The following is a 72,089-nucleotide window of genomic DNA, read 5'->3' on the forward strand; positions in this document are numbered from 1 at the left end:
TCAGATGAGTTCGAGACCGGTTGATATTGCAAGCTCGAGATTCTTTCGACGGCAGTTCGTTAAAACGCTGGAATGAGAGCAGAGCAGAAGTTGCTGGTGAGGTCAAGGACTCGCGCACCGACGGCAGCAGCCTGTTCGTCAACCGGAGGCGCTTGGGTGAGACAGCAGGAACAAAACCCGAACGACTGAAGACATTCCCTAAGATTTCATTTTGTTTTTCTCGTATTGCATTCACTCGAGGGCGCCCTCCTTTGGCGGAACAGCGTTGTTCGGGAGCCCCTTTCGTAGGATAAGGGGGACGACGACGTTTCGACAGAGAAGAGAGAGCGAAATTAACTCGATCGTCCCGAAGTCCATCTAAAAGCTGTCTTCGGGTCTTCGGCTTCCACGCGGATTCACAAACGAGAGACATTTCGTAGGCGATTGACGCCATCGATGCGATGAACCCACTTTTCGTTGCTTTTATTAAGCCACTGAATCTCGTTTGGTTCCTGATGCGACCTTCCGTTCACTCGGCCGGTTCCTGTTGGAAGGTCCGGTGCATTAACGAAAGAAAGATGAACTCTCGATCCAGGAAGCATTTCCTTTTGCAGAGAGAATGAAGAAGGGATCTGCTGACGGAAACACCGAAGAAAAAGAAGAAGACAGATGAGTGGGATGTTGGGAGGAAGGGAACGCAGGGTGAGGATGCGAAGCCAGTTGGATGTGGGAAAAAGAAAACGAGGGGAGGGGAGTGCTAACAGCTAGAGAAACGAGTCAATCCGAATCTCGTGATTTACGAACTTTTCCTGTAGGAAGTCGTCGGCAATAAGTCAATCTGACACGCGATTCTTCGAGAAAGGTCATTGAATCCACCCCCTTTCTTTCTTTTCGTTTACTTCATTTCGGTGCCCCAGAAGTGAACGAGACTCGTCTCGCGACATCTGCACGAGTGCAGTCCGATTGGGTTTCCCAGCCCCTCCCCCAGGGGTCTAATCTTTCGCAGCCCTGTATCATTTATTACGAGTCCCTCGGTGGTGTCACCGATCCACAAGTCGGACTAATTTTGCACGCGGGAGGAAACAGACACTCGCAAATGTCCTCCAAGCAAGAATCCCCCCCCCCCCATTTCTGCGTTCTTCAATTCGACCTTCTTTTTTGTGGATTTATTTTTCCTTCTTTCTGTCAGCGGAGGGGGGGGGAGAGATGGTGAAACGTCAGTCCCTCAACTTCTGTTCTGTCCCTCGACTCGGAACAGAACCCACTTTATTATTTTTTTCTTCTCCTGTGGTTCCCCGAAGAAGGGGGTGGGGTTGAGGGATTACTTTCGTAATGTTTCATTCGTGGGATTTTGCTCTTTGTGCGCCTCCCTGCGTCATCCGAGGCGATGCGAATTGTTCTCGGGCTGGGAACCACCTTCGTTTTAATCTGAAATTCGAGAACAGACCGGAACCGGAAGTCGACTCGGGATAAATGGGTTACTCGAATAGAGGTCACCAAGTGTGAGAACATCGAAAAGAGGAATTCGCCGCGACAAGATTGCGGTCCTAATTTCACCCTCGAAGAATTAACAACCCTCCCGTGAGAAGACCCCCCCCCATCCCTTCTTCTCTCATCCCACTTTCATCCGAAGTTATGCAAATGAAATGAATCGCGATGTCCGAAGACGAGGAACGCTACGGTAAATTAAGTTAAGGAAACAGGTGGCTCGGACACACCTGCCGATTTGGAGGACATCCGTGTCCCCTCCCCCCCCTACATTGCGAATCCAAGGACAGAGTGAGGAGATTGTTGATCAAATATTTATTGCTATTGTTTGAAAATGCTGTACAGTTCCCGTAGAGGGCGCTGCACACACACACACACACACACGCTGTCTAGTTTGTATGCAGTGGTTTTCGTCTAAAAATCGACTGGTGTTTCTCATGCATCCGACATGTCTGCCCATCACTCCGTGCCAAGCAAAAACCAAATCTTTCTTTTCTGCGCAGGCGTCATAAAGAATAAAGGAAAAAGAAAACCTGCCAGCAGTTGATCCAGTTAAACAGTAATATTGAAACTTTCTCAAGAATGTCTTGGCTGAGATGTTTCTTGAACAGGGTTTATGTGGAGACCCACACTCCCAGTTGGAGATCCAGTGCGACATCTTTGGTTAAGGGATGTTCCTTTCAGTGTTTTGTGCACCTCCTACATCGAAACACGAATCTCTTCACCTTAAACTACCACTCTCAGCGTTGTTTTTAACTTCAGCACCTGAATCCTAGTGGTCCGTGCTAAAACGTTTCCATTTTGGATGGTAACAGCACGCCGTGGCGACTCTAGGGGTCTCCTGGCGCCCCGATACAATTACAATTTGCGCGTCCACATTTAATAAACGCTAATATTAAAATGTGTTTTTATTTTATTTTTTTCTGCTCACTTCAGCTCCCCTTGAAAAAGGCTCCCCGTACGCGACGCATAGCCTGCTTACCGGTTAAGCCGGCACTGACAGCAAGTATATTGCAAGCGGCTCCTACGAGCCACCGACTCTCTTATCCGACTATCTGCAGCCTCTCCTGTAGCAAGCGGAGGGACCGCTTATAAAAGTCGACCAAAGTAGATGGTAATTTTTAAATTAATAATAAGAATGCCAAAGAAGTGTTTGTCATCTTTCAGGGACTACACAAGCAATCCACGGTGAGTATCGAGGCTCGACTGTCGCCTGCTGTCAAGAGAGCGTTTTAATATTCCAATGTGGACTTTGCGTTGGCCACTCTAAGCCGAGCAGTTCCATTTCCTCAACACCATTAACAGGGGTCATTACGACGTCAATACCGAACCGCACTGTTTCCAGAGAACCACCACAACGCACACAATCCAGAAATAGAATTTCGGTGTTTCTCTTTTGCTGACTGACCCTTGGATATGCAGAAGATTTCTGGTAGTGTCAGAGATTTTGGTTGGACTAGACGACAAAGGACCACCGAGGAACATTTGAGTCATTCAGTTAGAATGACCCCAAAATGTCTTCGTTGATTTTCAAGGCTTGTCCTGAAGGGGGAATTGTTGGCTAGAAGATCTCTGCTTAAGAGGAGTATCGGGATCCATATGAGAGTTAATACTGAGGGCCGTCGGGTGAAAAAGATTTCGCTGGTGGTGACCTTTTGGACGGTAGTTGGGTGACTGACTTTAAAATATTTCCGGATGGATTTCCTTTCAAACCGCAGGACAGATGTCGGACAGCGGGGTTAATTTTGGAGCACAAATTGTGAGCACATTGGGATGATATCATTAAGACAGAAAACACGTCAGTGATCGAAGCTGTTCAGGGTTAGCCTGGGGTTCTAGTAAAAGACCAAAAGAGATATTCCTGGTCTGGTGGGAAGGTTTGGAGGCCAATCTTATCTTCGGTTATTATCGTGTATTAATATCTGAATATGTGTGTGGTGTATGTGTGTGTGTGTGTGAGAGAGAGAGAGAGAGAGAGAGAAGATATACCTGATATCCGTGGCACGGAACCAGAAATTGACTGATGGTGGTAGAACAAAGGCTTGGGTGCTGGTCAGGGATTTGGAATGGAATAGAGGATAAAGGACCCTAGCGAGAATTATTTGAGTTGTTCAGTTATAGCAGGGCGTTAAGGATTAGGAGCCGATCCTGGAAGTGCCAAAGGACGAGAGACTGGGAGGAGTTGGCTAAAGAAAGAGCTGCAGAAAAAAGAAATTTGGAGAAGGCCTCGTCCGCAAAACAAGAGATCTGCTGACATTTGTAGTATGTTTGGAAGAAAGCTGGTTATTAGAGATATTGAGAAGATGGTGAGGATCACCTTGGGGATAGTTGGACGATGAAGCGATTGTTAAGCGTGCATTTCTTTAGCTTGATAGGGGAATTAGAGAAGGGAAGTCATATTGAGGTTTGGAAATTTAAGTCATCAAAGAAGAAGACCTCACTGTTTGGTTGGATCAAGTTAGGCTCCAGAGATTTAAAAAAAAAAAAAAAAAACTAAAGGATAAAGGATGTGAGTGAGTGATGAAGATAACGAAGGATGTATTAGAATGGCCTGAAAATGTTGAGGTAGAGCAGACTAGGAAATTTACATAATTAAGGAAAGGAATTGGCGAAGTGTTTGCTGCGATTCCCTTCTAAGAGGAGGGGGGGGGGATGGTCATCCTCGTTTCCATGGCTACCGAAGGCCGGGCCTCGTTTTCAGAAGGGAGAGGAGTGTCGAAAGAAACCTCGTTTAGGATTCTCTTCGTCGTGCGAGGGGGGGGGGGAGAAGAGGGCGTTGGAGGGGAATGCGGGGTAGCAACATCCGTAATGCCCTCTGCCGCGTGCCAGTCCTGTATGCTCCAGTTTTGAAGGTTGTGCACAAGGACGTCTCTCTTCGAGCGTTATGTAAATCGCCGTCCACACCTGCGGCATCTCTCCGAACACCCCAATAAACGAAGAATGACAGCTGGCAGGTGTCTCTCTAATACAATGTAGCGCGTGCAACACTCGTGCCAGACAGACGCCACTTGTGTGTGTTTTGGCACACTTCCAACAACACGGCGACATTCGGCCTTAAACCCCGTAAATACGATCGACCGGCCAAGATGCAGCCGATCCCTGCTACTGTGCCGCGTCCGATTCTTTCCTGTTCTGCGCGGAAAGAGACGTTTCTGGTTTGTTGTTTATCGTCCCACCATCTACATCGCACCCACCTGAAACCCTTTTCTCGTTCAACTCTTCCTTCTCGCCGCAGCCCAACTGTCAGAGTTCACTCATACTCAGCGCAGTTCCGAGAACCATAAAGCACCGCTATTATTATTATTATTAATCATTCAGCTGCAAAATCTGTTGATAATTACAGCAGAGACCTTCCAATACTCTTCATACGCATCGTCTCATCCACGAACCCTACTTTCTGTGGGGTGTGTGCGTGTGTGCGTGCGCGCGCTTATGCTAAACAACGGCTTGTTGAAAAGCCATCGAAATCATTACAAAGAATTCAGATAATCCATCGCAAGATTTCAGGGTGGATGTCGCTTGTTTATCGGTGAACAGTCCACCCCAGGGTTTGACTGAAAAAGTTCTTTGTGGAAGAGCAGTTCCCGTAACACTTTAACGATGATTGCGAAAGACGAGGTTTCACCCGACTCTCTCTTCACCGCACACTTTATTGAAAATCTGCTTCCACAGCAGAAATACTCCGGTTGTAGCGAAACACAAAGTTTATTGGGAATGAAACTGAAGGGAATTCGTGGGATGCGCTCTGGGCTAGTTTAAGGACGATTTCTCGTTTAGATCGCGAACAAATAAGCAGACGCTGAGGCAGATTTCTGCAGCTGAATTGCCATGTTCTCCGAAGTTCTGTGCTTCGACCAGGATTGTTTATGACTCGCGATTACCAAGCACGCCTTTTGCAGAGAGCAGACTGAAATGCGAAATATGGCGAATACAGATTTGAAAATGGCGACAAACTGGCTCCGCCTTAACAAACTTACTCTCGGTACTCAAAACATCAAAACCTGCGAAATGAGAACTGCATCCATCAGCGACCTCCGTGCGTAACCGAACCTGTAAAAGTGACTTACACCGACAAAAAAAAGCTAAAACTTATTTAAGATTAAAATTCGACAGTCGCCGAAACTGAAACTCGCATCCCAACAAGCTAAGATTTGTGATTTGGGAAATTTTAACTTTCTTTCTTCTTGGCCGAGTCTCTGCTATCCTGCCGAGCGGCTGCGGGATCGAATCCAATCCGTTTGTGATCGTCTCGCTAACTCTCTGTGGAAAGGGCACCCGCCACTTCTAGCAGACGGCTTCGCTCCCAAACCCCACGAGGGTCTGGAGTGACGCCACGCGTGAATCCAAGAGAGTACCGAGCTAATCCCACCACTCCGATATCCTAATTCCTTTACGGAATAAGCACGGAGACAGCGCAGCGAGTACCCCGTTCAATCTAACTCTGGCACACCATCGAATCTCGAAGTCACGCATATTTTTTTAAATTTAATTTTTGGGAAGATGTTTGCTTCTGCTCGAAATATAAAATCTCAAAGCGCGAAAACAAATGGCTGACTCTGTCTTAAATGCGAATCGAAACATTCGGAAATGTGAGTTCTTGCATTTCTGTAAGAAGTTTGTTCAGAATGAAGCGAAGAATTAACCGACGCAAAACCGTCAGCTCGTGATGTGCCGTCTCTTATTCGGCATAGAACACATCGGATGTGCTACTGTTAATTGCCGATGTGTTTATGCACTGCGCGGTGTATTACGTTCTGTATGCTGATTCTCGTGTATTATACTTGTAACCCGGATGTATAAGCCAAGGGCATCGGCTCTTGGCTTATACACGTGAAGTCTTGGGTGGAATAATTTTGAATATTTTTATAAATCTAATGTGCGGAAATCAACATTCAAAGGAAGGACTTTTTTTTGTTGTTTTGAAAATACGAAATCTACAAACACCGTCCAATGCAAACAAACGCGATTCTCGAACGTAATCAACACTCCATGTCCTTGCATCTGCAACTCGAATCCCACCTTCTTTCCAAGTCGCATCGACTTAAATTTGTCCACATTTAACTTTCTCTTTTTGTCTAGTTGTTCAATCTTTCTTTCTTTCTTTTTTTAAATAAGCTTTGAGCATTTCCGAATTTGGAACAGAATCACAACGAAAGAGCTCAACCCAGAATTCGGATGTCGACTTTTATTATTTTCGGAAACAGTTCTGCCGAGTCGAACCGGACTTTAAGGCAGGATGAGGAGGAGGAGCAGGAAAGCCAAAGAAGGAGCGAAGGTAGCTCCGTGTGGAGACAGAGAGAGACGATGCGTTTGAGAAGCGGAGCCAACACGGTTGTTATCCAGCAGTCCCCTTTTAGTTGGCGGATCCCTTAAAATCCGAGGGCGAAAGTTTACAATAAAGTGAAAAACAGTTTGGTGCGTTTTTGGCGGCCTTTCGCTCGCTGTTTCCATGGGTACCCGACAAAAAGAGAAAGCGAATCGATGGACAGGGAGGGGGGGCGGACTGTCCTACACACACACACACACACAGCTGTCACCACCTGCATCATCAGGTGGCTCGATAGGGATCTCCACTGTTGAAGGTCACGCGTTGCGTGCTGGCCGAGTGTCCTCCCTCCTTGCACTTTCCTCGACTGAAGGCAATCCAGAAAGAAAGAAAGAAATATTCATTCATTCATGAAGCGGTGCATCTTGAATGGATGTCGCTAATTGTCGCTCACTAGGGGGGGAAGGTCACTTCGCAGAAGAATCGTGAATGAAACGATAATTTACCCAACGACCTGACACTTCGAACAGCCGCCCGAGGGCTCTTGTGACGCGCCACTACTCTGTGGAGAAGAAACCGTCCCTTTACGGATGGGACGTTTTCTTCTCCCCCTTATCGTCTTCGAGAATCGGACTGAAATTCGTAAAGACAAATAAATGTGTGTGTGTGGGGGGATTCTCTGAGAGGCAACTCAATCTCTCTCACGCGCACGCAATGCAAAACTAAGAAGCCGAAGCAGCCCCGTTTAAGAACGATTTTTGGTTCCAAATATTTCTAAAAATAATCGCGACGCTGTTTTGTCCCAATTCCGTCGAAATTTCGACATTTCTCTGTCGCGTTCTGTTCTCTGAACGCACCTTGAGGAAATACGACCGCTGAAAACACTGCGGCGAAGGTCGGATCTTGCGTGCGACCTTTCGCCGTGTTCCAACTTCCTGATCATTTATCTCCAGCGTTCTCCCAAAACGCTTCTTTCTTTACGGTCCGTTCCAGATCTGCCTCGGGTGGTAACCCGCTAATCTAACAGATCTTCAGCAGCAGCTCTTTCTTGCGTATTCGCCCGAGGCCTGCAGCGGGACGACAAGTTGGCCTTCGGAGCACTTTCTTGCAGTGGACGAGGCTTGCGTAAGTACACACACACGAAATTTCTGTTCGCAGGCGTGTTTACATACAAAAACCCGTTTAAACTTTCACTTTCTTTTGTGCCTGAGTTCGTCTTCTTAATCTGTTTTTCATGTCTGTATTAGCACTGATTACCGTTTTTGCTTTGTCTGCCCAGTTTTGTTTCCATTTCATATTTCCAATTCATTTCAGAAAATGTTCCACATCACGTGTAATCTAATATTTTGATCTCGCGTGCATGTCTTAACAGAATGCGCATTTCTCGTAAAGAAAAGTTCATGCCCACTTGTCTGTGTGCAGGCCTTCGAACCTTTAAATTGACATTTGAGAATACTTTTTTTTTTATTTTTAATATCGTGCTAACAGACGCCTCTTCTATGTTGTCTTTCATAAGTAGCGAAATGGTTTTTATAGAGGGCGCCACGTTCACGCCTGTTCTGCAGGCATTTTGGTTGTGAAGTGAGATGCGAAATTAGATCTTCGCGAACAGCCAATGAATCGGTGCTGGGAAATTTCAGAAATGTATCGCAGGGCGGCGCTGTACACATGTTTGGGTATTTCATTGCAAACACTTCCAGCTGGACCGGGAATCTCAACATCGCCACTCCGTTGAAAGATCATGAATAAAAGGGTGCACCTCAGCGTCCAACAGTCTACGAAAATTCAAAATTATGGCGAAGGCATTTCCGAAAGAATACGGCTTTACGTGACGAGGGCGTTCGCGAAAAAAAAGTACACCAGATGGCGTTTTTTATATTGCGGCATAAACACGCATTCGAGCGGAGAATCCCCTCGTTTTTGATCATTTCAAGGAATTATCTTCCTGATGGAGACGATTTCCGAACTACAATGCCGAGGGAGCTGCTATTATTTTAACCTTCCGCCAGTTGACCCAAGGCCGCTCTGTGTGCTACCTCCCCTTTGGAAGAAAAGGCCTGGGTTCGAATCCCGTCTAGGGCGAGAAGAATGTTTGCAGCTTTGCAGTTGAAGCTGAGTGAGCGGGTCTGTCGCACAGGGGGAGTGATTTTTCCTTCAGTTTTTTAATCCTCCAAACAGGAAAATCGGCATGAAGAACACACGCACTTTGCAGACGCAATGCACTGTGGCCTCTTAGCGTTTGGTTTCTTTAGTTAGAATTCCAAACCAACCAAACACTAACTGTCAGTTACTTTCAAACAAGTATTCTGGGATTGTTTTTTGAGGAGAAAACTGGAGTACCCGGGGAACAGTTGAGCGATAAAGTAGCGAACGTCGTTATGGTAACAAAAAAAAAAAAAAAAAAAAAATCCGATTCCTCAGTTGCCAATCTGGAATGAGATGGCTTTTGCTTTTCTTCAAATTCATAGCGTCTCCTCTGCATTCCTCTCATCCATTTATCTTTTCTTTTCTTTTCTTCTCTCCTTTATACAAATATGCAACAAAAACCAAATTAAGATGTTCGACGTATAATTTCTCTGATGAAATCAGTTTTCACCTTTTTCGTCCACACGAACTGTCCTTATGACGCTAACCGTTTGTTCATCGAAACATTATCAGAAAGAGCAGCATTTAAACAGCTACAAGAAGAAGTTTCCTCATTCATGTTCTGCTTGGAAGATATTCCAACGTCATCCACTCGGTAGTCATTTCAAAAGCGACTTGCAATGGTTGGATGGCTGCTTGGGCGATTTGGAATTTGAGTCCTGCTTGGAAGTGCGATTTCGATTTCCACGTTCACCGGCCGAGCATCTGTCAGACATTAGATACGGGGGGGGGGGGGAAGAGCCACACAGCGGATTTAAGCAGCCTAAACATATCTCCGTCAGACAAAGAAGATCTCCAATGGCGATTCCAAGAGCGCTATCAGACTTGGCAACGTAAACCTACCGTGTTGGGGTGGGGGGGGGACAGAAAAACGCCTTCCATTCGTTTATTGTGCTGGGAAATGTACGACTTGCGTATGAAATTGCGCCGATGAAACGCCAATCGCTTCCCACAGAATTTTAGGATTTTTTCTTCTTCTCTCAAGCCTCGCACAGCAAAGAGGTCGCATTTAAAAGTACGAACGCCTCCTCCCGATGATGACGGGCGGAGGCTTATCAAACGTCTTCCGGAATCCAAGTGGAGGAGTATGCAGTCGAAGGATTTGAAGTCTCCGCTGAGATAAAATTCGGAAGATTTGAAGGAGGAATCAGTGAAGAGGCAACTGAATCCACGCGCTTTCTCTGATCCAAACAGGTGTCGATTAATTTTTTATTTAATTTTAATCCCCACGGAACTGCTTGTTGCACTTAAAAACTGAAATTGTTAATTTGAATTGAATTGAATTTGATTCTATTTTTATATTTGGAAGAGTACGAGGGTGGTCTGAAACATTCTCGGCATAACAATGACAAAACGAATTTATAATTTCCAAATTATTTTTATCTTTCAACATAATTCCGTTCAAGACTAATACATTTATTCCAGCGATGCTCCAGCGACATTATCCCGTCCCTGTAGTGGTGCTCAGTAAGATCTACAAAATACCCTCTACAGCAACAATCACCTCTTGATTCGAAAAAATACGCTGACCAGCGAGGAAGAGTTTCAGTTTTGGGAAGAGATAGAAGTCAAAGGGAGCCAAATCTAGGGAATAGGGTAGAAGTTCCAACATTCATAGTGCAGTTCCTTTAATTTTCCCATTGCCAAAACACCTTTGTGGGCAGGTGCATTGTCCTGATGAAAGATGATTTTTTTCTTCTGCAAACTGGATCTTTTCTCACGAATTTTTTCATTTAGTCTGGCTAAAAGATCGGAATAATATTCCCCAGTTATTGTTTTGCCCTTTTCAAGGTAATTAATAAACAAAATACCTTTAGCATCCCAAAACACCGATGCCATGAACTTGTCTTCTTTGGCGCTGAAAAACCGGCTTCTGTCCACTGTTTTGATTGCTGTTTGGATTTTGGCGTGTAATGGTGAAGCCAATTCTCATCCATAGAAATAAATTGATGCAAAAAATCAGTTTTGTTCTTGTTAAATCGCTCCAAGCGCTGATCAGAGATTTTCATGCGAGTGCGTTTTGGATCTGCTGTGAGCAAGTGCGGCACCCATCTTGCGCAAAGCTTTTTCATTTGGAGTTCTTCATGCAAAATATATCCTACACGTTCTTTTGAAATGCCTATAGGCTCAGCAATTTCAGGCACTTTGACTTGTTGGTCATCCAATACCATATCGTGCACTTGATCAATGATTTCTGGTGTTGTTACACTCTTTGGACGTCCTTCACGTGGATCATCTCCAAGGCTGGTACGGCCACGTGTAAACTCGGCAGCCCATTTCTTAATTGTCGAAAACGAAGGAGAAGAGTGCCCGTAAACTTTTATGAACTTCGAATGAATTTCTTTTGCCATTAAACCTTCTTTTAGAAAGAATTTTATAACCGCTCGATGCTCAATTTCATCCATTTGAAGGGATACAGAAAAAAAATCTTGCCGAAAGCGTAACCATTTATGGTCGAGGCCGAGAACTTTCCAGACCACCCGTATTTATGAAGAGCTTTCATTAGAAAAGAGGAGTAACACCGAAAACAATTCGAATTAAAGAGAGAAAAACTGCATATGATGCGGGTGGATGTTGACAAACAAACACTGACGACACTTGAATGAAGCGCGGATTAGAAAGTCCAAAATTTGGCGAAAGTTATTACGTTACTTCAAGAATACGCATGCTCGTCAGGTGTCGCTGCTGTAGTGATCAGCGACAGGATTGAGCTATTAAAAACATTTCATCGTCATCCCTTTGTTACCGAAAACGACGGGCCTCCGTCCTTGGGTTCAATCTGGGACCGGCTGGTCCGTGTGGTGGGCAAGCAGAACCCCCCCCCCTGCTGCTTCCCACCCACACGCGGATTCCTGGCGGATTTTATCGACAACATCCAGCAGTCACGATCGGCGCGTTGTCGTTCCCCGAGGAGAGGCAGCGAGTGATCGAGGGGAGGGTGGGCTTTAATCTCGCGTCAAAAAATCAGCGCTAGCGGCACACACCAGCCGCAGATGTGTGGGAATTTGGGGCAGCACGTGCAAGGTTCGACTTCCATCAGGCTCGCTGTCGATTCTGAGCAGAGAAGAGGACGTCACCTTCGCAGCTGGTGAAGCACATTCCCACCCGTTAAGACGTTTCTCTCCTCCCCACTGCAATCAGGGGCCCCGCACGTCAGCGCACTTCGCACCTGCAGTCTAACGAAGAGATCGGAACATCGCGATGAATGAGGATGGACAGCTCGAATAAAAAAAAAAGAAATCAAAAGGGACACCAGAGACCCCCCCCCCCCCTGTGCCTGGGATCGAGCACAACGCGGCGAGTACAAACCCCTTAACATCGAGCACTTTAACTGCAGTGGAGCACGCGAATTCGGAGACACCGACAACTGCGGTGACCACATCCAGTCGCAGCTCTCATCCCTTCCCCTTTCGAAGTGTCGAAATCGGAGGACATTTCGAGGATGCGTTGGATCTCATGGCAGCTTCGGTCGGGTTGCTTGGAATTGCGGCCGAAGCAACCAACTCTGCAAAGTCTGAATGTATTACGTCTCTTAACTGTGTGCGTGCTCCCACCACATCTTCTACGTGGTGAAAATACAGAGTTTCGGGAGAACAATCCCGCCACCTCCGCTTGAGACTTATCTAACGACATCAAAAAGGAACTTGCAAATTCGAGGAACTTCAATGTTTGCTCCTCCTTGAGGAAAACGCTTTTTTTTTGGAGGAGGAGCTTCATTTCCAGTAAGTCCGTAGAAAGTCTCCCAAGCACGGACCTGCGGTGTGCATTAATTAGAAAGACGCGCCCCCTAGCGGATCTCTACCAGTTGCTGGTGGGCGGCGAGAGAGAAAGAGATGCGTGACTTCGTGACCTGGATGAGTTTCCATATTTTCCCACCGAACATTCAAGGACGGAGAAGGCGGCGTGCATCACGCGCTGCATCTTGAACTACCGCCCTCTGCCGGTCAGAAGGTGATGTAATCTAATTAAAGCCCAAACGCCTTCCGTGTGGAGAGCTGCGCGTGAAATTCAATTTCTTGCGGGGAGAGGGCACCGATGGGCATCCGGATAACGACGCCACCTCCGCAGCTCGATCTCGTCCCATCCCAGCAGAGGCGCCCCGCCCAGAAGACGTCTCGAGAGAGAGAGAGAGAGATCCCTTCGGCCTTCATTTCGAGGCAGAGAAGGCGAAAACGAAAAAAAAAAAAAGAAAAAAGGAAGCTTCAAGTGACTCACGGAAACAGCGGGAGAGTTCTGCTGCTCAAGCTGCTGACTCATCAAGACACGGGCTTAGAATCCTCTCGTGCAGCAATACGGACGCGGACAAGCCTCTGGATGGATCAAACAGAAGTCGAAGAGTGTGTCCATGTGGTCGTAGGCGAAGGGGTGAGTTTTTGCCCGGCAAATTCAGCGTTTGTTTCGGGGGTCCATCCGGACCGGGAGGGGGCGCGATCCTCTGGGAAATAAAGGCTGCTCGCGCAAACTGGGTCAGTGTGATTCGCCAGAATGGCATGCGAGGTCAGAAAGGCATGTCGGGGACACTCGGTGCGTCTTCTATCCTCGAGCCTTTTGTTTACCCCCGTCCGAGTTCGCTCACCCAGACTTCCACCGCAGAAAGACCAATTTCTTCCGATCGCGCATCTGTTAGGGGACATTTTTTTATGAAAGGAGCTCCCCTTCCTCTAAAAAACAGCGGAAGAGACAGCTGCTTTGCCGAAATTAGGGCCGAGAGGCTCTTTTCAAGAAATGTGCACTTCGGCAATTAGCGGTGTCAGACCAGGGACGGAGGGGGTGAGCCGATAAAGGCGCGGACGTAATCGGGTGCCGTTCACCCTCTCACACGAGCGGAGGAAAGCGTGCTCCTGCGGACAGCTCGTGAAGCGGAGGATGAGCTGAAAAGCGTGCTCGATGAAAGAACACCCTTTGAATGACGCAGGAAATTGAACGGGGACGTCTGCGTTTCAATAGCGGAGAGGAGTGTTATGGCTCCGAGAACACCAATTAACACCATCCTGCTGCTGCGCTCGGAGAAGAGCAGCAAACCTCCGATGCTTCGCTGCAACACTCGGATTCACCTCAGGAGTGTCTTTTTTTTGTGGGGGGGGAGAGGGACCTTCCTTTGCTGGCGAACAACAACGGACTGGAAACCAACAAAATGCTGCTCGTTCACAGTGGACACGAAGGGTCAGCAGCGAGTGTGATTTTATTAAACGTTATTCGCCTCGCTAGTTCAGAAGAACTGAATGGCAAAGCAGAAAAGACGGCCTGAAACCGAGAATTGTCTTTTTTCAATTGCGAGTTATCTCTCGGTCAAACGGAAAGTTGCTTTTGTCACTCGGGACTCCCCTTCCACAACCTTCCATTCCATTCTCGCCTGAAGTTTCTCGCAGCATTACGAAGGGGTGGTCCTGTTCATTAGATCACTCGCCTGGCCTCGCCTCCCGAATCCCACCTTCGCCTCTACGTGTTGAACCCTGGAGACTACGGGCAAGTCTGCTCTTGAGACATTAAGGTGGCGATGCCGCTACCCAACTATACCGGGGATAGCCGGTAACCAACTCAGCCGAATTTGTTTTTCTTATTCCAAAGCCTCAGCTCGAAAGAAATCGAAATGTCACTGAATTGGCAGGTTCAACGAGCAGGGCGAGGAAAACAAGCAAGAATATCTGGAAAGTCAGAAGTATTCACCGCGAATACCAAGATCTAGACAAGCGTCTAATAGAAAGAAATATCAGATTAGCAGTAATAAGGGGGGGGGGAGGGAATACTGAAACGGTTGCTATGAATCAGATAATCACATCAAAATCTGCAGTGGAATCAAACAGAAGGAAGAGCAAATCTGATCTTCATTCGTAAACGAATTTCAAAAATATCACGCATTACGAACGGCGGAGCGAAAAAATTGTAAAACTGGGTTGTGGCATATTAATAGTGTCGACGTCCCAGAGGAAGGAAGATAATTAATAAAGGAAGATTTCGATGTCGCATAACTTCGCCACCGCTAATACCTTTTCCAAGCATAAAGATTGCCGTAAATTCACTTGCGAAAGAAGAAATCTAAAAAGTAGAAAATGCACTAAAATCAGCTAACGGGGAAACATTTAACGTGGCATTCAGGGGTGCAGGAATAGAATCCCATCATTCTCACAAGTTTAACTGCGAATACCCCCAAGACGGTCTGAAAGTTACCAAAGAGAAATCCCCCAACAACCTTTTACAGTTCGACGCTTTGATGGCAAAAGTATTCACTCCTTTTATTTGCAAAGAAAACTAGAACGGAATAAAGACGACATCGAAATGGAACGGAAACCACATTAAAGGGTGCAGCAACAAGCAAACAAAAAGTAAATGGAACAGAACTAAGAAATTGGGGTGAGAATATGGAAGCGATAATCAAAGAAGCAAATAAACAGACATCTCGAAATAGTTACAAGAACTAATACGTTTGACAATAAACTAATAGTTGTAGGAATCGATGAAAAAGGTAGAGAATGGAAATCAATAAATAGAGGAGTCCTTCAAGAATGTCACCACTCTTATTAACATCTACGTGGATGAAATTGTGAGGAAATGAAAGAAAAATATAAAACCAGCACGTACACTTCAATGGCAGAACCTTGTCATATTCAATGCCATCTAACTTTTCTCTCGCAAAATAAATCTCAGTTCACCACCCCTTACTTCAGTAATCACCAGAGAAGATCAGATCTCCTTGCTTGGACTAACATTCACCTCCAGTCGTTCATGCCATAAACACATCACAAGAAACTTGGCATTCTCTTTAGTTCAAGAGCTTATTTTATCCTCAGCCAACTTTTAACTATGATACAAATCCCAAATCTGCCCATACTTAGAATGCTGCTCACATGTTTGGAGTAGTACACCTAAAGCTTCCCTTAAAATCCTCGATGCTGTCCGGAGGTGAGCAATTTGATGATCCTTCTCTTACAGATTCCCTTCAACCTCCATCTCGCAGATGCAGTGCTTTAGTACTCTGAGTCTATTCTACAGGCACCTCCATGGTCATTGCTCCAGTGAATTCGCAACCTTCCTCCACTTTCTGTTACACCTGTCCAGCATTTCTCTCCTGCTTTTCCGGTCTATTGCGCCCACCTGTCTTCTGGAACAGCCTTCCTCATAAAGTATTCCCAAACAAATACAATCTCTTCAAAAAAAAAAAAAAATCAATAAACTTTTTTTTCTCAATCCTCATGGAACTATCTCAAATACTGTTTCGTTTACAGATGATCAAATGATTATTGCAGGAAGTGAACATATACTCCATAAACATAAATACTAAAAAAATTGGATGAAAATATCAAAGACAAAATAAACATCACGGATTTTAAAGAATTACCTGCAGTCAGAAGTAAAATCGTGATTCAAAATAAAATTGTAGAACAAATTAACTGCTTAGGGTACCTTGGATGTGCAGGATCGTTACAAACGAGGGCGATGTTAACGCCCACCTTTCAAACTTCCTGCAGAAACAGGAATTGGCAAGAATATTTTCAAATTTAACCAAGTTCAAAAGCACATAAGAATAAGAGGTTATAAAGTTTTGGCAAGATCTTCTCTACTGTACGGAAGTGAATAGTGGACAATAAAAACTGCAACATAGAGAGAGAGAGAGAGAGAGAGAGAGAGAACCGAAACAGGAAAAATAAAATTCTTCCGAAGAACAAAATATCTGAAGAACCACGTGGATTAAACGGGACATCCGCAAAGAGATACTTCGACACCCACTGGGAGGACGCACGAGTCAGAGACGAAAAAGACACCGGAACAGGTCTCTGGGTTCAAATCCCTGAAAGAATGAGGAGGAGGGGAAGGATGATAAGTTGCTTACGTGGCGCAGGAGAACTCGTCACTTAGAAAGGTTTACAACGCACGTGCAACATGCGCACATTTTCTTTTGGCACACAAACATTTCTCTTCTCTTTCTCTCCACTCCTCTTGAGGTGGGAGGAACAAGAATCGACAAAAACAGTAATCAGCTCCCCCAAGTGGTGGGACCTAAGAAGACGCTGAGAGGGTTTCATTATGCCCCTCAGGTAGGGCAGGGGCAGAATGGAAAAAGAAAGGAAGCAGTTGGGTGGAAGGAGTGAGGAAGAGTTGATTGCGAGGGGCGGGACGCGTCTTGAGGGACAGAAGCGAAGAAAGCGATCAAGAAGGGGAACAAGACCAAAGGGGAGTCTTCCGCTAAAGGGATGGGGAAGGCGAATGCTGCAATGACCGTTTGGCGATAAATTAGAACGAATTCCGAGTTTCGATTCAATCGGAATTCCTTCTTTGTACCAAGAGGATGAATCCTACAGGGGAGGGGGGGGGGCGGAAGGAGTGAAAACTTCCTTGGGACAGGGAATGAAGAAAATGGTGATTCTTTAAAAGGAGTGTCTGAGGACTGGCCACTGCCTCCCTCTCCTCAGGGAATCACTTGCCCGATGCGAACACCTGTGGGTGTTCTGCTTGAACGTGCATGGGCGAGCCGAACTTATGCTTCGGTAGCACGAGAATAATACGGTCCCGTGATTGCGTGGTGGAAGCGTATTACGGAGGGAGGGAGGATTCGATTATAACCGGGGGGGGGGGGGAAGAGGAATCCGCCATCGCATGACGAGTTTCGTGGTCGTCTCAGACTCATTGTCTTCACGGCTGTCAAGCAATTTGTGTTCGGAAACCTTTTGTGCAGCCGACGCAGGTCGAAGTGCGCTCTCCGTGCTGCTCTCCCGCACTGAAAACCTCCAATGGCAATGACGTCACGCGGCCGGGATGCGGAAACCCCTTCTCTGGCGCCATTCGTCACGCCGGAGCTAATTGCCGCTAATCCAACAGAGTCGTGAGATTTCACGCGTTAACGGCAATCGACTGCTTACCTCACTCGCGGTGTAATTATCTCGTTGCTACGGGTGACACGGCTCCTCCCTCGTGACCTCCGGGGACTCATTGCGTTAAGTTGTTTTGATTTACTTTCTTGAGCTCCTTCATCACGAGCACTTTCTTCACACACTCCTCCAACCGACTCGAAACGTCCTCATCGAGTTTCGGTCTCGTGCTTTCTTCCCCCTTCCCCCCGTTTTAATAAACGCATAGGGAACTACCGAAATCCTGCATCAAGCGCGACCTCTTCGTCCGGAGGTTCCTCGACGCATTCGCAATGATTTTCATTTCTCGCAGCAAGAAAGAGTTCCCCTCCCGTACCTCGGACGAAGTTCGGACTTCTCTTCTCGATCTTCAAGAACTTTGACCTTAATCTTTCACGGCAAGCTGCGTCTTGGCAGTTTGAATTTTTCTTCCGCTACGGGTATTAATCTTTTCCCCAAAGGGTTAGCACACAACTCACGTGACTTCTGCTTGGGACTTGGCGCATTGGTTTGGGAAGGCCGTCAAAAATCTTTGTAGAGGGCACCAGCGGAAGGAACTCTCTAAGAAGACTGCGACAGTCATCGCTCGACAGACTCCATAACAGCGATTACGATCCGGTGTCACCGGAATGCTTTTGGCCTTTTTAGGCGTTTTTACGGCTGCTTCGTCAGTTTATCGATCTGAAGCTCAAGCAAGTAGAGTTTTTTTTTTTAAATTTCGGACAAGTCGACTATAGAAAACTCCCACAGTTGCGATTAGGAACACAATATGGCGGCATTTTTCAGTTTGCAATTTTTTTTTGAATGTCTTTGTGGGAAGGTAGGAAAGGATTTTTTTTTAATTTTATTTTAGCACCTAAACCAGCTGTTTTCGGATTTTTTCCTTTCTGGACTTGATAGCATTTGTATAACATACGCAGAGAATATTTTGGATGTTTAGAGCCGTCAGCATTTTCAAAGCTACTAAAAATGGTCTTTGGTTCGGTGGAATATTTGGCCTGCTAGTAAAGATTTGTCGCAAAACACTGCATGACGACAAAATACTGTCATAAAGATGAGGAAGGAGAGGAGGAGGAAGTTGGCAGGGAAGAGGGACTTACATCTCGCACTGAGACCTCATCACGTGACGGATTAAAGAGTTTGGGTGAGCTGGAAACATTCCCGTTCTCCAGCTAATTAGGCCGTAGGTTCAAATCCCCCCCCCCCATCACGGACTACGGTTCATTGCCTGGAAAGAAGTCCTGTCTGCAGAGAAAGTTCCTCGATTAGCGGACACTCCGTTAAACACTCCGGGATGTCCCCCCTTAAACAAGTTCAGAAGACATTTTGGAAGACGAAAGACGCATCTGCGAATCACGTGTTGCTTTTGGTGCCCGCAGAAAGGTTTGTTCATTAAAAAAACGAAGCTTCGCTTTTTAAGTGCACTTCCGGGGGTGCTTTTCGAATTATTTGATCGAATTTTATTTAACTAAAACGAATAAACCCCGTTCATCTTCCAACGGAGGCAAAAGAAAGCAGAATAAAAACGCATTTTTTTTTTAAACAACACGCGATGATTGTGATTGTTTTTAAATCAAGGTCTTTAACTTTCTTTAAATTTAGATTTTTAGACCACGGTTGGTCTTCTGTCATTTTTGAGAAACTTTTCAGTTTCTGTTATGTCAGCTAATTGAAAGATCACGGAAATGAAAGAAACATTTGAATTCGTCTGTCTGTCCGTGCGAAAGATGCGCATGATTACCAGTGAACTTCAGGTGGGGAAAGAAATCAAACACGAAACTTCACTTGGAAGTGTGCGACATTTGGAGAGATGACTGGGACCAAGTAGGGGGGCGTGAAGAGTGGTGTGCGAAGCAGCGCTATCCTTCTCTACGGGCGTATGTGTGGGTGGGTGGGTGGGGTTTTAAAACCTGAACTCTCCCACCCTTCGAGAGTCAGCCGACAACTCTCTTCTGGTACGATGTTGTCGGTCTTGTCCAGGGACGAACTTGGCTCGAAGGGTGGGAGAGTTCAGACGCACGTGACGCTGCGTGTCTTCATCAGTGGCGATGTGGATTCCTTCGGGGTTATTTAGCCAAGAAGGTGAAAGGTGATCGTGGGGAGGGGGAGGACGAATCTTTGGCGGTGCTGTTACGTAACCGAAGATGGTCTTCAAGGGCACGCGACCTTGGGTCATCCTTTATACGGTAGCGTGTGCAACTTTCTCGTGAACTGTCCGCACCCGTGTCCAATCTCGAGGCTCCGACAAAGATTCCGCGCACACGAAGGGTCACCGACAGAATCGGAACCCAGGGGGAGTTTTGTTCGCGCATAATTGAAAGAGTGGCCACGACGGGCCCTTTGTTTGTCTGCAGTGACGGCCACGAACGACCCCCTTCGCCGGTGGGATGTGAACTACTGGTGCACGAACGCTGCAGGCGATATTGTTGTAGCGAGCCAATCGGAGTCGCGTGGAGCACACGCGGAGCACGCGAATTTACGGCGTCCTAGTCCACACCGTCAGGCGGAGCCTCACTTTTGATCGCTGCTTTAAAGCGACCGAACTGCAATCATTACGGCGCAGAAGCTCAGGCACGTCAGCAACCTCCAGGTCACAGGAACACCACCAGTGAGCTCCGAACTCGATCGCAGTGAAATGATTTCTCCCAACGCAGTTGTCGAAGGAGCCGGAGGAACATTCTCGGAGGACTTCGATGTCCATCGCAGGTTCGATGTTCAGAGGATGGGAGGAGCGGAGTGGTTCGGGATGTCGCCGCATGCTCTGGACGGGATTCCTTTGGCACAGTGCAAGCAACGTATCCAGCAGGCTTCCCAGCAGATGACCCGCAGTCATCCGAACGCCATGGCACGCAGGAATGAACGCGAACGGAAGCGAGTGCGGATGGTGAACCTTGGATTTGCCACCCTGCGACAGTACTTGCCTCACGTGGGAAGGAAGAAGCTGAGTAAGATGGAGACGCTCCGCTCGGCCATCGAGTACATCAAGCAGCTGCAGCACGTGCTGAACAACGAGAACTACGATGGGGGGACCTTCGACCTCGTAACGGACGGAAGTCGCGTGATACCGACAGCAAGTCGATGGACTACGGTGGTTCCTAAAACTGAACGCACGGATGGAGATGCTGCATGTTCCGGCTATTCGCCGTCTCTCTGGGACGAAGCGGCTGTGTGGCCTCGTTCTCCGGACTCGACCCTCGGTTCAGAGATTTCGTCTTCTCCGAGCAGCTACGCCCAGAAAGAAGAGGTCCTCGACTTCGCCGCCTTTTCCTAAAACAAGGTAGGTACCCTCCTCTCCTTTAGAAAGCTCTCAGGGCACTTCCTCCCTCCCACCTGCAACTTGGTTCCCCTCATAGTGATTTTTTTTTTAGTGTTCTCTTACGGGACGAACTTCGTGTGATTGTCTGAGGTTGAGATGTTCGAGGGACGGGGGGGCTTTCTTTCCGTTTGGGTGACATGTTGGAGTGTACTCATCAAGTACTGGGCATGACGCGAATATTCCAATGAATCCCGAAAAGAAATTCGAGAATTTGCAATCTTACGGCAAATTTCAAGGATGTGAAGGAAATGTTCTTTGTAGATTTCATTCCTTTGTGAAGACATTTCTTTTACTCATACAAGAAAGCTTAAAAATATTTTCCATTTCCTCAATCCGGATTGAAAATCCATTCCTCGACGTGTCTGCCTGCATTCGTGTCAATTTCAAAAACGCAACTCTGTGTTGTGATTTCTTCTTCATTTCAAGCCGAAAATTTTATTCGAGTTCGCTCTTACAAAACGCCTTCAATTTCTTAATGAAAATTGGAGATGGATTTTGTCTCTTCTCTTTTCTTTTGTCTGCTTTTCCATTTCCGTTGCCTTTCGGACGATTTCTCTTGAAAATCCTTTTCACAAACATCGACAGACTTTTTCTTCTTTCCACTTCGCAACGTCTCCGAAAAACGGTGCAAACAAATCTTTGTGTTTCAAGAATGCGTTTCAGGACTCGAACTTCGTTCGAAGCCAGGTATGAAGAAGAAGAAGAAGAAGAAGAAGAAGAAGAAGAAGAAGTGGTGTCATTCAGCTGAGCGACGCCTTCCCCAAACGTGACTGGCTCGTGCATTGCCATTCCATTCAAATGTTCGATCCAAGTGAGACTTTCTGGGGCTCTTCCAGAATTTAACTTGTGAAGCAACGAAAGGCAACTTTTTTTCTTTTTTTTTTTTCGTTTTGTTTGATGGCTGGAGATCGTTATTGACGCCATCGCGTGGGAATCGTGTCCACACGCGATCCTCATAGGCTTTTAATGTGTGTGGTGCTGACGAGGATAAAGACAGTGCGGGGGAATCAACAACTCCGTCAGCTTACTACTCGCAAATGCGCTTCAACAGCATGCGAGTCGGTTCAGTTTAGATCCGACAAATCTCAGAAGTTGAATCGACGTCAAAGGAGATTGTGTTATTGCAGCGACGAAAGGATTATTGCAGTGGGAATTATTGTGAAGGAGTTATTGCATTACGTGATTCCGACACGTCTCGCCCCACTTCGCGCTCCTGCAAATTGTTCGGCAGTAAATAAACGAACAAACGAAAAATGAAGAAAATTTTAAGAAACCAAAACACGGAATGTTAATAACACCCCTCCGGAGGGCCACGGTCCTAAAGACTTGGACTTGCCTAAGGAAGAATGAACTGAACGACTCTTAGATGGCGCCTTTTGCGAGGATGTGAACTCCATGGTTGGCACGGAAACTTTCCACATTTTAGAACTCGTAAAGAAAGTACCCGGATGTCTGGCCAGCATGTGCTCTTAGAGGTAATAAAAAAAAGAAAGAAAGTTTTTGTTATCTCTAACCATTGCCGACAGAACTAACAAGATTGTTGCGTTGATTCCTTGCGATTTTCTTTTCTTTTTCTTTACTGCGATTTGAAAAAATCTATAATTAGGGAACTTCGATACGAGAACAACGAAGTCACCTTAATTTGAAAATTGTGTAAAAGTAACCGAAGGAAGGTTATAGTTTACTATATTCGGCAAGAAACTCTCTGATTCCGATCTTTGAGTTTCTTATTCGGTTTTAAAACAATGTGGGATTTAATATCCCCTTAATTTAAGTAATGTTTTCATTGCCGAAATGAAGCTTATTAGCTCTTTATACTTAAGTAACTTAATGGTTGCACCTGTTTGGAAACTCGTATCGCAGAGTACATAAGTTCTTTTCGCTATACAATTCGGTATTAGGTCGAGCTACTCACTGATGAAGCCTCAAAAAAGGCTGAAACCGGTGGGGGCTATTATGAGTTCGCTCCCTTAGGGTTTTTGCCTTAAGGGAGCAATTTGAGTCTCCGGGAAAAGTGTTCTCCGGCACGGCCCGCTGAGGGGTTTTGTCGGTGAATGCTTTTCTTCGGAATTTGAGCGGTTCTGCTCGGTGGTGGCGTGTGGGTGGAAGGCCATCACTGAGTGGAGCCAACGCTGAGATGGACGGTCTTTCGCCTCGCCCACGATTGAGTGGCCTAGGGATCGTCCGAATTTTTAGAGACGGCTTTACTTATTCATAAAGCTGAAACCGGTCTGGGTTTCAACCTCCCACCATAATGTAATAACAGCATACATTTCCTAGGAAATGTGTTTTTACATTATGGAAATACCTAAGAATAGCGATCAGAATTTACCGACTTTGCTGCGAGTCTTCCGGTATTGCACTACGTGCTAGGGTTACTTGCATTTGCTCACGCCAGTGCTCGCCGATACTTTATAGTTTTCTATATTCGGCAAGAAACTCTCTGATTCCAATCTTTGAGTTTCTTATTCGGTTTTAAAACTATGTGGGATTTAATATCCCCCTTAATTTAAACAACCGAAGGAAGTCACTAAGAAGCTTTGGAAATAACGAAGGAGGTGTTGGTTCCAAATTATTTGCGTGGATGCACACGACGTTATTCTCTTAAGTTCAGCTGCAAAAAATCAAATTAAGTTGAGATCGTTTAAGATAAATTCGCAAATAAGAAGAATATTCCGGATAATTGAAACGCACATAACTGGAGTAGGAACGAGTAGATTGGCTCACCTGGTCGAAGCAGTTACTTTGTGCGATTCTTACTCAACCATAAAAATCTGGGCTAACGAAAATGGCTGCCGGTTTAATGTTAGTAAGTGTAAAGTTATGCGCTTTGGCGTAATTAGAGATCCAGCGGTATATTATATTAGCGGGGTTATGCTACAAGAAACTGAAGAGGCAAGGAATCTTGGTGGATAAGAATTTAAAGTTCAAAGGTCACATAGCAAACGTTGCAAATACAACTCAGAGGATGATTGCTATGTTGAAGCGAACCTTGACATGTAAGGATAAGGAAGTCATTTTGCCTCTTTATAAGACTTTGATAAGACCACACTTGGATTACTGTGCACGGATTTGGTCTCCCGGGTTCCAAGGGGATAAAGAAGCTGTGGAAAGGGTGCAAAGAAGAGTTACAAAGATTATATCCAGATTATGGGATTTAGATTATGAGGACAGATTGCGAGTATGTGGATTACAGACTCTGGTTAACAGGAGAAAGAGGGATAAGAGATATGATAGAGATCTCTAAACTTTTGAATGGTGTTATAGCATTTCAATCGATGAAATTTTTCGTTATATGGAAGGCGGGGAGAGAACACGGGGGCATCCATGGAAGTTAAGGTTGTTCTCAGTGAAGAAAGGGGTAGGGGATAGGTTTTTCTCCCAGAAGAGCAGTTTGTGAGTGGAATAATTTGTCCTTACGGGTAGTGAGTATATCTAATGTGAATGAATTCAAGGGTACGTATAGTAGCTGGGTTGGGTAATTTACAGCCTCCCTCGATGAGTCCTTGACTCCCTGGAGGTCTTAGATAATAATAATAATAATTATTATTATCATCATCATCATCATCATGCGTATCAAGGATTTAGGCCTAGAATGGCCTGTTATGGCCTTAGAAGTCATCGTTGAATCGTTTAAGTGGATAATAATAATAATAATTAAAAAAATTTTTTTTTAACATTTTATTATTTCTCAGATAAATTACATACATTATATGAAGACAATTATGCATAACAAATACTTTTTCGTACATAAAGTTTTTTTTTAAATAATAATAATAACAATAACTGTTTACAACATATATTATTAGAATATTCATAATGATGATTATTACAGATGTTTCTTTGCAATTTTACACTCTATATATACAATATTAATGGATATAATCACTCTATATTGCATTGCAAATTTTTGTTACATCTATTACATACATTACATTCATTTGTTTACATATGATACATTACTTATATTTGTTTACATATGATACTTACATTACATACTTTGGTTTACATGTGATACGTACATTACATGCATTTAGTCACATATGATACATCTTGGATGAGAACTAATTTCTCTGCTTTCATCCTCGAAGTTTATATGTAAGCTTATCTGAGGATGACACCAGTTGGTTATTATCTATTTTTTTTTTTTTTTGCTGTGTTGGGAATCTACGAAATCTATTATTGAGAAATTCGCGCGCGCGCACGCACGCATGTACGCGAAGCCTGAACGAATATATTGTGTTTCATTAAGTTTGTATGGTATTTTGGGTATGTGTTTCTTGTTCGTAGTATGTCCTTGGAGCTCTTTTCAGGCTATTGTAGTTTGTAAGGTTTCTGTATTCAAAAGGTAATTTGTTTATCATGTCTGGGATGTAGAAGTTTCGCGTGGCCTTTCCGTAGTGATTATTGTATTTATATGTGATATAATTAGTAGTCTGAGGTCTTGTTATACGGTATGTATTTCTAACTGTCCTGTAGTTGGCATCGAAATAATGTTTTAGCAAGGCTGCATAGTGACATAAATGTTTTGCTGTCAGTATTTTGTGTTCTGACATTGCAATGTTTATAAGGTCGTGATTTTCTCTTTGTTCCCCAAAGGTCAGTTTTATTATTTTGTACTGTAGTGACATTAATCTATTTAATTTGTAGGGTGCACAGAAAGCATACGTTCGTATCTTAGTATATTTTGGCATAGTGCTTTGTATATTAGTGTTTTTAGGCGTATGGGAACTATGTCTTTTAATCTGTAGAGTTTGCCACTTATTGTTCGGAGTTTGTTGTGTAGATGGTTTATCTGGCTAAATCCAGTTCATATATGCATCGAAGTAAATTCCAAGGTATCGTATTGTTTCAATCTGAGTGATTGTAGTAGTTTCGCTGTTCTGTGTGTTTTTTATGTTGGATGGTTATATATTTGTTATCAACTGGTCGAGTCAGTGGATTTGTGAATATCATTAATTTTCTCTTATCTGAGTTCAGGTGTATGGAGTTTTTCGTGACCTAGTCTATGATCAGATTTATGTCATGTTGCATATTTGTTTGTGTTATTATGGATGGATATTATCGCTGTATCGTCTGCGTATTGGAATATCTTGCCTTTGAGTGGTAGCTGATTAATACCGTGCGTGTAAATGTTGAATAGAGTTGGGGAAAGTACAGCTCCTGTGGTACTCCACAGGTTACTGGTAGCTCTCTGCTTCGGTTTGACCCGATACGTGTGATATGCTTTCTATTTTGAAGGTAGTTTGTAAACCACCTGTGAAGATATGTGAATAATAATCATAATAATAATAATAAAGACGTGATTTAGATTGTGATATTTCTCAGAAATACTTGATAAAGATTGTCAACGAAATGCATTAAGATTTTGATGATGGTTGGTTGCCAATCTCTATGCGATAAAGTCTTGAGCACAATGTGAAGACCGCTGCGAAGGCTTCTGAAGATTACGAGTACAATGAAGATGCGGTGGAGACTTTGCGAGGTTGTGAACAAGACGGCGATGCCAAGCGTGTGGCTTGTAAAAGTACGCACTGCGTGGAACGGGCAGAAAGCGAAAGAGCGAAGTTCTTAGAAAACAAGAACGATATTTGCTTATTGGCGTGACGGACACGTTTAATCTTATCTTTCTCCTCGCGATCCCACCCCAACAGATTATCGATGAATTTCCTTCTCTTTTATTGCCCATTCAAGAAAGAGCTTCTTGCTCAATTCGTTTTTGTTTTTCTTCGACTTATTTACCGCCTTATTTCAGTTCTGTTTTTAAGGCTGCTTTTACCTTCTTTGCTTTGAATTTCAAACATATTTTTAACTTTCTTTCATCACTTTTTTTTTTTTTCTTGCTATGCTGAAGTTACGACGTTTGCCGTAATGGCAACCATGAGTATCTCAAAAATTATCGCCGTCTTAAATGGCCTTACAGAACTCTCTCTCTCTCTCTCTCTCTCTCGAGTGTGCCGATAATAGTATGATAAACAAAAAAGTTCATAGGATGTGCGTATTTCGGGATTCGACTAATCGAAAACAACGGACATACGACAATCAAGTGAAATCAGTACGCAGTGAACTACGGACAGCGGCAGAGTGGAGTGCCTCATCGTGCATTAGAGCGGACCCTAAATGGGAGCCCGTTCCAGTGCACGTGACACAAAAGCAAGTATCTTAGGTGGGTAAAGGAATGTCAGCATTGGACGTCGGAGCATTGGTCGGGAAGGAGTCGCATGGAATGATAAACCCCTGTTTCTATTATTCCATGTGAATGGAAGGAAGGAAAGTGGCAGCACGAAGTGATGGAAGCATCTGATTGGTGATAGCAACGCAACTTAAAGCTCCACCTCTACTCATGAGGGCGTTTGCTATGAAGTGGAATGAAAACAACCCCCTGTTACCAAACCCGATCAAATTGGTAGAATCACGCTCAGGAAATCGAAGTTAAGGAGCTCCCGTAAACAACTCCTTAACTTCGATTCCCTGGTTTAGGCTTCCTAGCAGTTCTGAAGACACATTATTGAGCGGATGGCTTTTAATAAATGCGGTCTGAGATGTTCTCTTTCGTGTTAGAATTGCAGCTGCGACTGTTTTGTGCACTTTTATTTCGCTACACATACGCACGTTGCGTAGCTGTTTGTAACTTACGTATTCTGTTTGTTGTGCACGTGATTCCTTCTCACAGTTGAACTCGTAATCAGAATGAAATCCCACAGCTGAAAATGTTCTCTTTACGCACCTTCGCCTTTCATACGGCCAATCTTAGGCTATAATATGATAATTAATCCCGCTGTGAAGCTGTGCTTGCGCTATTTTATCTCGACGAGTTCTTTAATTCCTTGCTTAGCATCTAAAATAAAATTCTTCCCTGCTTTTCAACCAACATGAAATATTCGAGGCTGATATTTTTACAGATGAAATGCTAACATAAAATGTCTTACTTTGGTCATATATTTTACGGTTGGAGTGGCCTTCACCAGAATTTTGGCAATCTTTGTTCACGAAGTCTTACTGATTTGTGCTTCATTAGGTTTCCGGATGAGAAGTGATGCGAAGAGAAACATCGGGGGACAGTAGAAGAGGAAGAAAAGATCGCGAATGAAAGAATACATCGGCTCATCATTACTGGGACCGAAGATGGGATAAAAAGCCACCCACCCTTACCAGAAAGAGAAAATAAACCAAAACGAGGAGTGACCTTTGATATTCGCCTTCTGATATATCTGGTAGCAGTTTCGTAGTTATTTTCATGATGTTGTTTGCGTCACTCCGACTGACTGGCGGATTCAGCACACCACACGAAGTGAGCTTGATGGATCTCTCTTTAGTCGACACTCATCTTCTGGGATGGATGATGATGATGATGTCAGGATTATTGGATTATCTACCACTGGATGGATAGAAACTTGAACATGATTGGTGGGGGCATGAGTTATTAAAGCTTTTAACACGGGAAGCCAACTGTTCGATTTTCGTTCAACAGTGAACTTCATGTGGCTGTGCAAGGAGTTTGTTTCGTTTAAACAGTTCAGTCTCCGAGTGCGACTACAAAATTTTCGCCCACAAAACGAAGCCGGATTGAGAGAACATCGTGATGGTGCGTTTGTAACAGAATACAAAATATTAGATGCGATAAAGCTTTTCTCCCCCTTGTATGTGAAATTAAATGCTTCGAAAATATCGAGGGGTTCAACCGAGGGGACAACATGACCGACCAAATCTCTTCGTATCGCTTGTCCAAAGCTGTTGATTTTATGTTTGACATGCTGCGGAACGGCTTGGTAGAATCTATATTGGCGATCAATCACTGATCCTTCGAAGCTTCATCTCCACCAATTTCTCATCACGAACTCGACTATTCTTATTTTGAACACGAGTCTGCGCACTGTAATAGTTCAGACTTCCATTCCGAAGACGTTCGATTCACTTAAGATCGGAACTGTGTGCAGGCTAATCAAGTTCCTCCACATAACTTTTCTCAAACTATGCGGCAAAACACCTTCATGGTTTTATTATGGGGGGTCGAAAGAGTTGCGTCGTAGCAGAAGAGGCGAGAAGGAGTGTTTTGAACGAAAAATGCTTTTTAAGCTGAGCAGGCAATGGATGCGATATGTTGAGGCTGGGATAAGCTAGATCCGCCCAAGAAGAGAAAATTCATTTTTAAAGGATGTCGGAACATTATCAAAAGTTGCAAAGCAGGGGTGGGAGGAAAGGATCTTTCAGGTAATAAGACAAGACAGTGTTTTAATAGCAAAGGAATTCAGCAAGTTGCCTTCATCCCCCTTGAGAATGACGAGGAGTCAGCGTTTAGGACATTGGTTATGGAAGATCTTGAAGCTTGATTCATTTCAGTACTACATCGTTTCTCGAATAAAGAAGGCAAAGGAAATGCATTTGTCGTCAGCAAAACTATGAATGGAATTTGAAGTTAGAAAGAAAGAAAGTCCTTAATAAGGAAAAGGAAAGAAAGCGAGGGCCCTGGAGTGCTCTAGCATTGGTTAAGAAATCTGATGAGATGACATCCAACATGACAAGCAACAGAGAGGAAACGAGTCTCAAAGAGTAGGAGACAGACCACGAGATGGCGGCTTATTGACAGGCTTTGTGCCTAACAGAATCAAGCGGCTGAGAAATATCGAGGAATCACAGAGAATCTTTTTATGGCCTGTGTCCAAAGGTAAGTTTACGGAGGAGATCTGCTCTAGAAGGAGAATGGTAGAATCCTTAGTGGTCATCACCAGTTAACTGGAGACAATCCTCTTCATCCGAGAAACATAATAGAACTGAAATAGTTCAATCTTCAAGTTCGTAAGCATTGATCTCCTCACCCTTTTCAAGTGGAATGAAGGCAACTTAATGGATTTCAATGCGGTTCAAACACAGTCCTGTCTTAGATAATATAATATATATATATAATATATATATAATATATATAATAAGCCGAAAGGCTATTTTATCGGCGAATTTGTTAATTAAGAGGGAGATGTTAAATCCCGTTTTATTTTATAGCCGGGTACGCAACTCGGGTCGAAATCCATCGACATCCAAAGAGTTTCAATGCCGAAAAAACTATCGGCAGAACCAAGTGTAAATGATCACTTGGATAGTACAACACCCGGGTAACTCCATGCAAAGGTGGAGCAAGATCCCTCACTAACTTTAATATTCTTTCATAATGTAAAACCCAGCTCCTAAGAGATGTATATATATTGTTTTACATTATGAGAAGAGGTCACTACCCAGACCGGTTTCAACCTTTTGTGAGGTCTTATCAGTGAGTAGGTAGACCTGAAATATCAAGGTTTTAAGTGAACAGAAACTTACATACCTCTACTATCGAATTGCCGAAGTGGTGTACTATATATTGTTAAATAATGTTAACTACAAAGATAATAAGCCGAAAGGCTATTTTACCGGCGAATTTGTTAATTAAGAGGGAGATGTTAAATCCGTTTTATTTTATAGCCGGATACGAAACTCGGGTCGAGTTTCGTACCCGGATTGCATGGAGTTGCCCTAGTGTTGTACTATCCAAGTGATCATTTACACTTGGTTCCGCCGATAGTTTTCTCGGCATTGAAACTCTTTGGATGTCGATGGATTTCGACCCGAGTTTCGTACCTGGCTATAAAATAAAACGAGATTTAACATCTCCCTCTTAATTAGCAGTCCTGTCTTGTTTTGGGGCAGGCTGGATGAAGGTTTGCTCCATGCTGCTAGGTAAACGGCAGGTGGATATGAAGGATTACGGCATGAAAAGGTGATACCAGATGGGGAATATTTTTGGTGAGCAAATTCTGAGTACAGTTGAGGAATATATATATATCAAGAGACTTATTAGTATCCTAATGGGCCCTTTTCTGATGTTCTTCTCATGAAAGAACAGAGGAGGTATGTGTGGATAATCCTTGGAATAGCGGGAGGATATTTACCCCAGTCATTTAAACAAGAGCTGGGCGAAAAGACCGAAGCCAAGAGGTTGGTCTGCCTTATCTTCGGGTGATGGGATGGTCTAGAGATATAAGAGAAACGGAAACAACAAAAAGGCGGAAGTTCTCCTAACAGTCTTAGAGAGAACTAGAAGGCTCCACTGGCCGTTCACCCTTCAATGTCTGCTTTAGACTTGATGAAAGTTTTTTACATTTGTTTCGGTATAAGTAGATAAGTAAATAATAAGTAAATGTAATATGTAGTATAAGTTGTGAGAAACTTGAGTTTTAACTTGAGCCAGCGAATGTGTGCTGCATTTTTAGCTTGTACTCCTTTGACACATTTGTTGAAGAATCAGAGTTGGATAGCGATCGGGGATTAAGAGGGGAGGGAAATGGAGAATAAACGCACTCATCCCAGCGTGAAAATCTTCAGTTATTTGATGGAAGCAAGTGCTGATTGCACTAAAACAGAGGGAGTAGTGTATGTTATTTCTGGGAAAACTCCCATGTTACTCCTCTTAATAAACTATTATAATTACGGCTATTTTGCCTACTTCAGTTTAGGAGTGCCCCTGTTTAACTGTCATTGGCTATTTACTCACGGATTCTTAGGGCATTGTAGATGTAAATTTACCAAAAAGTGTATGTAGCATAAAGAAGAGAAATTTACACGTACCTTTTTCTGGGTGTTGCGGCTTTTCTTCTTTCTGCGCAGATATCATAGCATATCTGAAGAAGGTGTGTATGTGTGTGTGTGGGGGGGGGATACTCTGGAGAAGAAACATGGCAATATTTATTTCACTCCCTGGATAAGTGATTCACTTCCGGTGGTGTTTCACCTGGCGATGAAAATCATTTACCACCTAGCCGTAGAGTTTCATTTTGGGACGTCAATATTATATAGAGATGGTGGGTATTAAACCTCCAGCATTATTTCAAAGCAGAATAAACTTCGGAAGCTTCGAATTCTCTTACGAGAACAGAATCCTCTGATATCCAATACAATAATGTTGGATCTTGAATATCCGCTATTTCCATATAATTTACTTCTCCGAAATGAAGCCGTGCGGCTCTTTCTTTGATAATTACTACGACCCACCCACCGAGAGTTCACTTACGAGAAACACAACTCCCTGACATTGGACTACTTTGGTTTTGAACGGAGTTTTTGCTTTTGTGAGCTTTCAAGGGGGAAAGTGTCGGCTGGAGTGGCCGCGATAGGTGTGACTGCTTCGGTGGATGCTTTTCCCTGGAATATGAGCGGTTCTGCTCGGGGGTAGGGTGAACCTGTCACTGAGTAGAACCACCGCTGAGCAATGCGTTAATTGATCCTTCCGGTCACTCATTCAGGTTAGGACAATCTAAGGAATCACCAAGGTTTTGAAGATGCAATTGTACAAAGCATGCTCGCTCCCGATCACTGCCCTCCAGTGGATGCTTTCCTACAGTGTAATTCCTATTGACATGCCCGTCATCAGGGGCCCATCGGTGGGTGGTGTTACGTGGGATATGAGCGGCTCTGCTTGGTGGTAGGGTGGGTCTGTCACTGAGAAGAACCATCCCTGAATAATCCTTCGGTTCTCTCATTGATTGGGTGATCTGAGGGATCGCGCAAGTTTTTGGGTTTTTGGAGAGTCCTTAAACAAAGGTCTTTGAAGAAAACGAAATAATTCGAAACTGCTGTTAGACTAATGAGACCTGTATCGCATTGCACTAATAAAAGGCTCTTACATGGACGCTTGGGCAGCTCTCTTGTCTTTAAAATAGTGCAAGCTAAAACAATTCCGATGCGAGGATTGTATTCTCATAAGCTCTTTGGTTCCGAAGTTTCTCCATATAAATGAAATAATGTACTGAAGGAGGCAGTACTCACATCGTCAAGCCCATTTGCGGAAAAAGGCTACATCACGGGAAAGAGGGATTGACTTGCCTGGTAGCTATACATTGCGCGTCACGAGCCTTTAAAGGCCCAAATATGATTTCTTCATATAATTTTGAAATTCTTAGTAGAAGTTGAAAATATGAAAGGAGTTAATTAGATCCGTTCGGGCCCTCAATTGCAAAATGCTTTCGTTTGTTATCGTCGTGATACGACGTGGTCCCCAGAATGCCTTCAGCGTTTTGGAAGGAACTTCATGACTCAGTCTCCCGTGTATGTGTGTGTGTGTGTGTGTGTGTGTGTGTGTGTGTGAGAGAGAGAGAGAGAGAGAGAGAGAGAGGTGTTGTCTGCCGTTTTGTTATTTATCTTCATAAATAAAAAACAGCGTTCAGACTGGTTTAAATCCATGAAAATCCGCCAAATAAAGTTCTTCTCTTTTAATAGGAAATGAATTCTTTTCTCTTCACACTAAAAAGTTCAAAAGTGCCATCTGGGGATCAGTGGCAGCACCTAAAAGTGTGTGGAACCGTGGGTGGGAGAAGTCGTGGTTGCATTTATGGCGATTCCATCAAGTTCTTAACTTTGGTTCATCATTAGTTCGAGCTTGAACCCCCCTTCCCCCCAAAGCGGCCGATTGAAGTCCAGCATTTTTAAAATTAAAATTTAATTTTTTTTTAAATGTTGGGTTTATACAAGAGACGTTGGCTGGTCAGCCTAAAGGACGTCGTCAGAACCTTCTATGGAGGGGGAGTTGAGAAAGGAGGAACTCGTTCACAACACAGTAAACTTGGAAACGGACGGGGGTCTTCGCTGGTGTTCCTCATGACCTGGAAATGTGTTGCTGGTCGGGGAAGCCCAATGACCAGAGCTGGAGCAGCTAACTCGGTTGTTCGTGTCTTCGCAAGGCATTACTTCCAAGAGTTGCACTTTTGGGTGCGAAGTTTGTCACACCAGAAGGGAAGACAAATGAGATTATTGTGGTTTGCATCTGGAAATATCACCACAACACGTGGCTCCATCTGGAGGAACTTCAAGTGCCCTCCCCGTGTTTCCCTCTCTCAGTTGGGGAATTCGATAACCACAAGACTGAGCACGACCACTTCGTCCCCTCGTCTTCCCCCGCCAATAAATCTCCGTACAATTCTGGCTGTGAAATTCTGCTTGCCGCAGTGAGTCTCGCGCTGCTTTGCCTCACCAGGTCGGGTCAGGTCGTGGCTTGTAAACAATACGCCGTAATAGCTGATTACCGTCAACCGTAAATCAGCTTCACGCCTCATCGGAAAGCTCGGAGAGGCGGAAGCAGCACGCAAAGAAAGTTTCTGTGAGAACGCGGCGAATGTGGCGAAACGAACTCTGGGAAGGAAGGAACGGAAAAGGGGACGGGGGGGTGGTGGAAGAAGGCCTTTTCTGTTCGCTAGAAGAACTGATTCGGGCTCTGACGCAAATCACTTCAGGTTTGCCACGCTTGGAACTCATCTCGGCTGAGATGAGTGCAAGCACCCCTTTTATTTTATTTCCCCTAACCTATTTTACGGATGTCCAAGTAGCGTGTTAATCCTCCCCTCCCGCCCGAAGTTCTTTAATTTAGCTTTGAATTAATTTCATTTGTTTTCTTAAGCTAAAACCGCATCATCACTTTGCTGATTGTTCGTTTCTTTGAATTATTTCGCAGGTTCGTCAGTTGAGTTCGTCAAGTTCAGCAACGAAGCAAAAGAGCGTCATCAGCACTAAAGTGAACATCGCGGCCCCGTCAGCGCAATGGCGAGAGGATGTTTTGAGAAGAAACTTCACAGCAGCGAGAAGTGGATGGAGCCTACGCACCGTGTGAGGACTTACTTCTGGAGTCGCTGAAAGACTGTTTTGGACAGTGGATTCAAAGGGATGGACAGAGAAGGAGATCGTTCCGGATGGAGTGTTCTCTCCACTCTTTGTACAGGATCGATGTGTTTATCCAATAAACCTCAAACACGCGTGTATTTAGTTTTTATTTATTTATTTTATTTATGTCACTAGGAAGCACGAGAACATGTATTTTATTTTTAAACTGGAATTCAAAGGCCAATTTACTGGACTGGAGGCAAGTATTGCGATCTGCTCTGACAAATTGGAAAAATGGAGTCTCTTTTCATTCTTTGCTTCTGGAACAGACGCAAATAAATAATCACGTGAACTTCATGCCTTACTCTCCCTCACCACGGCGTAGCACGCATGTCTTTCCTCGGCGCACACATCGAAACGCAACGTCCCCAGCAGAGCGGATGTAACAGGCAATTTGGACGGTGAGAGGGAACCATACACCAACGATTCTCACCTTACAAAGATCCTGTAGTTAACAAGAGTTATTGCTGATCATGTTTTCGGCTTCATCATCAGATAATTACACCCCCCCCCTTTTGTTTATTATCAGTTCGCTTCCGTATTTTCTGTGACGAACCGGAACTTCATCATGAAAAACTCTCAGTCAAGAACCTTTTCGCTCCCAATTTTGGCAGTATTAATCGCACCACAGGTTTGTAGCTTAGTTGGTGTCTGCTTGATGGTATGACGTAGGTTCTACTACGAGGACCTTAATCGGGACTTTTCAAAAGATGTCGGTCTCAAACGGAGATGTCAGGGATTTTCTTCGCGGAAATTTGGGATATTCATCCCGCAAAATTGGCAAATCGGCTATCAGAACCCAAGAAATTTACATCGAGACGATTGGATTAACTGCGCTGTCAATGTCCGTGGCTGGTCATTGAGCCTGACACGAAATGAAAAGGGATTCATCCAGCTCCACGGATCAGTTTTATAATGCATTTCAATAACGAAACACTAATGAAGTCTCAAACACGAGTATCGAAAAATATGCGAGAAGAATCTAAAAAGTAAACAAGTGATTAATTTAATGTTCGCTGAAAGGATATCATCAGACAGACGGCTTTGAAATTTGAGAGTCGAGATCCATCCTCTAGTGCAGTGCTTCCCAACCTTTTTCACCTCACGGCACACCTCACAAGCACGTTCCACGGCGCACTATGAAGGAACATTTTTCTATTAACATGATTAATTTCTTCTATTTCATACAGGGATTCAATTAATAACATCTTTCTTTCAAATATTTTTGCATTAGAATACAGAAACATTCCATTCGTTTCGGAAAGTCTTCTTCTGCGAAATAGTTTTGCAAAAGTAGTTCTTTCTTATTTACAAGTACTTCTTATTTTGCAAAAGTAGTTCTTTCTTATTTACAAGTACTTCTTATTTTGCAAAAGTAGTTCTTTTGTCATAAGCACGAAATAAACGAAACGAATGGAATGAAAAAAACTTAGTCCATACATCCTCAGTGACTGATATTTGACATAGTTTTTATATCGCATCTATAAAGTAAATTGTCAGATTTGACTGAGTGAAACTGTGACTAAATTTTTAGAACACTTAGTTTATAAAATTATGATGTGAAAATACAAAAGTAAAATTAATTATACACAAGAGAATTACTGACTATTTATAAATATGCTAATAATAATAATAATTTAATGACAAAATAAACATTTTAAATATTAATATAAATATGTACAATATTCTTTTGCCACAGTTATTTCAGTGAGATACTGGGGCTTGTTTCTGTGAACACACCTGTTTTATATCTGGGTGTATGGTCGAAAGAGCTACACGCAATTCATGATCAAGACTCTTCAATGATGATCTCTTTAAATTCTTGATAGTGAGCACAGAAGAGAATCTTTGTTCACACATGTATGTTGTAGCAAATGGTAAAAGAATGTTTATAGCTTTTTCGCCGATGGATGGAAACTCCTTTTTTTTGCAGTTACCCAGAATCGAGATAATGGAACATCCTTAAACTCGACTTCAAGGGTACGATCACTTTTTAATTCTAATAACTCCTCCTTTTCTTTCACTGATAAATCGAATACCATGTGACTAATGAAGATGCAAATAGATTTCGAACCCAATCGAATTTCTTTGTCTCCGTTAATTCAAAGTAGTGATGAAGCTTTCTCTCATGCATGCATTGGTGTTGATCTACAAGTTCTAGTAGTTCTTTTTTAAGATTCGAGCTACAATACTAGAGTCTAGTGGCACAAACGCTCATTCATTGTCAAATGTATTTGCGAATTTCTAGTTCTCATCATCGTCCCAATCCGTTTAGTCGACAACGAACGTTCTTTGTCGAGATTATCAGAACAAAAACCAAAAATAAGAGAAAAGTTCATTTTATTTATTTCTTATTTTCCTTTACGCGATTATTGTTATCGTATTAGTAGATGGCGCTTTGGTCAATGTTATGCAATGTTCGGTTGGTATTTTTGGTGATCTCTATTAATAGATTACAGAGTATTTCTGAATTGGAACTGTTTATCATTGACTTTGGTATGTTGGTCTTTTTGGTAATCTGTATTAATAGTTTACAGAGTATGGCAGAGAACTGTTTATGGTGATCGGAAGCGTCTTCGGTTCCTTTGTGAGTAAATTCATTATTTTGTTGCGATTCTTTCATGGATTTTGTGGGTTTTGATAAGCCTAATTCATTACGTGCGCGATGAACTGTATTTGTTACTGGAAAATATAACATCCAAGTTAATTTGTGAGTCAGTGCTGGTTCTTGTTATGAAAATGATAAAAAATGGGAATTCAGCTGATCTGTTTGAAACGAAACACTCACCAAATAAATATTACCGTATTTCAATTTGAATTTATCAACTTTATGCCTAGTACAAACAACAGATACGAGACAAGTAATTACAATATGTAATTAGAGCGTGTATTATTGACATTAATACAAAAGTACAAATGCAACAAATCCGATACAAGATGGGGTAAAATATACACTGTAGGATGATGCAAAATGTAAGGAAAGATTTACTAGAATAAACATAAACACATATTTGTAACCCAGGGCGATTGCCATACTCGCTACTAAAAAACATACGCAAAAGAAAATTACAAATGAAGAGCGCCTTTTGAAGTAGGCTGGTCATATTTCCTTGAAACAAAAACAGGACATTGGGATGACAAAAACTGGACAGGAGTTATGTAATATTCTGTATTCATGAAAAAATTAAGACGATAAAAGAAGTTTTATTACATAAACATTTTGAGCTCACTCACCATTATTCTTCAGTGACAGAACCCATATAAAAATTTAGGTAGACGTAGAGGGGAACTGTATTTCACTACGATCGTACCATGAATATTTCTCCGATGAAGTGATCAACGCAACAAATTTCGACATCTTAGCATAAAAATTCTCACACTCCATGACACAATTTGTCTTACAACTAACATAGCCCTCATTGCCATCATAGCCTAAATTGGCTTTGATAGCCGGAAAAGGGGTGATATGATTGAGACATTCAAATTACTGAAGGGTTTTTACAAGATTAATTCAGAGGAAAGTTTTCAGAACAGGTCTGGTGATGAGAGAACTAGGGGCCATCCATGGAAACTGATCAAGAATGTAGTTAGCAAGGGTGTTAGAAGTAGGTTTTTTACTTGGAGAGTTGTGAATGAGTGGAATAAGCTGTCAGAGTTTGTTGTGGGTGCCATGACTGTAAATGAGTTCAAGGCGAAGTATGATAGATACTGCGCGAACGCGAATAGTTGTTCTTGACATGATGTTTAGGGCCTCCCTCGATGTGTCTAAGGACTCCTTGGAGTTTCCCGTAATAATAATAATTATATTTTAATTATATATTCAGAAGATACAGATTTCGTATGTCTGGTACTTTTCTGGTAATTCGTCGAAAAGAAATTTCTCTTTCTGTTGGCCTTCGGTGCTGCCAAGTTTTTCCCACAGCGCAGATTATAATCCCGAATTACATACAGAAAAAAAAAAGTTGATCCTGACGTACATTAAGCAGCAGTAAAGATAAAGTCTCCGTAACGGTAAGATATCGAGGATGGTGTACAGTTCTTCGGTGTGTATGACGCTGGACAGGAAGCGCTCTTGTTTTGCTTTGGATTATTATTAGTGACAGCAAGTTATTGTAATAATCTCCATCCCAGCAAGTGATGCCGTACTGGAGGGAGTAATTTACCCACTAAGAAGTAGTACAGGCATCTCGGAAATGCTATACGCACATATTTTTTTTTTTTAACATAATAGAGTCTGTTGATGTGTCACATGTTGCTTGTCAAAAATGTAACATGGGAATTCCACTTTAATGGCTGTCGATATACAGAACTAAGTACCTTGTCGAGTTTTTTAATTTTCTTTTTATTAGTTGGCAATGACATACTTCCTGGCCATCGCAATTTAAGTCTTGATAGATTACGATCCAGCTTATTTGCTAAGATGAGTACATATACCTCACTTATCTAAATTTAGTTTGAGGCATTTTTTATGAAAGTGTTTGCTGTTTTTTACATGTTCATTTCAAAATTGCAAATATCCTCTGAGTTGTATTTACAATTTTGGCTATATGACCTCCGAACTTCAACTTTCTATCTACTAGAACTCCAAGATCCCTAGCCTACCAATATAATATTCCATTGGCTATCTCATTACACCAAAGTGCATAACGTACATTGAACTCGCAGCCATTTTCAAATAATTCTGAAAGTACTGCATATTAGTTGCATTCTTGATTACCTTCTCCATCTTTGCATTATTATATCAGCAAATGGCTGTATGCCTCCTGTTAAATCCCTCCCAATGTCATTAATGTGAAGATTAAATAACAATGGACCAAGGATCGATCCTCAGGATACACCACTGGTCACCTTAAATCTCGTGGACTCACATCCCTCACACAACACTTTTTGATATCTGTCATCCAGCCATCTTTTTATCTGAACTAGTAGTTTATACATCTGAACTCGAGTCCCACATCCTTCAACTTTCGCAACAGCCTTCCATGATGAATCCTGTCTAAAGCATTAGCAATGTGCCAAAGCATCATGATGTATCCATCCCCCCTTGTGTAGCTTGACTGCAAAGTTATAAAATGTGATCTAGTTGTTCATTGCAAAATACAAGTTCTCTGTTAATCCATTTTTGTATGCAATCACTTACTAGCTTTTCCAAACTCATCAAACCTCTCCAAAGATATTGATAGGTCAATAGTTAGACATATCACTGTTTGCACCACCCTTGTGCAATGGAATTATCATATATTCTTTTTGCTTCTGTGGAATCTTCCCTGCGCCAAGACTCAAATTTTACAGCCAGGTCAAAGGAACAGTCAGTTGAGCCGAACACTCTTTTAGCACCCGTGTTGATATCCCATTAGTCCCATTCAGTTTAGGTGAGAGGTGAATTTCATCGCCGGGTGTGACCACCGTCCCGCTTTTTGGAGGCCTGAAATGGTTTGGAAAAGTTCAATTTTTGATCTGTAGAGCAGGCTTTCCGTTCTATGTAAAAATAAAGAGAAAATTACAAAATATATATTAAATTTGATAAAAATGAAAAAATGCTTAGCCCACCCACAGTACAATGCAATGTACTTTATTTATGTGGTTTTCTAATGCATCGAGATCCACTTCGTTGTAAATCAGAACAGTTTCATCAGCAACCACCGCATTTTGTAACCACACAGATCATTAACATCGATTAAAAAACATAGTTCGAGTACTCTTATATTTCATATTTTGTATTTCACTCTTATGTTTTCCGAAGTCTATTTAGCCAACAGAAAACACTATTATGTTTTCTGTTAGCTAAATACGATTTAAACCAATTATACGCAATGGCATATCTAGAGATTTTTGTAAGAGCAGAGATCGTGATGGACTGAGTCCATCACCAAATCTCATGATGGACTCAATCCATCATGAGCTTTGGTGATGCCTAGAAAAATAGTTGCAGTACACGTCCTAACATCGCTTTCTTTAGACCGGGTCTAAAACCTATATTGATTGGGCGAAACACAGGTTAGAAAGATAGATAGGAAAAGAAAGAATGAGATAGTATAGATATCGGTCTGTAATTTTTTTTATTTCCTTATGGTCTTCATCGGAGTGCTATCAGTGAAACTATCTTTGAATGTTCAATAAATATCCCCATTTTCGGTTGATTTATTTATGATGTTTGTTAAAAACTTTAATTTGTATTTAGCTATCATTTGTAGGTTAATTTGACCATGTCCCGTCTTTCCCCACACCCATGGCAGATTGTTAGCTGTTTTTGATCAATTCATTTCTGGCGAAGCTCTTGTAGATGTGACTAACGGGCAATGGCAAGAATCTGAAGGCTTGCAGAATAGCGCTGTCTGCATGCAGTCCATTATTTTGCAGCTTATTTATTGAAAATTCACGTAAGAATCTCACTGTGGAGGACATTGAATAAGCAGATCTGAAAGTGATTGTGAATTTCGTGTATAGGGACGAAGTGAACTTTTCACGGAATCGGCTTTCTGTATTCCTTAGGTTTTACAACGATTGCCGGTCAACATTCGAATGCTTCGGGTATTAATATTCAGGAGCATGACTGTAACTTGAGTATAGAGGCCTAGTCTGTTACTGAGGGACAACAAAAAGGTTTAAAGGAAAAGGTGACACCAGAGGTTTTCATTTCATTCATATGAAGGATATGAAGAAGTGACATCAATCACAAGTGAAAGAAGTTATCGGCACTTAATACTCCAATAACTCAGATGTCTGAGTTAACGGATAGTTAGAAGTAAATTGTAACTGTTCTCCTATCTTTACGGGGTTCAGTGATAGTAAAGGGAAGGAAATGCGATCTGGAGAAAATACGTACAGTGACTGAAATGAATTGACCTCAATTAATAGTACACGCAATGGCGTATTGGTCTTCCGATAATCTTCATCAAGTGCTGCGTTAATTCCACTTACAAATAAGCTGCCCAATCTTACCATATTGCGAATAATGGTTGACGTTCGTGTTGGTGGATCTCCCCCAATAAATCTACAGACTCCAAGGAGGTTTAATAATAATAATAATAATAATAATAATAATAATAATAATAATAATAATAATAGAGAAACAGCTGAACGTGCTTTCATAGCTAGCTATAGAACTCCAAATGAGCACGTGACACTGTAAGCGTTTTACCTTCCACGAGGTTCGCCGCAGTGATGAAAACAAACAATCGTGTTCAGGAGGCTTTCCTTTTTCATTTAGCGGAGGATTTCTTTCTTTCTTTTTTTTCCCTTTTTTTACATCGGCCTTACATTAAAATTCTTTGTTAAATTTACATTTAACTGGCGTTTATTCGTAAGCAAAGCTGTCAGTTTCTGTTTTCATTTCATTGCATCTTAAGAGCATCTCCAGCTCCTTGATTTGTCTTCTACTAACGCTGGCTTTGAGTTGATGTGGCTTCTTCACACATTAACTCGGAGACTGTCTCGCTTCCGATTGACCACGGCTAGATAATGCTTACAGAACTCTCTCTCTCTCTCTTTCTTTTTTGCAGTGCCTTCTCTCCTGATGTTGCAGTCACTTCGGAGCGACAGATCAAAGTTCCCCATACAGATAGAAAGCAACAAATACTAAGAGTTGCTTGATAGCTCTTCTTATCTTCCATCACCATTCGTGTTTTTACACGCGTCTTTTGGTGTGGCAATCGGGCAAACTAACACATCGTAATCCCACCACAGGGAATGTCGCACTAAGCGATCTTTTCTGTGGGTCGTCGTTCGTCCTGTGTTCCGTCGGAAAGAGAATCCAATAAATCGGATTCTCTTTCCGACTTTGCTGTGAGCTGCGATTGGAGAGAAATTTCTTTCGTGAATATGAACTTAAGAAAAGCTGAGACTCTTTAGGGGAAAACCATATGCAAAAGCGGTTTAAAGGGGGAAAAAAAAGTTATCTTTCCACAAACAATTGAAGTAAAGCCAGCTAATTGCTGCTGCATTCTCCAGATGGGAGTTCTTCCGGCAGAAAAGGCGAGTGGATTTATCGCCTCCTAATCTGTTGTCGAAAACGTGCGCTAAATAATTGAAACGCCCTTGAAAAGTATCTTAAATGGCTGCAGCTTTTCATTGCGGGTACAAAAACTTGCCTTCTTTTCCTAGGCATCGGAGTCAGATACGGAATCGTAGCTCTTACGTATGCTCACATTTAAGCGAAAAAGATGTCCCTTGTTACAGAGCGGGGAGGGGGGCACTTTAGGCCGGTCCAAATGCATTCAAAAATGACGTAGAATCTGCTAATATGAAGTAATGTCAGGTTAGAGGAAATGTATTAATAGCGCAGACACGTGATACACGCGATTGTGTGTGTGTGTGTGTGTGAGTGAAGGGGGGGGGCAGAATGGCTTTTTTCAAAGGTGAACGTATCGCAGATAATGACAGGCCTCGTGGTTCTGACATGACCATTGCTGTTTTGTTAAGCACCGTCTATACGGGTGCCACTATGGCACGCGAGTGCCCCACCCTAAATGCGTCTTTGCTGCCTTCCATCGCCTCTGGCTGATGAGGGCTCAAGGTCCGACCGCTAAATGAGAATCCCTTACTTTTGTCTAGCGATAATTTATAATCCCCCTCCCCCCGCAACCGACGATTACGGTCCAAATCACGTGACCAAATATCTCGTTTTACGTCTGCCCTTCGACCTTAAATGAACAAACTTAAGGATGTCACTACATCATCAGGAATTCCACTTACGAGCAGGGGGAGACGTTGCTTCCAGGGAAGAAATTAAATCTCGCTGGGCCCTCTCAGGCGATGACGTCACAATGATAAGGCTCAGATCACGAGTGGGCGGGAAGAAAACGTAGTTTAATAAGATTATCGGGGTAGGTTATATTGCCCGGTCAATTCGATTAAAACGAGGGTTGTTATTAGCGACACTGTATGCGGCAAGTACATTTCCCCCTTCACCAGAATCGCAAGCTGTGATTTTGTAGGGTTAGAAGTTTGAATCTGGATTCCTTTCACTTTATAGTTGGCGTGATTGGTTCCAAATTTATGTCAGACGTAGTTCGACGTTTGTTTGTACGACCAGCGAACAGACGTCATCCTGCGGTGCAGTTCTCCATTTGTAGACGAAATGTGCTAATAGTAGGGGAGATTCATTGGAATCCCGTGTTGGCCAGCTGTGCCTTTGTACCGGAAGATTCAAATTTCTCGAGAAGGGGAAGCCGAAAGGTCCTCGAAATGAAGGCGAGCATTTTCAGCAACATCACATGCTGCCTAAGTGGAGGAAAGTTTCTCCCAGAATTCTGGGAGTAATTCTGAGCGTGCGCCTCGCAGATACAAAACATCGTTTTCGAGCAGGTTGCGAATTCCTCCCCCCCCCCCCTCCACAGAGAACTGCTGTGCAACGTCACTGGAAAGTCAGCAGCCGCGTTTTAGCGAGCAGAAAACGACTTGAAGAAGGAACGTTTCTCTCTTTGCCCGAATATCGCTTATCAAAAGCTGATGCACGAGCCCCTCCTTTCCGCTTTTTTCCTAAGAGGACACGGCTTGATCTCTCCGACCGATTGCACGTCTGTTTCTTTTGGTCGTAGCACCCCCCCCCCCCAAATACCCACCGTTCCGAATGGTGAAGGTTACCGCAGTGAGGATGAGATGAACCCAGAAGGATCAGTCCACAAGTCGTTTCTTCGATTCCATTTCGTTTCGGTCGGAGAAAGGCTCGCTCCACTCGTGTCGATTTCTCCCCCTCCAAGCAGACATCCCTATCTGGGGGGGGGGAAGCTCCTAATAATGCGTCCCCGAGCATAGTGAACACATTCCTTTGCTTCTTGGGAAATAGTTGGAGGCGAAAGTGTCAGAGATTTCCTTTCGTCACTGGAAGCGGGGAGGGCGAGACGGTCCCTTAATCATCGGCACGCGAACATTCATTTATTCGCAGCTCGGAGCGACACCTACCGTTACTTAACGTTCGTTGCTGCCTTCGGGGACCGATTTCACACACACACACACGCAACGCAAGCATCGGCGATTTCGATAATGAACACTCGAACTTCGTGGCCGACGGGAACGGCAGTTGCGACACGTGACACGGTCCCTTTTGCTGCAAAACACGCGGTCTCCTCCCATCCTGCGGTCGAACTCCTCCCGAAAAAATGTCACCGGAATGATGCACGCGATGGCCCGTAGGTACTCTCTCGTAATGTCCCGCTAATGACACGACTTTCGGCAGAAAATGTTAATTGGCTCCCCATCCTCCGGGCCCGATGGTCGGTGAAATGAGCGGTTGCCGCAACTCAGATCGAGAGATGAAACGTTTCCTTTGCTCGGACGATTTGTCATGTGTCGCCGGATTCGGGTAATAACACGGAGAACGAGCCTGCAATCTCCGCTAATTAAAATGCGATTTCTCCGCAATGGCTGTAAGATGCGCCGTAATGATTCTGCGGAGAAACAACATTCGCTGGCCGACCTTGAGATGCGATCATTAAGCTCACTCAGTGTTTTAGTTTGTGCGACTGCCATATCGAGAAGTCAATCTCGAAAAAATCCCTCAAAATTAACTTGGGGGGGGGGGGGTTCTGGATATTCGTAATTTAGATCGGGACTTTCTTCGGAGACCACGTTCGGGTGTTCTCACCCTTGATTTATAAAAATGTGCTTCAATCGGTAGGGATTTGCACTCTTGTCTCGAACAGAGCAGAACCAGGTAATCCCTCTCTCCCGCTTCTGTATGACGCGAACTGACCGAAACGGTTAAAGTACTTCTTTCTGTGCACTTTTCTTCTTTTCAAATGTTGCATGTCCCCCCCCCCTCCTCCTTCCGGAACTCTTCTTCGTCCTATTGATATCTTTAGCAACAAATTCTCCCGTCTCTCGATCATCCACATATTTTTTCTGTAGTGCATTCTTTTCTTCAGTGCTTTTACACTCTTTGTTCCTTCCACTACGAACAATTTAAGCGTTTTTTTGGAGAATTGAACTTCCTTAGCTGGAAGGTCACACGAAATAAATATTCGCGATGTCGATCAAGATGGAAGGAACACTCGACTGCAAACGTGAGAGGGAACATCACCGCGGGAAACAACTCTGCGCTGAGAAAGGAATGGAAAGCAAAGTTCTTCTTGAGAAAAGATGGCGCTTGGTGCACGCATGGTGGATGAGGTGTGCGGAAGACCTCCGAAAAGTAAAGAAAGACGCGATTAACTGCCAGTGAAGGATGTTGAGATCCTGGACACTCTGCATTGATCTAACACGGCTAGGGGTTTTATTTTATTTTTAATAACGCGGTTATTCTAGTAAAGAAATTGCATTTAAACATGAGTGTTCAAATCATGCAACCCAAACGACTCACATTACGGTTCTGAAAATGTTATCGTTGTCGGGAACATAACAGATCTGGGAGATTCACCGATGCTTTTTGTATGAAACCTTTAAAAGTTAATCCCATTGCTAGTAAAATGATGAAAGACACCAACAATTTCAACACGTACTTGGAGAATTAAATTGATCACAGTCTGGCTATTTAATAAACATAAAGATATCATGTTTACATCACTTCCGCTTCTCTCTCTCTCTCTCACACACGCGAACTGAACAGCATTCTGATTGACATGAATTATGTTTATGCCATTATGGTTGTTGACATAAAATTATCATTCATTTACTGATTAAACTGAATTTGACTCTGATAAAATGAACTTTTAGCCCACGCATGATCTTCAGCAATATGACGATACGAGGAGAGAATTCAGCAGCTGTGAATCGGGTGGTTGGATCATGCAGTGGTGGTTAGCAGACAGAATACAGACCGCAGTATTAAAACAACCAGTCACAGATCACCTTCCAATAGTCACCAAATCGATTTGCAAACCAAAGACGCTAGAGGATGGCCGGGTCCACTACCCTAGAAGAAAGTATTAAGAAATCAGATTTTCTGAGAAGTGACAAAAATGTGGAAACGAATATTGGCGACATTTTCTGCAAATTCATTCATGGATTCTATTTAGGAACATCGCATTTCTCCAAGGATCAAACCATAAGAGCCTCGGTCGTAAATACATTACATGAATTGTGTGTGCACGTGAGAGAGAAAATGCCAAAAATGTTGAAATTTGCGAAGAGTCCTTGGTAAAAATATCAGACCATAAATACCATAAATAACAATGATTTGATTCTGTTGATTTGAATGCTAAAAGGAATTTACACAGGACACACATTTAATTACTTCTTAGCACCCAATGCTTAGCTTGCACAAAGCCTTAAATGTCCCATTACTAACTGCTGGAAGAAACGAGGGCGGCATCTTCTTTCTACCCGCTTATATATCATATTGAGGCTTAAAAACTCCCCGAGGGTTTCAATCGCGAAAAAAAATTAACGAACCTGGAAATATCCTAGAAGACATCGACAAGAACCTTTCTAAATATTAAGAAGTAAAAGAGCTTATTGCAATACTGAGAGGCCCTAATGCGCACGACCCTTCATACGAACTGACGTACTCAAGAAACTCGCAAAAATGTTACGAAAAATCTTGGAGCTCCAAACTCAGAGAAAGCATCAAAATATAACACGTATAAAAAAGATCCCATTCTGGGTTTGACAAATGAACTCTCTTATTATAGCACTGAATGGGAACTATAACACTTATTATAGTTCCCATTCAAATTCGCTGGACCGAGACGTGTGTGTGTGTGTGTGTGTATTTTTTAACTTGGGGATACTGTATATTAGGGTTACCAAGTAATTTTATAAGCTTGGTTATTTAACTCCTAATCCCAAGTATGCAAACAATTAAGTTTGCGCTTGAAACATAGTTCAAGTCTAAAGATGGTACAACACCAGGGCAACTCATTGTAAAGGTGGGTAAAATTTTATTTCCCCATAAACGTCATTATGGGAAAATACTGAGAATAGTGATCAGAGCTTTACCCACCTTTACAATGAGTGTTGTACCATCTTTAGACATGAACTATGTTTCAGGCGCAAACTTAATTGTTTGCATACTTGGGATTAGGAGTTAAATAACCAAGCTTATAAAATTACTTGGTAACCCTAATATATATATCACAGAATAGAGCTACTCAAGTGGAAGGATTTGGTTATTTTTGAATGTTTTGGCAACTTTTTCTACAAGTATACGTCTATTCAACTTTTTTTTTTTTTAATCTGTCTTGAAGGGGTCGGGGATATCCTTTGGGTTTCCGAGACCCTCCCCGAATGGCTCCTATGGGAAAATGCATCGAATCGCATTAAACTAAGTCATTCAATAGTCGAATTGTTCCCATTCAAGTATGCGAGCCGCTTACGAGGGCAGGAGGAAACTTTGGCGGCCTTTCTCATCCTGGTGAAATCTGCATCACGAGCGTCCTCAGTTACAAGAAGAACATAAAATTATGGAGTGGATCTCAGAACAAAGTCAAAAAAAAGTTAAATGTGCAGTAACACACTTTTACACATTTTGCAGGGTAAGCGGGAGTGAGAAAGGAAAAGATTTGAAAACTTTGACGCGATTGAACACGAAAGCAGAGAAAAAAAAAAAAAAAAAAACCGCCATCGTCTAATGAGTTCCTGTCAGGACTAAGACAACAACAACAGAGGAAAATATACAAATAAACAAGAACGTTTTTGCTACAATCTTGGCTCTCGAATCAAATCCTTTTAGTTACAGTTAAATGTGTTTATGTGTGTGTGTGCAGAAAGGTTGTAAAATCGCAGCCACGCTATCAGAGTAGCTCGTTCCCGCTCTCTCACCGCTTCTTCTTCGTCGTCCGCTCAGCAAGTCCTCCGGCCTTCCGTCAATGCGGTGGCCTACTTTCTGTTGAAGTGATGTTGGAGTCGCTCTTGCAGCACGCGAATCGGGTTTGGCTGACACCGACCGACGCGCTTCCAAAAGGACGCGATTTCAACACTTCTTTCTTCTCTCTTTCCTTGGGCAGCTCACAAAGCATTATCGTTGGCATTTCGGTAAGATTTTTGTCGGCCTCCTCTGAAAAGTGCAGTCCACTCGGGGTTGTTTCAATCTCCGTATTGCTGGACGATTTTTCGGTCTTCCAGGTGTGAATCCGGTTTTTATATTTCGAGACATCGAGGAGGGGGAGATTGAAGGCCGCAGTCGCTTTCTCTTCCCCCCTTTGGTTTTCCTTGATTTTGAACGACTCGACGAATTCGTGATTGGAGTAGGGCGGGTTAGGGGCGTTGACCACCCACTCAGTTGGTTTCATTTTATGAAACGACGTATAAGGAAAGTAACATTCCTTCTGATCGGGTGTTTCGAAGAGACTTCCGTGATAAGATATTTCTGGAAGGAACGTCTTATATTCCGGAATGTCTGTTCCTTCGACAAATGTTATGAAAACTTCAGTGACCACCGATATCAGGATTTCATCTCGAAATCCTAACTTTGTCTCTTTAAGAAACAGAGACTGTCAAACAAAAGTAAAGGAACTTTCCCATACTTGCAACCATCTTCCCCACCCCCTCTTTATAAAAGTCCACTTCATAAGCTCAGAAATGAGTCTGGTGACTGATCTGCCCGAATCACGTGACCCCAATGCGAGGAACTGAACATTCCGTACGTCTCTTGTACTGGAACTTTGCTAACGACAATGTGTGAGGTCTTTTATGCGTCCCTCCGAGCACGGCAACCATACTCACGCGCAGACTTCGTCCAAAGAGTCACAAAATGTTCGTTTGTGTCCCGAAAAATCTCCGACCTTGAGCTACATCGACCTGTGGACGCAATCGGCGGAAAGGGGGGGGGGGCAGGAAATGCTATTGTGCGGTGTCAATACTTCATCGGAAACGAGGTCAACACTCTGGACAGACGCAGTGGAAGGTAGAATTAGGAGTCGTTTGTCTTGCGGTCGTTACGTGCCGTAATTGCCACGAGACAGATCGCGGAGATGAAGAAACGGATTTGATTCGTCTGGAAAGAAGACACGCACACAGAAGCAAACACCACCCGACATTAAGAGGGCGCGTGCAGCTCGTAAACACTGTGTTTCGGCTCAAAAGAGACGTGCGCGGACTTCTCTAAAACAGTGACAAATCCGCCACATCCAAGTGACAAAACACCCCTCGTTAATGTCACAGTGTGTCGTATTTTTTTTTTTTTTTTTTTGGAGCTTCTGGCGAGACAACCGTGGAGAAGATCCTTTGCGAGGACGAAACCCGACCGAGAGAAATTCGGCAACCACCCCCTTCTTATTAAAGATTTTCGGAACGACATTAAATTTGTTCGCAGCGCCCTCTTTCGGATATTTTGCGATCTCCGTGAGAATAGATTCCGTTCGAGGGGCACGAGGACAGACGCGCTGTTAACACCCACTTAACAGATTCGCGTGCGAAGGGCGAGGCGAAATACGAAGGAAAACATGAGTCGACATTTCACAACCTTTTACCCCGCGGGAAGGGCTGCTGTCCCGCAACGGCGTGTCTAGGGAAAATGAAAATAACAACACGACTTCTCCAGACGACTCCCAACTCATGAATATACGCAACAGCAGAGACGCTGCCGCCTTCGGGTGGAAGCGTACAACTTTCCCTCGCGAGACCCAAAGAAATCACTCGCCAGGATTTCTTCAGAGCGAAAGATATTAATCGACTTTTAATGTCGGTGGCTCTGAGCGATTGCAGGACAAGCGGTGGTTTTCATCGGTGTGTGTGTGTGTGTGTGTGTGTGTGTGTGTGTGTGTGTGTGTGTGTGTGTGTGTGTGTGTGTGTGTGTTGGTGGGGGGGGGGGGCTTTTTCTAGGAAGCGCGTGAGCCCTGGACAGCAAGTATGTTTTGGTGCGCACACTCCGCTATGAAAACAGTCGCTCCCAGAACAAAAAGCTTGGAGGTAAACTTAGGCTGGCCTCCTCGGTTAGGGAGTTTACCGTTGTTCTCGCTAGGTGGAGTGATCGAGTTCATTAAACACTAGACTCATTTCAAAGCGTTAGGCATTGCGGAGAGAACTCGTTGGAGTATTGGAATTAACTGATTATTTCAAAAATTGCAGAAATCAACGAGAAGTTTCAAAGAAGAAAAACATCAAGAAGTGCATTCTTCAGAGAAGCTTCAATTAAACGAAGAACATGAAGAGAGCGTTTGAAAGATTTTTACTGAAGGCGAATAGTTAAGAAACCATCGAAAAACGAAAGGATTAGAAAAGGAGGACGATGAAAAGTGTCAAACTAATTGCAGCTGGAATGAGTTAGCATTTGTGTGTGTGTGTGTGTGTCTTCTTTGGTCCTTGAAGAACTTGTACAAAAACCTATCCAAGATGTACAACTGATCTGTATCTATCCAAACATATTAAAATCATTTTAACCTTGATTACAAAAAGGGAGATCTTTAAGTCAGCCGCTTATTATATGCAGGTGATGTCGCACTCCTTAAATACGAGATTCGATTCCCTAAGTAACTTGAATAACAGCTGCAACAGATTTGGCAGCAGTAGAAAGACTAAAAGTATGAAAATAGACAGAAACATTTAACACATCAACTGCATTCTGAATGGAGAACCACATTTAAGCAGGAGAGCAAGTAAAACATTTCAGCAATTTAGGCACACTTTTAGTGAAGGCGACAAATTAATATGGAAACAGAATCAGCAACGCTGGTATGGCAGGAAGTCAACTGAATAAATTTACATAGAATAAGAAAGAAGGTAGGTAAAATATTAAAATCTAAGACGAGCCTTAGATTACAGTGGTAGAGTGCATCGTCGATTGGCTTAGCAACATTTAAGGTACCAAATTCGCCAGAAACCTTTCCCAGGATCTTGGAAGAAATATACTGAAACGAAATCAGGAACCTAAGGAATATTATGTTAGTTCGGGAAGAAGTTGCTAGTCGCAAGTGCTCGCGTCATATTAGTTGCATTAGGCTCTTATAAGATCAGGAACTTCTCCTTTCCCCTTCCTGTAACCCTCAGCCCACCTCCTTGTGTAACCCTTAGTCCACCTCTGGTGCTAAATCTACGATGGCTTTACCGCGTTTGTTGGTTCTTTCCTTCATTCTGGTCATTGCTTCCAAATTTGGGTGGCGCAATGTTTCGCCACCCAAACGATGGATGGCGAACCGAAAACTTTGGAAACTGATGCACTGTTGGTGGGAGGGACAAGAGCAGCACAAGAATAACTCTTTCCTTCTGATATTCTGGCAATCAATGAAGATCTTTGTACTGACCATCCCTTGATGGGTTTGAGTTCCTTTCAGGAAGGCGGGGCACCCTTCCTTTCACCCGATTATAGTATACAGGGAATGCAAGTAGTCTGAAAATCTCAGAATTAAAATGTAAACGTCAGAAGAGATGCTTGCTTTTAAGTAAAATACTGTATAATGAAATCTCTAAAGCACAGAGCACAATACCTACCCCCCCCCCCCACACACATACACTCGTTAATACCCTTAATCTAATAAGAAGCAAAGCCAGCATAACGTACGGCAACGTGATCAGCGAGTACTGAAATTTCTATAAGAATACTGATAACTTAATCTAAATAAACTGCCAAAAATTAACTAATACCACAAATCAAATTACCTGATTACCTTCTGCAAATTATTCTTTTCTTTTTTTTTTTTGAAATTTTAAAATATATAATTCAGATATTTTAAAAATATGATATAAAAAATATAATCTAATCTGAAAATTTAACAAAAAAAAAAAAAAAAGTAAAAATGCTAACGTAATTACCAAGTGAGTTTTCAGTTGGATGTGTGTGTTTCGTCTTGTTGGTTTAGAAAGGCGCTGCAGAGCAAGTCGCGTGCACGCCACGCAACAGAAATACCCAGAAATGATTAGCATTTAGGGCACGAAATTTGAGCCTTGTAGCGTTATCTGCTGATGTTTTTGAATAGTCCCCCCCCCCCTCACGTGCCTTTAAGAACGTGCAGAGGGAAATCGAACAGCCGCACGGCTGCTTCGTGCGTAATGCGAGGGACGCCATGACGTTATCGAATCCTCGGCATTTGTCAGGATGAGCGGGGGGGGGGGGGGGGGTGTTAGCGAACAAATTTGGAAACGGACCAAACTGCGCGCCTACTTCATCCTCAGCCTTGGCAGGACTTGCCTCGGGAGGTTTGCTGTATTGCGGAACGACACTTTGGACACCGACTGATTACTAGGTCGGACGGGCGTTTGAATTCCAAGCTCGAGGGCGATTTCAGAGCAAAAGGCCCTTTCTATTTCCGAGTGGTGCAGAGCGGGGAAAATAAGCGTCGAGTTTCCGTTTGTGTGTTTACGACGAATTAAAAACCGCAGTTGTCGTTTGCTGAGGAAAAATGAAGCGAATCAACTGTAAAGAGGAGTGGTGAGTCCCAAATGGGAGGAATTGGAAAGGAGAAAGGGGGGGGGAGACATCTCACGGCCCTTCAGAGATGGGATGGAGCTTGTGGGCGGGCGTAAGTCAGGAGAGATGGGCAACGGATGAACAAGGCGAATGCTTCGCCGAGAGAGAGAGTTTCAATGCTACGTGCGGGTGGGATGTGCTGTCGGGTAGAATCTGATGGGATGAACAAACGTGAAAACAGTCCACCCACACTTGCACCCTTTTCGATGAGCGTCATTCAGCCTTAAGGGCGCATCTCCACACTAGAGGAGCCTCCGCTTGTGTCGACAGTTCAACTCATGGGCTGTCCCGTTGCTAGTTCTACGTGGATGGAGTGCGTTGTGGAAAAGGTTCAAGGGATCTGCTCTGACCGAGAAAAAGTTGTCTTCATGTAGCATTCAGTAAATATTTGAAAAGAGAGAGAGAGACTGCTTATGTTGTCGATTCCAGCAATCCCATCGGACTCAGGACACTTTCCTTTGCCTCATCAAGAGGAAAAATTTCAGGGACTGCAGCTTTGGCCACGAAAACAAAACCTTCGGAAGTGGCAGCTCATTTCATTCTATAAAAAGCAGTCTTCATTGCACCCCTTTTATCAGGGAGGGACGGCTTCTTTAAGAGGGAAGGTGTACTGAAAGCCGGCCGGGAAAATCATTCCGAGTTCATTGGCGGATGGACGCGTCGATTATGCTGCGAACCAGGAGGCCAAAAGATGTGATCCTCTGGAATTCATTCACTAGAAGTAAGTTCCCATTTAAGTTCCCTTCCGTTCTTGGAGTAATATGCAACACACCATCCCTGCGTAATGTCGTAGTTAGGGAGCAGATTTTGTGCGTAGTGAGACGAAGTGGCTTCATCATCCACGTAAAGGTCAGCTGAGGAGGAAGGCTCCACTCGGCACGCTGAAATCCGTTAGTGACGTTGCGTTTGTTTGCCTCCGTAATGAGTCCGAGGTCGTCGGCATAAATTAGTGTCACGAGCTAATTATTCCTGGAAATGTGACGTGTGGTTGCATTAAGACATGCGCAGAACTGGATTTAGTGAAGACGAAGAGCAAACTTGCTGGTCCCCAAAAAGTGACCCCCCCCAAGTTAGTTATTTTCCCAAGCGACACTTTTTTAAATGAATTAAATTAGCTTGAAGTGCTGGCACCAGTCTCGTATGGTTTGAAATCGTAAAAGCCCTCCTTATCTTCTTGCATCGGATTGGGCGCTTTGTAAGAAAGTAGAATGCAAAAAACGGAAGAATGCTTGGGGATGCAACCAAATTGCAGTCGTGAGTCAGACTTAGAAAGACCGAACCTTTGCTTCAAAAATATACGAAGAGTTGGGGGAAATGAAGAGAGAAGGTGGAAGGAAGAGCACCTTCATTTATCATTATCATCACTCCAATGGATCCCAAGCATTTCCAGCGTGTGCACTGCGCCTACTTAGAGGAATGGAGTTTGTTTCACTTTCCTACCTTTATTTTGCAGTTTTCAGTCTTTCATCTTAGACAAATAGACGGGGAGAGAGAGAGAGAGAGAGAGAGAGAGAGAGAGAGAGAGAGAGAGAGAGAGAGAATCTTATCCAAACGACTTTCTCCGCATCGTACGAATGCAGTTAATGCTCTTCTTTGATGTTTCACCGAGCGGTGCTCATCAGGATGTGGTACATTTTAATCACCTAATTCGAATTCACTGGATGAAAACATTCTTATCGAATACTTCCTTCAACGAAATCAACCTAAGAACATCTTCTTAAGTTGATTTCGTAAAATGTAATAACCCGCATGTCGGGATTGATTTTCAGTTACTTCTTTTTATCTTGACCCCCCACACATGAAAGGTCACTAGACCCATAACACTAGTTATGTGTTATGGGTCTTGTGACTGGTTATGTGTGGGCAAGTGATTAAGGACTAATTTGCAGCCTGTTGATATGTTTCTTAAATAGTGGGAGGTCGTAGTCAGTGGGAAAACCAGGATTGGAGAGATTGTTCCAAAGAATAGAGGTGGATGGAATAAAGTAAGCCGATGAGAAGTTAGTTCGAAATTAGACAGTGTATGGGTGTTGGCCAGTGACTGCTCTAGTTCTTCTGGCTAGAAGAAATTGGAGGAATGGTAGCAACCAATTCAGAGGACCAATTGATGCCCATGAAAGTGTTTATAGAACAGGAAATTGATGAACAACATTGATGAAAGAGCGTCTATAATAAAGTGACTGAAAGGAGTCTGTGAGGGAAGGGTCGTCTATTAAGAGGATTACACTCTTCTGAATATCATCAAGAATTCCCAGGGAGGTCTTGGGTGCTCCGCCCCAAATGTGGGAACAGTATTCCAAAGTTGGTGGAATTTGAGACTTATAGAGGGTTAGGAGTTGAGATGAAGAGAAGTAAGATTTAGAACGGAAAACAACACGAAGCTTTTTTTTTTTTTTTAAGGAGGGCTATGCGAGTAATATGTTTGTGCCAGGATAAACTGCAGTGACAGTCAACCCAAGAAGGGAAAGTTCATCTGGAAAATTATCAAAAATGAGAGGGGATGAGGTAGGATTCTTCTGCGAATAATAAGGCAGGCTTGAGGTTTTTTTTTTGCATTGAAATTTACTATATATTCATCCCATTTGAGGAGATCAGTGTTCAAGTCACTGATTATGGAAGATCTCGAGGTATCTAACATTAGGGTACTGAAGGGTTTATCGAATAAGGAAGAGGAATGAAGAGTGCTGTCTTTGACGAAGCTGTGAATAGGAGTTGAAGCCAGAGAAAGGTGGGTAAGAGCACAGAAGAACTCTGAGGCACTTCAACATTGGTGGGGAAATCTAACGAGAGGTTAAAGAAGCTGGCAATCCACTCACAGAATGTACAAGGCAGGCCATAAGATGGCAGCTTGTCAGGAGGTCTCGGTGCCAGACGGCCTTTGAAATGTCTTAGAAATATCGAGAGCGATAACACGAGTTTCTCCAAATCTTTCCATGGCCCGAGAGGTTAGCTGGAGGTCGGCTGTAGAACGAGAATGGTGAAATCTATATTGGTGATCGCTAATTAACTGGTGAGTCTGCAGGTAATGAAGAAGTTGGTTGTATGTAGATGACCTTTTCCACCACTTTTGAAAGCACTGAGGTGAGAGCAACGATGTTCGATGGTTCTACGCGTATAACAACTCCAACTTCGGTTTGAGGCATTTTAATGAAATATCGCAGTCTACTAAGATATATTGCATTAATGTCAGTTGGATTTGAGTGCGATTGTTTTTCTAAAATTCTAAAATGTATGAGAGGAAGCAGGAATTGCTTGTGTTTAGATCCTCGTTTGGGATTCTTCCAATATTCGCAGGATTGAGGCGAGTGTGTTCCTATGCTCAGAGCAAGGTTATCACCTTCCCCCAATATTCTACAAACCAGAATACTAAGCCGATTACTATCTGCATTGTTCCCTCCTGAAGGGGGCGCATTTTAATGTCCATTTTTCAGAAGCATATTCAGTTGGATCGCCGTTCATGTGAAGATGCGAAACTTATTTCGACCTTCTTCTGCCCTTTTAGAAATATCTTAGCGATTATTGCAAGCAACCTGATTCGTGTTTCGTTGCCAATGTCGTCAATCTATCAATCTATTCTTCCCAACATCTCAGCTGCGCCGAGTGTGCTACAAGGCACAACACTTCTACCACGAGACGTGCTTCGTTTAATAACTTCTTAAGTCGCATTTAAATTCATTCCGAGTCTTATTTTGCTGAACGACACTCTGCTTCACTCTAAAACAATTAAATTAAATCTGAAATGCGCTAAGAAAGAAAAAAGAAATCAGCTTGAGACGAGCTGAAGAATTTAAACAGAGGTGGGGAAGTGTTTTGGAATGTTTCTGAACTCTCTTCGGAGGTATTTTAACGGGGGTTGGTTTCAGGTGTTTATTGCGGTTGTGACAGCAATCTTTTTACTGCCGTTGACGCCTCGAGGGAGGGAGGGAGTGAGGGACGCTTCGTCCCTCTTCTTCCCCCACCTTGGAGGAAGAAGTCTTCCACGAAGTGATCTCTTTCTCGGAGCGCGTGCCACAGAGGAAAGTGAGTGCCGAAGGTTGTCAGGTGGCTAAACGACGCTTTCGGTCGTGAGGGGGGGGGGGGATAAATGCCGTCAGCCATCTGCCCGGAGCGATCGCTCTGTCATCTGCTGCTGGCTCGTGCCTGTCGCGTGTTGCCGGGTTTTAATTACTGTCGCCGCGGGCCCTTCTGGCAGCACCTCATGAGGAAACCGTCGCCCTTTCCGTTGCGCCACTTCTAATAGACGTTAATGACGGCGCGTGATCTGAAAAGAAGTCGTGCGAAAACCTTGGTCGTGAAGGTTAATTGGCATTTCGACATGAACACGTTCACCGAAATCGTTTCCTTTTAAGGGGTCGCGACCCCCTTTGAATTTAATATTTCGATGTCAGTTTCAATCATTTTGCTGACAGGGTGTGACGTCATCGAGCAGCTTCGAAAGGGCCACCTACTGAAATCAAGGCCTCCCTTGAAACTTCCGATCTCCCTGCGGCGAGGAAGGGAAGGTTTCGTTATTATGTTCCCTTTACAGTGGGGATTTTTCGAATTACCGCTCGATTTGAATCCAGGAAACATCCGACACTACTCTCAAATTCTGCGGGGGTACTCGCCTTCCTGACCTATCTCCCCCCTCGCTCTATTTAATTCTGGTCCTGTTCATTTTGCTTTGCAGCAGTTGAGCCTCCGCCCATTTCGATACTGTTTTGATCGCTCTGCAAGCATTTCGTCTCTCTCTCTCTCTCTCTCTCTGTCTGTCTGTCTGTCTCACCCCTAGGCAAAAACTTTCCCTCGGGTGCTCAGCATTGAATACTTTTCTGAGAATGCATTTTCTTTCTTGGAATGCCGTCTTCTCCGCCCTGCGAGATTAGGAGAAACAACGTTGCTCTGAAATGGAAATCAACTTCGAAGCACGTCTGGATATCCCCGCTCAGTTGGGCTCCCTCGGATGCCTCTCCTATGTTCTAGAATATGTCCCCTCCACTCCCTGTAGAAGATGTTCAGATGGGCAGATGCTTGCATTTGCTCTTCAAACCCGGTCAAAGTAATCCATGTTTTTTTTAAATAAGTTATTTGAGAAATTTAATATTCATCTCTTGATTAGAATGAATATGTTACGTTGTTTGGAATTGCAACACACACACACACTCTCTCTCTCTCTCTCTCTCTCTCTCTCTCTCTCTCTCTCTCTCTCTCTGTCTGTCTGTCTCTTAGGCTTATTTATTATGTTTGTCGATTGCGTGCATTCTTTGGCAAGTTTGTCTGCTTTTGAAGCATGAAAAAACTGGACTTTCCTCAAGGATCCCCATGTGAGATTGGTTACCTCATTTTCAATTTTAAGTCCTAATTAAGATTCTTGGCCTACTCTTCTTTCGCGACCAGGTCTTTGTAGCCACAAGGGCATTCGTTATTACCGACAGAATATGAATACAGTTTAATCATCTTTGTACGAAGGCCATTATTGTGCTACGGAATGAAGTGCCCTCTCCCTCTATTAGACACACGGAGTCGTTGTTTTCATGCGCCAGAGAAGCCCCTCATTTCCTGCGCTTGTGTGGTTTCTCTATCAGCTGCATCGCTTCTTTTTTTTGCTTGACTCGTGCTGTTTTCGTTCAGTGTTTTGTGGTTTTCGCAGCAGTTTTCGTTTTTATTCAAAATGGCGGAAGAAATTGTTTCCAATATTTGTTCTTCTTTAGCCTCATTCCATCTCTTGCTGGATACAGACCTTCCCTTAACTTTTCCATTCTCTGTCTTTAGCCAGTGTCCATCTTTCGTCGTTAATCTGTTAACATGGCCAGCCTGTAAATGAAGAGGTGTTTCCGATACTACTGTGTTAAAAAAAAAAAAGAAACAAAAAGTAATATGGGACGATAAAGATGTCAATAGATCAGCTGGTGAGGCAAACATGCCGCTGCAAAGTAAACGCCGTGGAATGATGAGCAATAAATTCCCAGTTATGAAGTGTTGTATGAGCACTGGAAAGGGCGAGTTCTAGAGAAGATAGATGATTCTGCCACGAAAGTTACGTCAAATTCATTCCCTTCAAAAGAAAGATGCTTTTCCCCACCCAGAGAACGATCGAAACACCGCCCCTTTGAAGAAAACAGAAATTCCTCTTGAGAAACAGGGGATGCAAGTTTCCGCTTCTCCAAAATGAAACTGCTTTTTATCACGAATGAATCGCAATCGTCTCACCTCGAACCTCAGCATTCTGTTCTACGTAAATTCCACCGTGCCGAGGGGTCCTCTCTCGCCAGAAATCAGCATTAACGCCATTAAAAACAGAAATTACGGAAGAGCGAATTTCACAGCAAAAACGTCAGCGTCAGTCTGGAGCTGCGACCCTGAACATCCACGGGAATTATTGCTAGAAAAAAGAGATCAGGAAAAATTGGACTCCAACACGTGATCGCATCCAATTTCCTTGACATCAAATAATAATAATAAATAAATAAACAATAAAAACGATTTCTTGTCGGTGAGAAAAAATTGATGCCAATATCTCGGTAGGACGGGGGAGCGAAGCCACTCTGACAAGTGACTTCACTCTAACAAGTGGCTTCGCTCTAACAAGTGGTTTCGCTCCCCCGTCCTACCGAGATATTGGCATCAATTTTTTCTCACCGACAAGAAAGCGTTTTTATTGTTTATTTATTTATTATTATTATTTGATGTCAAGGAAATTGGATGCGATCACGTGTTGGAGTCCAATTTTTCACTCGGTTGTGACAGAACGAACTTTGATATCGCTAGGGATGATTTGTCTGAATGATGACTTCGTTGGTTGTCCCGTAGTGCTAGGAACAGTTCACTCAGCTGAAGCGAATGTGCTCCTCTCTTCAAGCTTGCCCTTGAACAAAATGATGAATCCTGGTTGCTCCTGTGAACAACGAGACGACAGATATAGCCGCGTTTGAACGAGGTTTGTCCTTCAAACCAATATGCTCACTGGGAAATGCTCTTCAGGCAAGAACATCGAAGTCTGCCTATTAGTTAGAAATTGCCTTGTTAAATAATTACTTCTGTTATCTATAAACCTCACACTTTATTATTTTGAATGTCGAAAATATTAGAGATACCGCATGTTAAGAAGGAATTGATCAGCAGAACGCGAATAACACGTGACAGATATCTACTATATAAGCAGTGGATTGCTCCCGAGAGTTCAAGTGTATGCGTGATAATGGACAAAGGTCGTGAACTGATTGATTTCGAACTGCGAATGATAGTGAGCACTAAACGACTCATAATAGTATCTCAGAAAACACATTGTGCCGATGGGCCTCCCTGCATGGTCACGCACAGTTTCAGAATACCTAGAAGAATCACTTGATAAGCGGGCAGCCGAGCCGGTGAGTCCCATGACCCAAAATAATGGGTGGACACAGAGGCAGATAAATGATGGTTTATTGGATCATGAAGCTATTAGACGTGCTCTTCAGTTGGCCAAATATCCGCATGGTACAACAAGATGAGACGACCGCTGCTGACACTCAGCACGTCCCAAAGTTACAGTTCGTTAAATCCTGTTTTTGGTTACTCCGTTCAGACGAAAGCACAACAGCGTGGCAACAGCAGCCCGAAGACTCGAACCCGTAATGTTGTCACAGCAAACGAAGCGATGTGATAGTTTCGGGCAAAGTTTCCTTCTAAACACCATTTACTATCAGCTGAGCACGTGTCGAATGATTCGGTTAAACCTACTTGGACATCTTTGCCGATCAACTACATCATTTATAACTTATCCTGCTCAGGAGATATTTGGGTATTTTTCATTACGGTAACGCTTCATATTGAAGGGCGCGAATCGAACTGTTAAAAGTATGATACAGTGTAGCGGCGCCACCCTCAGTCACTTGATCTCGGTCCAATTCAGCCTCTTCTTTGGGATGTGTTGTAACGACGTGATCACGACTGGGCTCCACTGCCGGCAAACCTAACGAGATAAGAAATCGGTCGTATCTTCTCTTTGAAGATACCCAGGGAGCTCTTGTGAAAATTCATAATTCGATTTAATAGAAAGAAAACAGCACAAATAAATAAACACAAATAAATAATTCGGTCTGTCACGGAGACATCTGGGATACAATATACAACTTGTATGAAACACACTTGTATAATACACAAACAATAAGTGGAAGAGGTCTAATTCCTAATAGGTGCCTCTATGGATGATGGCAGCAAGCCTTGGTTGTTGGGCGGAGGTCTAAGAATTAATATTTCCCAAATATTAGTAAATTCAATACAATCATATTTATTTTGATTGTTTTTTTTTCATATCCGTTACTAATTAAAAAAAATCCTCCAAGTTTGTATTTCCTGCAGTGAAGCATAATATATATGTATATATTTTTTTAAAATTTGATTCTGTTTTCGAAATATCGAAGGCATGATCTCAAGACCTAACTGATCATAGTTGTGGCGCGGATGATAGTTTCCCAGTTTTCCAATAATATGGCCAGTTGCAATAACAAGGAACCTTTGTACTGTATTTTGGTTAAATTTGAGTGTATAGGGATTACCTAAAATTCATGAATCCAGTAACTCTCTCTCCTTCCTACAACAGTTGCTACTGACGCCCCTCCTTTAAACTGGCCAAACTGTTAACTAAATTCTTATCCTCCTTACTGGTCATACTTCATCTTATATAAAAAAATTCCATTCAACGACTTCAATCCTCGATCCCTTTCTGATACTTTACTTAATAATGCCCCCCCCCCCCCCACTTCGTCATCAACGCTCTCTACAATTTTGCTATCCATGTCGTTACTTCACTTGGAAGTACATCATTACCAACAATTTCATGATAAATATCCTCATGGGATGTACAGGATTCTATAACAGTATTACGCGATTCAGTGTCTCTTATCAGTAATTTTCCCGTAAATAAGTCTATCACTTGTCAGCACTCCAATATTGTCGCATGTAATACTTCCGTCTTCGAAGATACTTCTGCGTGCATGAATCCAGCTTGATCTTGGTCTTCCTCTGAGCCTTTTTCCTGCCATCTTCGCATCAAACATCTGTTTTGCTAATCTTGGAAGAACACTATATATAAACAGATTAGCGGGTACAGCCATTGACACCCCTCCCTCCCTCTCTCTCTCCTCTCCTCTCCTAGCCAATTTCTATATGAAGGTTTTGAAAGATTTACTCTTGACGCTGAAATTCTCAAACCTTCATTGATGATGCGTGTTCCATTCTGCTACGTGGCTCAGATATTAGACTTTCCTCCTCCACCCGAACACATAGCAACCCAAAATTCAGTTTAATATAGAAAAAAGAAAATAACATCTGCCTTTTCTAGACACTCTACTCACTCGTCTTCCCAACAGAAATCTACCCACAAGGGATACATACAAAAAACGCTCCAGTTAACTTTCAGCCCCTCCTCCGCGACAAATAAAACTTAAAATACATTCTGTTTGGAATCGCTAGCGGATTTAAAAGATCAAGCAGATCTAAATAACAATAATTGTGTTAAAATTACTAAGATCTGCGAAACATTAATTCTTCGACTTACGCCCAACACCCAAAGCTAGCTACCAACATACATAGAAGCCTAAAATCTTAGGCTTCTATTTTTTCTTTTTTTTCAATTGTATCCCAGAAGAAGTCTCTGCAACAGAGACGAAATATTGGGATCATTAAACTGTGTTGAATTATTTCTTTGTGCTGTTTTTTCTTTCCATTCAACCTAATTATGAATTTAAACCAGCACTTACACCTTAATACACGTTTTCGGAATCTTGGAAGTCTGCTGGTACTCTGGCGTACGGACGATGTACCTCAAGGATTCGCAGTGATCCAACGTGCTGTTGGACGAGCGTTTCAGTGAACTGTGTATAACCACGTGGGCTAATCTTTGTGTACAAAGTGACTTTGGGAATGTTCTCGAATCGAAGACTGCATCTCTATAATATGACGCTGCTGTACGCATGCTATCGTGCACAGATGCACTGACTTTGGAGGAGCATTCAGAACACAAAGGTTCGATGGTAAAAATTTTCAGGAAGAGACTGAATGTGTGTGTGTGTGTGTGTGTGTGTGTGTGTGTGTGTGTGTGTGTGTGTGTGTGGGTGGGTGGGTGGGTGGGTGGGCTGATTCTAACTTGTCGGATTATTGCAATTGGCTTGGCACGTGGCTATTTCCGGAACTGATTCGAACCCATTTGGAAGGCATTTTTTTTTTTTTTTTTAAATTCGCGAATAATCAACGTTGGCAATGAATCAAGATATTACAGAGACTTCCTGCATGCTCAGAAAGATCCAAGAAAGCTCGCTCGAAAGATTTTGTCAGCAATAAGTTTTTGCAGGCAATCCGTTAGGGCCAGAGGATGATTACAAGGGTGAGTGAGCTCTTTGCTTATCGTTTAGAATTGCAAAGAAAACTAGAACTTAATTATTTCAAGTGTTGGAAGCCGCTGAAATTACATCACTGAGGCATCATCTGTCGAAATACGGCGACACATCACATTAGGGGAAGGATTCCTTGCCTCATATAAGGTAGAACTGGTCGATTTAATTTTGCAGCGAACAACACATACTACATTTCGAAAAGTCAGATAGAACTTTGATTTTCAAGTAAGTTATCGGAGTTCTCTCACACAAATGGGATCAGGAAAGCGCACCAATTTCACTCAATGGTGGTTGGTGTTGCTTTAAAGTTGTTCTTCCTGTTCTTGTGATCTTTCTTAATCAAACAACCATTGATTCCAAAACCTACATCTAAATTAACAACCAATCTTGTGTCTGATAGTCATTATGCTTTGCACAATGGTTGGATCTCTGCCTTGGGGTGGCTAGCTTGAGTCAACAGGACCCAGAGCAATGCAGTGCATCTGGAAGAGCAGTGTGTGTTGCCTGCTTAAGAGGGGAACATGTCGAAAAATAGCGTTTGCTTCCTTGGAGTCATTTACGTATACAAAGGCAAGAAGGTTTTCATTCCTCTTTCCTGTTCATGCTGAAGCAAGTTTTTCCTGGATCTCTTCATAACGTCAGTCTGTTAAGAGCCTTGGTCTGTTATCGTACCTCGAACACCCTTGAAACTCGAGAAAGATAATAAGAGTGAAGAGGAGGCGATTTCGAGTTGAAACGATCTAAGTTGTTTCGTTCTCGTGTTGTCGCGGACAGAGTACGTTTTTACAGAGTGCTACATATGAAATGCGTCCACGACCACTCATTTCAATATGTATGCAATTATTTGCTGAATTTTGATTGGGTTTTCACTTGCCCAGTGGTCGAATATCACACCGAGAATCATTACAAAATTAAACACTAGAAGAGAAGTTAGGAATCTCTGATTACGATCCCAGTAACTCTTCCTAATAATAAATTTAGTTTAATCCTTTATCCAAGTGTGAGCAAACAAAGTTTGCGCCTGAAAGTATCTTCAGGACTGGGGTAAGGTGGTACAACACCAGGGTACTCCTTGCAGAGGTGGAGCAAGCTACCAACACTCCTATTATAGGAGTGTTGGTAGCTTGCTCCTGAAGATACTTTCAGGCGCAAACTTTGTTTGCTCACACTTGGATAAAGGATTAAACTAAATTTATTATAGTCTAACCAAGTGAAAAATAAACTTTCAACATCTTCCTAATAAGTTTGCGTGATCTCTCTCTCTGAGAATCAGCTAGTCCAAGGATTCAGTTTCAAGATCAAGATGCACCCTCGCAACTCATCAGAGAAACAGGTCTCATTCGTATTATATGGTTAAACGCAAGTTGAGACTTGGCTTTTGCCATTTCAGTTTCCAAAGGGGGAAGGGAATGTAGCGATGGGCTGCAGAGCTTTTCTATCTGAGAGTTGGACGGAAGTGTCCCATCCCCCTTTGACACTAAACATGCAAATTCCCCTCCTTTAGCTTAAAATCCCCACAATTGCCAACTGGTCCGCTGTTATCAAGCTGTAAGCACACTCATCGGATATCATAGCGCTCCTGTTGACGACCTCAACAGGTACTGTCTTAATATTAGCATTTCGGACTTCGTGGATGGGGGAACTTCGTTAACGCGCATGACCAAGAATTTTGTCTACGAGGAAATGTCCGAGCACACGTGCGTCCGCTATCCTTATCAAGCACGCTTATTCTGCGCAAGTAGGACATTCCACGCCCGCCCTCGAGGGTCGCGTTAACCCCAAAAGCCAAATAAAAGAACCGGCATTTAATTCGTTCGCATCTGGGGGGAAGGGTCCGGTGGGTCTGCGTGGAAGAAGTGTGGTAGCGTTCATCAATCACGCGCGGTCGTGTCTGGCGTGTCACGACCGTGAGATGCGATTAATATCTTCTTAAGGGGAGAAGAATGGATGACCTCATCGTTTACCCCGGCGCGAGACGAGGGCAACGATGCTTTAATTTCATGCCGATTTGCGATCAGGTATGAGTGGCGTGCGAGATCTTGATAGTCACGTGTGGAAAAAGAGCGGGCCACCGCCTCCTCGCTCTTGCGACATCTTTCATCAGTCTCTGATCACGACACCTACCGGACGAAGCGAGCACTTTCGGTTTGTATTCATGACATTTGTGTCAAATGCACAATTTTGCTTGTGAGCCGTCGAATTTTGAGTCACGGGGGTTGTCCGGAACTCTGGACTTTGTGGAAGCCAGGCTCACAGTATGACCTCGAAGAGAGTTGTCATTTCAAAAGTAGCTCCGTTTCACTATAGTTGACGACGGGAAAAAAAAAAAAAAAAAAATAGAGATCGAGTTCTACCCTCCCCAGAAACAAATAACTTTTCTCGAGAAGAACTCGAGATGCTTCTCACCTGCGAACTCTCAATCCATCGCTATTCGATTTATTTGTTTGTCAAGTACCAATGAGCTTGAAGACTTGATTCACGATAATATGTAAGTAGCTGTCCATTAGAATCTTTTCTCTTTTAAGTGCGATCTGCTGGACAGAATTTCAGGAAATTCAGTGCTTTTTAGAATCGATGCTAAAATTTGTCGAGTTCTCTCAATTTTCGATCCATCTGCACTGCGCAGACTCGAAAAAATGACTCCTCTCAGCCTATTCGGTAATTCTAAACAACTTTGTCGACATGCTTATGTTATAAACACGCCACACCCACAGAGAGAGAGACTCGATGACTTTTTTTGCGTGCTTATCTACACCGTCGAATCCACAACAGCATATGAAACTTTCCACAACTGCTTTCTCTCTGTTATGTGTTTGATCTTTATATTAAAAGAAAAATGTTAACAGTGCCGCCTCAGAATATTGTCGTTTCCCTGATTTTACCGCTGAATTCATTTGGAAGCTTTCATTTTCTCATAAGTGAATCTCATCGAGAGGTGAACGCTTCGCTCATGGACCGACAGTTCTCTTTTATTCGCTTCTCATATAAACCCCTCACAAATCATTTCGACGGAGATCATGAAAATGCCCACAGAAAAGACATTCGACAGACAGAAAGCCGTCAACCATGACATGCAATAAGCGAACGACAGTAGTGGAAACTGCTGACCTAATATCGAAGGTTGACCGTAAAATAGTAGGCAGTTAAGCGGACTTCTTAACGTGATGGTAGACGAGACTATGCTTCAGTGTTCAGACTTGCTCACTGAACAGTGTGAATATCGATTTCCAAATGCATGTAAAAACATTGACACACTATTAAGGAATGGACGCTTTTTCTTTTATGAAATAAGCGACACACGCAGGATGCTGAAGAATGCTCTCAAAATAAAAAAAAGCAAATTTGATTCTTAAAAGCCACTGCTCGTGGGATCAGTTTCCTAATCAATGCTAGCGGGTTTCCAGAAAACACGAGCACAATATTTTACAAGAAGGCCGCGATGTCGGTGAAGTCGGCGAATTATCGGGAGGCAACGGAAGAGCCTTCCGAGAACGACTTCTTCGAGGCATTTGGAGCACCATAGCATCCTTCTCTGCTTCGTTATTTCGCGCGTGTTATGCTCGCTAATATGGACGCTCCTTCGAATCTCTGCCTCATTTTCTCTCGCGATAAACGATATTCTACGAGATGTTAGAATTTTCTACGTTTAGGGCATCCAGCGCTGTTTATTGAATGTTTCCAGTTACGCATTCGACGCCCAACGCGTAAATTGAAAAAGAGTCGGACGAAGATCTTCCATCAGCATGTTCCGAAGTCTGTTTTTTCACTCGCTTTTCTTTATCCCTTTCCCACACGCAAAATGAAGGAGGTTAGAAGAACTCACAAACACAAATCATTGATCACACTGTCGATCCAGAAATTTCCTTTTGTTAAATCTCGAGAACGTTTTCGATGAGAGTGTTAGCGATCGCTACTTTCATTTACATTCGATTAATTGTAAAAGAAACGCCCGCTTTCTTGACCTTAGCTCAACTGTCTGCAGTACTGTACCCTCTCTATTCGGTTCATGTGCACCAGTGCATCCCGGTGTCTGTCTAAAGGGCGAGTCTTCGTGACGATAAATCTGTTAGCCAGAATACGAGTTCTGTTTTGTTTCTCCTCACGGATTTCGTTTGCGAGATTATTTGCAGGATTGGATCGCCTCGTTTAATTTAGGACATGTAGGATTACACGACGATCCTTTCTAAGAGCTTTTCAACAGAAGACGAGTTAACCAGTCCGAGGCAGAAGGAGAGGTTTTTTATCCTGCGAAATATACAACAAACGACAAGGAGAACACAGTTAACGTAATCTCATAGCCTTGGTTGCTTCCCATAATCCTAAACCACGCAGCTCAAGTCGACATCGTTCCTAAAAGTTATCCACAAGTACAACTCAGCCTTCTAATCTACTTTGTGCGCACATCCTGAACAAGCTCTGACATAACTTTTATATAAAACAAAACTAAGTTTTATATAAATTTTCCGCCATCGGATGCCTAAAAGGATTTTGGAGCTGTCATTCTACTTAATATTAAGGAGTGACACCCGGTACACTTTTAGAGTTGCAAAACTTGAAAAACATCACAAAAGTTATCTGTGGCCGGAATTCGATTTAGGAATCGAAGATTTGTGGCAATCAAAATGAAGAACTTCACTGAATAAAAACAAAAGAAGCGAAAAACTGACGTTTTTTGTTGTGTGTGTGTATTTGACTGGAAAGAAGCGAATTATTGGACTGCTCGCCTTTTGTCGAGAAATCGAAATTACGTAAAAAAGCGCGATGAAGCTAAAATTTGTAAAGTGCCGACGTTCAAGAAAGAAATTGATAATAATAATAATAATAATAATAATAATCTAGAACTGCTCTAGTGGAGCTTCAACAAATAACGTCCCCACAGCACTGGCGAGAGAGTGCATCAGCCAGTGCAGGAGGCGATTTGAACAGTGTTTATTTGTGTGTGTGTGTGGAAGAGAGAGAGAGAGAGAGAGAGAGAGAGAGAGAGAGTTGGCGGTACCAGACGTGCAGATATCAGAACGACAAGTGAGTTCTACTTCTTCATCGCAAATGTTTTCAGATGAACACTCGGCAGGCCAGAGGCGAATGTTGTTTACACGGCCACTGCTGCGATCGCGTGCACCATCTTTGTAGAGCAGCTTATCTTCGATAGTTTGTTGCGCCCCGAGAAACCCGCCTCTTCATCAGATAAACTCAAACGTTGATCATCTCGCCCGTAGCCATGGCTACGGTTCGCCGTCTCCACTTCGCAGAATTTCTTTGCCACTTCCGGAGAAAGAAAGAAAGCTCGTGTTCTCGAGTTGACGAGGCGTCTTTCTTTCGTGGTGACCGCACATCGTCCTCTCCCATTGAACTCGTCAGCCGACAGGTCAGCCGCCGTTTCGTAGCGTCGATTCGAAGAGGGGCGGACAGGGTAAACAGATGTCGTCCAACTAATCCGTGTTTTCCCGTTTCTCGGAGTGTTGCGTTCGACGCCTTTTGTTGAGCATCGAGTCGGACCACAACAACAGCGATCCTCGGCTTCTAATCCACGGAGGCGACACGCGGGGATTTTCCTCAGTAGCGAGGCGAGATTTACGGGGACCATCTGTCACTTCGAAAATCTAAAAACGAATCTTTTCTTCCCTCCCATGGGTCTCGTTCACATCGCTTCGAGGTGTGGCGGACTGGAGCAACAGCATTCGGTTACGAAAAAACATGATGTTCGTCATGTCAGGTCAATAGCGGTCACGGAAAGGCGAGAGGAGGGCTATGGAGACACTCACGCCCGCCAAACAACACGACTCGTAAAAGTGTCAGCACCCTTTCGCTGTCCGGAACATAGACGAACACGCCATTACTCGAGGAACTTTTCTCTCCCCGTCTGCAGATGTGAGATCGGATCGCATTCTTGTTTGCCCTTCATTGCACTTGTTGTGGAATGAAGGGACACACAAGTATTTCGAGCACACACATGCATGACTACTGTACACCGTGTGTGCAGTAGTCCCCCATGTATGTGTGTTGGGGTCCACCACGTGCTGCGAACCGCTTCAGCATTACGAGACAAATTCTGCTAATGAACCTCCGAGTGGTAATGAAGCGTGTCCGAAGTCGTTCATTCAGAAGCCGTTTCGAGGGTTGCTTTGCGTGACGTCATTGCTGATATTTTTTGTGTCCTTTGCGAAGATGCACGGGAGCCAACCATCCGTGCGATGATTTACAGTATTCCACGTGATGACCGTGTTCGGAGGGGAGGGGGCGTATTAGTAGTTCCCTCGCATAATGAGACGTAATGACGGTGGTCAAAACAGTCCGAGATATTTCGTGGGGGAACAGAAATGAGACTTAACGACCCTGCAAAACACGGGTGGGGGGAAGCGAATGCACCGGTGAGTGGGAAAGTAGCGCACGTGCAACGGGACATCGCAGATAGAGACGTTTTCGGTAATGACACCGTGTCAGGTCGTGTGTGGCCACGGTGATGACAGATCGCATCGCGTTTTTTTACTTTCAGTCATCAAAGCAATCTGAATGACAACAGCTTCTGGGAATTTGAAAAAAAAAACAGAAAAAAACATGCACGCGCACCTGGAACTTCCTTCCCCTCTTTTAAGAGGGTTTCTGAAAGGATTTTTGGTACGAATGGCCCAGAATAAAAGCACGCAGTTTCTTTTTCACGTCCATCAGTCAGATAAGTCGCGATGAAATGTCGTCGTTTGTATTCCCCGTGGGGGCATGCTGTGGGGTACCATTCGTTTTTGCAGAAAGACCTCCTCACATTCGTAGTTTGCACTGTTTTCTAAACTGCGGGCATTTTCTTTTAAATTTTTGAGTTTTATTATTGATTCGAACATCGTGAAGACTATGTTCGGATGCGTTTTTCCATTATTGGCCCTTTGCTCAAAACTTCTGTTAAGTGTAGACGACAAACAGGGGAGTAGACCAGTCGCTCTCTGCAGTAAACATATAGCAAAGAAACGCATCTCCGTCATCAGTATGTACTATCAATAGGAATTAATGACAAAAAAAGTATGTGTGTGCGTGCACGTGAACGCTCTGCAGAAGTTGGCATATGAGCTTCGTGAACAAACAAATAATATTTACAAAAGAACAACAACACAAACACATGCAGATACGAGTCAACACTCCGATATGCAATAACACAAAGAAGCATAAAGGTCAATTATCATTTCCACTGCGCTGACTGCTTAGAAGTTGTACGGTTTCTAAAATCAGTGAAGCGCAACCGTTAACCGAAAGATGCTTACAAGGACGAACTCAATCGTCTGATGAACGATTTAATCAATGCTTTAATTGGATGGACGAATCACTTTCGTCATAACAAAATGAAGATCTGTAAAAACAACAAAGGATTAATGAAAGCTACTAATATATTATTAATGATATTTCATAATAACAATTACTACTAATATTATTAATTAAAAACATAATATTTGTGTTGCCTAAGGGCAGAGTTAGATAACTTGGAGATCGCCACAAAGCCTTTTAAGAAATGCAAGAATCGACCGAGACTTCTGACCTAATATCCAATCCGTACCTTCTCGTCGTGCATCCCGTTTAGGTATCTGCTTGTATCGCGCTGAACGAAACAAGATGGGCTAGCATTTTGGAACCGAGCGACTGAAACTGTTCTCCATATTGCCTTAAACTCAAAACGAATATGAAACTACAACAGGATGGAATATTGAAACAGTACTTGGCAAAGGCGAAAAGTCAGCGAGACAAATCATCTGAACGTCAGCAGAACTGAAGATATGCAGCAAACTCGTAATTGAAGCAACACAGGAAGTTCAGAAGTTACCGAGTCGAAGAAGAGGAACTCCGGCGAGAATGTGCACGATAAGATTTTATGTTCATGCAGAGATGATGACCAGAAGATGGAAGAAGTGGCCTACAGTACTCATCACTAAACGCGTAGATGGTCTTCTTGAATGGCAGGAAAATATCAAGGAGGAGGATGTTTACAAATTCAATTGAATAATTCCTGTAATAAATTTTTATGAATATCAGCAATACTCTGAAAAATGGGCAAGCACATTGAAAATATGAACTGCATCCTGAATGGAGAACCAGTAAAATATTTCAGCTATTTAGGCACAGTTTTTAGTGAAGATGGCAAATTAAATCTGGAAACAACAGACTAAGCAAAGGTGGGGAGCCAGATGAATAAATCCATATGGAATAAGAGAGAAAATAGCCAAAACACCAAACTACCAGTATACAAGACCTTTCAAATCCAGTTTTAACTTAGGGATCTGAGAGCTGAGTTAAAAATAAAGCACTTGATCGAAGATTGGGGACGACAGAGTTCTGAACTAGTTTAGGGAAGTGAACAGATGACAAATGGCGAAAGCTTTTAGGAAGGAATTTGACATTGCTGCGTATACTTGATTGCCAAGTCGGTTTTTTTTTTCCTCCCCAGAATAATCCATTAATTCTCCAGATTCGTTTTGGGATATAAGATCATGCTTTTGTAGTACCTCCAATAACCCCATTCGCTGTTGTTTTGACCTGTACACATATGCATTTATTAAAGTCGAATTAACATAAAAATTGTGTTTCATTCACTAACTGGACAAAACAGAATTTATATATATTTATATATAGAGCCAACTCTACATATAAATCGGCTCCACAACGTCTATCGTCACTGAAAATAAAGGAGTTCGGATCTTAGTTAGCATCAAATATAGACATATTTATTTGCGACCTGCCGCATTAAATCGGAGAGGTTTACACGTCT

At 43.1% G+C, this 72,089-nt stretch overlaps 1 protein-coding gene across 1 annotated transcript; it reads left to right on the plus strand.

Moving 5' to 3' along the window:
• The first annotated feature begins 20,467 nt into the window (after nucleotides 1-20,467).
• LOC150105233 (achaete-scute homolog 2-like) lies at nucleotides 20,468-20,992 on the plus strand. The gene has a single exon (XM_090395143.1). It carries the CDS (start codon nucleotides 20,468-20,470, stop codon nucleotides 20,990-20,992), a length of 525 nt encoding a protein of 174 aa, XP_090251269.1.
• Nucleotides 20,993-72,089: the final 51,097 nt, after the last annotated feature.

Source organism: Typopeltis vanoorti, chromosome 7 (genome assembly GCF_054136105.1).
Source record: "Typopeltis vanoorti isolate ZY-2024b chromosome 7, IOZ_Tvanoo_1.0, whole genome shotgun sequence".
NCBI lineage: Eukaryota > Metazoa > Arthropoda > Arachnida > Uropygi > Thelyphonidae > Typopeltis > Typopeltis vanoorti.

Bases quoted from the DNA above. Each gene is read 5' to 3' on its own strand.
- LOC150105233 (XM_090395143.1), top strand. From the start codon at position 20,468: ATGTCGCCGCATGCTCTGGACGGGATTCCTTTGGCACAGTGCAAGCAA.